Source organism: Bufo gargarizans, chromosome 2 (assembly GCF_014858855.1).
Source record: "Bufo gargarizans isolate SCDJY-AF-19 chromosome 2, ASM1485885v1, whole genome shotgun sequence".
Classification (NCBI taxonomy): Eukaryota; Metazoa; Chordata; class Amphibia; order Anura; family Bufonidae; genus Bufo; species Bufo gargarizans.
Window position 1 is genome coordinate 41,621,741 of NC_058081.1, and position 72,089 is coordinate 41,693,829.

The following is a 72,089-nucleotide window of genomic DNA, read 5'->3' on the forward strand; positions in this document are numbered from 1 at the left end:
GCACTGGACATGCTGCTGTGACCATCGTTTTTCATCACTGTTCCTGGACTGCTGCGGATCTGCGGTCCCATCACGGCTGTTGCATTCCAGTTCTTTGGTCTAAAGGTCTGGTTGTGCTTCTCTACTACCTACTATTTTTTTGCCCCTAAGCAGTGTCATCCACAGATCCCCCCCCAAAAAAAGTGCCATCCACAGATCCCCCTCCCCTAAACAGTGCCATCCACAGATCCCCCCTTAACAGTGCCATCCACAGATCCCCCTAAACAGTGCCATCCACAGACCCCCCTCCCCTAAACAGTGCCATCCACAGATCCCCCATAAACAGTGCCATCCACAGATCCCCCTCCCCTAAACATTGCCATCCACAGATCCCCCCTAAACAGTGCCATCCACAGATCCCCCTCCCCTCAACAGTGCTATCCACAGATCCCCCTAAACAGTGCCATCCACAGATCCCCCTCCCCTAAACATTGCCATCCAAAGATCCCCCCCAAACAGTGCCATCCACAGATCCCCCTCCCCTAAACAGTGCCATCCACAGATCCCCCTCGCCTAAACAGTGCCATCCACAGATCCCCCTCCCCTAAACAGTGCCATCCACAGATCCCCCTCCCCTAAACAGTGCCATCCACAGATCCCCCCCAAACAGTGCCATCCACAGATCCCCCTCCCCTAAACAGTGCAATCCACAGATCCCCCTCCCCTAAAAAGTGCCATCCACAGATCGCCCCTAAACAGTGCCATCCACAGATGCCCCTCCCCTAAACATTGCCATCCACAGATCCCCCAATAACAGTGCTATCCACAGATCACCCCCGTAAACAGTGCCATCCACAGATCCCCCTCCCCTAAACATTGCCATCCACAGATCCCCCCAAACAGTGCCATTAACAGATCCCACTCCCCTAAACAGTGCCATCCACAGATCCCCCTCCCCTAAACAGGGCCATCCACAGATCCCCCTCGCCTAAACAGTGCCATCCACAGATCCCCCTCCCCTAAACAGTGCCATCCACAGATCCCCCTCCCCTAAACAGTGCCATCCACAGATCCCCCAAACAGTGCCATTCACAGATCCCACTCCCCTAAACAGTGCCATCCACAGATCCCCCTCCCCTAAACAGTGCCATCCACAGATCCCTCTCCCCTAAACAGTGCAATCCACAGATCCCCCTCCCCTAAACAGTGCCATCCACAGATCGCCCCTAAACAGTGCCATCCACAGATGCTCCTCCCCTAAACATTGCCATCCACAGATCCCCCAATAACAGTGCCATCCACAGATCACCCCCGTAAACAGTGCCATCCACAGATCACCCTCCCCTAAACAGTGCCATCCACAGATTTCCCCTCCACTAAACAGTGCCATCCACACATCCCCCCATAACAGTGCCATCCACAGATCCCCCATAACAGTGCCATCCACAGATCACCCCCCTTAACAGTGCCATCCACAGATCACTCTCCCCTAAACAGTGCCATCCACAGATCACCCTCCCCTAAACAGTGCCATCCACAGATCCCCCTCCCCTAAACAGTGCAATCCACAGATCCCCCTCCCCTAAACAGTGCCATCCACAGATCGCCCCTAAACAGTGCCATCCACAGATGCCCCTCCCCTAAACATTGCCATCCACAGATCCCCCTCCCCTAAACAGTGCCATCCACAGATCACCCCCTAAACAGTGCCATCCACAGATGCCCCTCCCCTAAACATTGCCATCCACAGAGCCCCCTCCCCTAAACATTTCCATACACAGATCCTCCTCCCCTAAATAGTGCCATCCACAGATCGCCCCCTAAACATTGCCATCCACAGATCCCCCTCCCCTAAACAGTGCCATCCACAGATCCCCCCTAAACAGTGCCATCCACACATCCCCCTCCCCTAAACAGTGATGAAAAAACGATGGTCACAGCAGCATGTCCAGTGCATCATTTATTGGAAGCCTTGAGTGCACACACAAACAAAGTACGACGTTTCGGCTATGCAGTAGCTTTTGACCATCGTTTTTCATCACTGTTCCTGGACTGCTGCGGATCTGCGGTCCCATCACGGCTGTTGCATTCCAGTTCTTTGGTCTAAAGGTCTGGTTGTGCTTCTCTACTACCTACTATTTTTTTGCCCCTAAGCAGTGTCAACCACAGATCCCCCCCAAAAAAAGTGCCATCCACAGATCCCCCTCCCCTAAACAGTGCCATCCACAGATCCCCCCTTAACAGTGCCATGCACAGATCCCCCTAAACAGTGCCATCCACAGACCCCCCTCCCCTAAACAGTGCCATCCACAGATCCCCCATAAACAGTGCCATCCACAGATCCCCCCTCCCCTAAACATTGCCATCCACAGATCCCCCCTAAACAGTGCCATCCACAGATCCCCCTCCCCTCAACAGTGCCATCCACAGATCCCCCTAAACAGTGCCATCCACAGATCCCCCTCCCCTAAACATTGCCATCCAAAGATCCCCCCCAAACAGTGCCATCCACAGATCCCCCTCCCTAAACAGTGCCATCCACAGATCCCCCTCGCCTAAACAGTGCCATCCACAGATCCCCCTCCCCTAAACAGTGCCATCCACAGATCCCCCTCCCCTAAATAGTGCCATCCACAGATCCCCCCCAAACAGTGCCATCCACAGATCCCCCTCCCCTAAACAGTGCAATCCACAGATCCCCCTCCCCTAAAAAGTGCCATCCACAGATCGCCCCTAAACAGTGCCATCCACAGATGCCCCTCCCCTAAACATTGCCATCCACAGATCCCCCAATAACAGTGCTATCCACAGATCACCCCCGTAAACAGTGCCATCCACAGATCCCCCTCCCCTAAACATTGCCATCCACAGATCCCCCCAAACAGTGCCATTAACAGATCCCACTCCCCTAAACAGTGCCATCCACAGATCCCCCTCCCCTAAACAGGGCCATCCACAGATCCCCCCAAACAGTGCCATTCACAGATCCCACTCCCCTAAACAGTGCCATCCACAGATCCCCCTCCCCTAAACAGTGCCATCCACAGATCCCCCTCCCCTAAACAGTGCAATCCACAGATCCCCTCCCCTAAACAGTGCCATCCACAGATCGCCCCTAAACAGTGCCATCCACAGATGCTCCTCCCCTAAACATTGCCATCCACAGATCCCCCAATAACAGTGCCATCCACAGATCACCCCCGTAAACAGTGCCATCCACAGATCACCCTCCCCTAAACAGTGCCATCCACAGATTTCCCCTCCCCTAAACAGTGCCATCCACAGATCCCCCCATAACAGTGCCATCCACAGATCCCCCATAACAGTGCCATCCACAGATCACCCCCCTTAACAGTGCCATCCACAGATCACCCTCCCCTAAACAGTGCCATCCACAGATCACCCTCCCCTAAACAGTGCCATCCACAGATCCCCCTCCCCTAAACAGTGCAATCCACAGATCCCCCTCCCCTAAACAGTGCAATCCACAGATCCCCCTCCCCTAAACAGTGCCATCCACAGATCGCCCCTAAACAGTGCCATCCACAGATGCCCCTCCCCTAAACATTGCCATCCACAGATCCCCCTCCCCTAAACAGTGCCATCCACAGATCACCCCCTAAACAGTGCCATCCACAGATGCCCCTCCCCTAAACATTGCCATCCACAGAGCCCCCTCCCCTAAACATTTCCATACACAGATCCTCCTCCCCTAAATAGTGCCATCCACAGATCGCCCCCTAAACATTGCCATCCACAGATCCCCCTCCCCTAAACAGTGCCATCCACAGATCCCCCCTAAACAGTGCCATCCACACATCCCCCTCCCCTAAACAGTGATGAAAAAACGATGGTCACAGCAGCATGTCCAGTGCATCATTTATTGGAAGCCTTGAGTGCACACACAAACAAAGTACGACGTTTCGGCTATGCAGTAGCCTTTGTCAAGTATCTTGACAAAGGCTACTGCGTAGACGAAATGTCGTACTTTGTTTGTGTGTGCACTCAAGGCTTCCAATAAATGATGCACTGGACATGCTGCTGTGACCATCGTTTTTCATCACTGTTCCTGGACTGCTGCGGATCTGCGGTCCCATCACGGCTGTTGCATTCCAGTTCTTTGGTCTAAAGGTCTGGTTGTGCTTCTCTACTACCTACTATTTTTTTGCCCCTAAGCAGTGTCATCCACAGATCCCCCCCCCAAAAAAGTGCCATCCACAGATCCCCCTCCCCTAAACAGTGCCATCCACAGATCCCCCCTTAACAGTGCCATCCATAGATCCCCCTAAACAGTGCCATCCACAGACCCCCCTCCCCTAAACAGTGCCATCCACAGATCCCCCATAAACAGTGCCATCCACAGATCCCCCTCCCTAAACATTGCCATCCACAGATCCCCCTAAACAGTGCCATCCACAGATCCCCCTCCCCTAAACAGTGCCATCCACAGATCCCCCTCCCCTAAACATTGCCATCCAAAGATCCCCCCCCAAACAGTGCCATCCACAGATCCCCCTCCCCTAAACAGTGCCATCCACAGATCCCCCTCGCCTAAACAGTGCCATCCACAGATCCCCCTCCCCTAAACATTGCCATCCAAAGATCCCCCCCAAACAGTGCCATCCACAGATCCCCCTCCCCTAAACAGTGCCATCCACAGATCCCCCTCGCCTAAACAGTGCCATCCACAGATCCCCCTCCCCTAAACAGTGCCATCCACAGATCCCCCTCCCCTAAACAGTGCCATCCACAGATCCCCCCCAAACAGTTGCCATCCACAGATCCCCCTCCCCTAAGCAGTGCAATCCACAGATCCCCCTCCCCTAAAAAGTGCCATCCACAGATCGCCCCTAAACAGTGCCATCCACAGATGCCCCTCCCCTAAACATTGCCATCCACAGATCCCCCAATAACAGTGCCATCCACAGATCACCCCCGTAAACAGTGCCATCCACAGATCCCCCCAAACAGTGCCATTAACAGATCCCACTCCCCTAAACAGTGCCATCCACAGATCCCCCCTCCCCTAAACAGTGCCATCCACAGATTCCCCTCGCCTAAACAGTTCCATCCACAGATCCCCCTCCCCTAAACAGTGCCATCCACAGATCCCCCCAAACAGTGCCATTCACAGATCCTACTCCCCTAAACAGTGCCATCCACAGATCCCCCTCCCCTAAACAGTGCCATCCACAGATCCCCCTCCCCTAAACAGTGCAATCCACAGATCCCCCTCCCCTAAACAGTGCCATCCACAGATCGCCCCTAAACAGTGCCATCCACAGATGCTCCTCCCCTAAACATTGCCATCCACAGATCCCCCAATAACAGTGCCATCCACAGATCACCCTCCCCTAAACAGTGCCATCCACAGATTTCCCCTCCCCTAAACAGTGCTATCCACAGATCCCCCCATAACAGTGCCATCCACAGATCACCCCCCTTAACAGTGCCATCCACAGATCACCCTCCCCTAAACAGTGCCATCCACAGATCCCCCCTAAACAGTGCCATCCACAGATCCCCCTCCCCTAAACAGTGCCATCCACAGATCCCCCTCCCCTAAACAGTGCCATCCACAGATCCCCCTCCCCTAAACATTGCCATCCAAAGATCCCCCCCAAACAGTGCCATCCACAGATCCCCCTCCCCTAAACAGTGCCATCCACAGATCCCCCTCGCCTAAACAGTGCCATCCACAGATCCCCCTCCCCTAAACAGTGCCATCCACAGATCCCCCTCCCCTAAACAGTGCCATCCACAGATCCCCCCCAAACAGTGCCATCCACAGATCCCCCTCCCCTAAACAGTGCAATCCACAGATCCCCCTCCCCTAAAAAGTGCCATCCACAGATCGCCCCTAAACAGTGCCATCCACAGATGCCCCTCCCCTAAACATTGCCATCCACAGATCCCCCAATAACAGTGCCATCCACAGATCACCCCTGTAAACAGTGCCATCCACAGATCCCCCTCCCCTAAACATTGCCATCCACAGATCCCCCCAAACAGTGCCATTAACAGATCCCACTCCCCTAAACAGTGCCATCCACAGATCCCCCTCCCCTAAACAGTGCCATCCACAGATTCCCCTCGCCTAAACAGTGCCATCCACAGATCCCCCTCCCCTAAACAGTGCCATCCACAGATCCCCCTCCCCTAAACAGTGCCATCCACAGATCCCCCCAAACAGTGCCATTCACAGATCCCACTCCCCTAAACAGTGCCATCCACAGATCCCCCTCCCCTAAACAGTGCCATCCACAGATCCCCCTCCCCTAAACAGTGCAATCCACAGATCCCCCTCCCCTAAACAGTGCCATCCACAGATCGCCCCTAAACAGTGCCATCCACAGATGCTCCTCCCCTAAACATTGCCATCCACAGATCCCCCAATAACAGTGCCATCCACAGATCACCCTCCCCTAAACAGTGCCATCCACAGATTTCCCCTCCCCTAAACAGTGCTATCCACAGATCCCCCCATAACAGTGCCATCCACAGATCACCCCCCTTAACAGTGCCATCCACAGATCACCCTCCCCTAAACAGTGCCATCCACAGATCCCCCCTAAACAGTGCCATCCACAGATCCCCCTCCCCTAAACAGTGCCATCCACAGATCCCCCTCCCCTAAACAGTGCCATCCACAGATCCCCCTAAACAGTGCCATCCACAGACCCCCCTCCCCTAAACAGTGCCATCCACAGATCCCCCATAAACAGTGCCATCCACAGATCCCCCTCCCCTAAACATTGCCATCCACAGATCCCCCCTAAACAGTGCCATCCACAGATCCCCCTCCCCTCAACAGTGCAATCCACAGATCCCCCTCCCCTAAAAAGTGCCATCCACAGATCGCCCCTAAACAGTGCCATCCACAGATGCCCCTCCCCTAAACATTGCCATCCACAGATCCCCCAATAACAGTGCCATCCACAGATCACCCCCGTAAACAGTGCCATCCACAGATCCCCCTCCCCTAAACATTGCCATCCACAGATCCCCCCAAACAGTGCCATTAACAGATCCCACTCCCCTAAACAGTGCCATCCACAGATCCCCCTCCCCTAAACATTGCCATCCACAGATCCCCCCTAAACAGTGCCATCCACAGATCCCCCTCCCCTAAACAGTGCCATCCACAGATCCCCCCTCCCCTAAACAGTGCCATCCACAGATCCCCCCAAACAGTGCCATTCACAGATCCCACTCCACTAAACAGTGCCATCCACAGATCCCCCTCCCCTAAACAGTGCCATCCACAGATCCCCCTCCCCTAAACAGTGCAATCCACAGATCCCCCTCCCCTAAACAGTGCCATCCACAGATCGCCCCTAAACAGTGCCATCCACAGATGCTCCTCCCCTAAACATTGCCATCCACAGATCCCCCAATAACAGTGCCATCCACAGATCACCCTCCCCTAAACAGTGCCATCCACAGATTTCCCCTCCCCTAAACAGTGCCATCCACAGATCCCCCCATAACAGTGCCATCCACAGATCACCCCCCTTAACAGTGCCATCCACAGATCCCCCTCCCCTAAACATTGCCATCCACAGATCCCCCCTAAACAGTGCCATCCACAGATCCCCCTCCCCTCAACAGTGCCATCCACAGATCCCCCTAAACAGTGCCATCCACAGATCCCCCTCCCCTAAACATTGCCATCCAAAGATCCCCCCCAAACAGTGCCATCCACAGATCCCCCTCCCCTAAACAGTGCCATCCACAGATCCCCCTCGCCTAAACAGTGCCATCCACAGATCCCCCTCCCCTAAACAGTGCCATCCACAGATCCCCCTCCCCTAAACAGTGCCATCCACAGATCCCCCCCAAACAGTGCCATCCACAGATCCCACTCCCCTAAACAGTGCCATCCACAGATCCCACTCCCCTAAACAGTGCCATCCACAGATCCCCCTCCCCTAAACAGTGCAATCCACAGATCCCCCTCCCCTAAAAAGTGCCATCCACAGATCGCCCCTAAACAGTGCCATCCACAGATGTCCCTCCCCTAAACATTGCCATCCACAGATCCCCCAATAACAGTGCCATCCACAGATCACCCCCGTAAACAGTGCCATCCACAGATCCCCCTCCCCTAAACATTGCCATCCACAGATCCCCCCAAACAGTGCCATTAACAGATCCCACTCCCCTAAACAGTGCCATCCACAGATCCCCCTCCCCTAAACAGTGCCATCCACAGATCCCCCTCGCCTAAACAGTGCCATCCACAGATCCCCCTCCCCTAAACAGTGCCATCCACAGATCCCCCTCCCCTAAACAGTGCCATCCACAGATCCCCCCAAACAGTGCCATTCACAGATCCCACTCCCCTAAACAGTGCCATCCACAGATCCCCCTCCCCTAAACAGTGCCATCCACAGATCCCCCTCCCCTAAACAGTGCAATCCACAGATCCCCCTCCCCTAAACAGTGCCATCCACAGATCGCCCCTAAACAGTGCCATCCACAGATGCTCCTCCCCTAAACATTGCCATCCACAGATCCCCCAATAACAGTGCCATCCACAGATCACCCTCCCCTAAACAGTGCCATCCACAGATTTCCCCTCCCCTAAACAGTGCCATCCACAGATCCCCCCATAACAGTGCCATCCACAGATCACCCCCCTTAACAGTGCCATCCACAGATCACCCTCCCCTAAACAGTGCCATCCACAGATCACCCTCCCCTAAACAGTGCCATCCACAGATCCCCCTCCCCTAAACAGTGCCATCCACAGATCCCCCTCCCCTAAACAGTGCCATCCACAGATCGCCCCTAAACAGTGCCATCCACAGATGCCCCTCCCCTAAACATTGCCATCCACAGATCCCCCTCCCCTAAACAGTGCCATCCACAGATCACCCCCTAAACAGTGCCATCCACAGATGCCCCTCCCCTAAACATTGCCATCCACAGAGCCCCCTCCCCTAAACATTTCCATACACAGATCCTCCTCCCCTAAATAGTGCCATCCACAGATCGCCCCCTAAAAATTGCCATCCACAGATCCCCCTCCCCTAAACAGTGCCATCCACAGATCCCCCTCCCCTAAACAGTGCCATCCACAGATCCCCCTCCCCTAAACAGTGATGAAAAAACGATGGTCACAGCAGCATGTCCAGTGCATCATTTATTGGAAGCCTTGAGGGCACACACAAACAAAGTACGACGTTTCGGCTATGCAGTAGCCTTTGACCATCGTTTTTCATCACTGTTCCTGGACTGCTGCGGATCTGCGGTCCCATCACGGCTGTTGCATTCCGGTTCTTTGGTCTAAAGGTCTGGTTGTGCTGCTCTACTACCTACTATTTTTTTGCCCCTAAACAGTGTCATCCACAGATTACCCCCCCTCCCCCTAAAAAGTGCCATCCACAGATCACCCTCCCCTAAACAGTGCCATCCACAGATCCCCCTCCCCTAAACAGTGCCATCCACAGATCCCCCTCCCCTAAACAGTGCCATCCACAGATCCCCCTCCCCTAAACAGTGCAATCCACAGATCCCCCTCCCCTAAACAGTGCCATCCACAGATCGCCCCTAAACAGTGCCATCCACAGATGCTCCTCCCCTAAACATTGCCATCCACAGATCCCCCAATAACAGTGCCATCCACAGATCACCCTCCCCTAAACAGTGCCATCCACAGATTTCCCCTCCCCTAAACAGTGCCATCCACAGATCCCCCCATAACAGTGCCATCCACAGATCACCGCCCTTAACAGTGCCATCCACAGATCACCCTCCCCTAAACAGTGCCATCCACAGATCATCCTCCCCTAAACAGTGCCATCCACAGATCCCCCTCCCCTAAACAGTGCCATCCACAGATCCCCCTCCCCTAAACAGTGCCATCCACAGATCGCCCCTAAACAGTGCCATCCACAGATGCCCCTCCCCTAAACATTGCCATCCACAGATCCCCCTCCCCTAAACAGTGCCATCCACAGATCACCCCCTAAACAGTGCCATCCACAGATGCCCCTCCCCTAAACATTGCCATCCACAGAGCCCCCTCCCCTAAACATTTCCATACACAGATCCTCCTCCCCTAAATAGTGCCATCCACAGATCGCCCCCTAAACATTGCCATCCACAGATCCCCCTCCCCTAAACAGTGCCATCCACAGATCCCCCTCCCCTAAACAGTGCCATCCACAGATCCCCCCTAAACAGTGCCATCCACAGATCCCCCCTAAACAGTGCCATCCACAGATCCCCCTCCCCTAAACAGTGATGAAAAAACGATGGTCACAGCAGCATGTCCAGTGCATCATTTATTGGAAGCCTTGAGGGCACACACAAACAAAGTACGAAGTTTCGGCTATGCAGTAGCCTTTGACCATCGTTTTTCATCACTGTTCCTGGACTGCTGCGTATCTGCGGTCCCATCACGGCTGTTGCATTCCAGTTCTTTGGTCTAAAGGTCTGGTTGTGCTGCTCTACTACCTACTATTTTTTTGCCCCTAAACAGTGTCATCCACAGATTACCCCCCCTCCCCCTAAAAAGTGCCATCCACAGATCCCCCTCCCCTAAACAGTGCCATCCACAGATCCCCCTCCCCTAAACAGTGCCATCCACAGATCCCCCTCCCCTAAACAGTGCCATCCACAGATCCCCCTCCCCTAAACAGTGCCATCCACAGATCCCCCTCCCCTAAACAGTGCCATCCACAGATCCCCCTCCCCTAAACAGTGCAATCCACAGATCCCCCTCCCCTAAACAGTGCCATCCACAGATCGCCCCTAAACAGTGCCATCCACAGATGCTCCTCCCCTAAACATTGCCATCCACAGATCCCCCAATAACAGTGCCATCCACAGATCACCCTCCCCTAAACAGTGCCATCCACAGATTTCCCCTCCCCTAAACAGTGCCATCCACAGATTTCCCCTCCCCTAAACAGTGCCATCCACAGATCCCCCCATAACAGTGCCATCCACAGATCCCCCTCCCCTAAACAGTGCCATCCACACATCCCCCCTAAACAGTGCCATCCACAGATCCCCCTCCCCTAAACAGTGATGAAAAAACGATGGTCACAGCAGCATGTCCAGTGCATCATTTATTGGAAGCCTTGAGGGCACACACAAACAAAGTACGACGTTTCGGCTATGCAGTAGCTTTTGACAATCGTTTTTCATCACTGTTCCTGGACTGCTGCGGATCTGCGGTCCCATCACGGCTGTTGCATTCCGGTTCTTTGGTCTAAAGGTCTGGTTGTGCTGCTCTACTACCTACTATTTTTTTGCCCCTAAACAGTGTCATCCACAGATTACCCCCCCTCCCCCTAAAAAGTGCCATCCACAGATCCCCCTCCCCGACGCTCACAGGAGTACATTCGTCCGTCGTCTTCCATCTGAGCACAATTGGAAGACGGATGAGTCATAGCAACCTGATTTTAATCTTAGGTAAGACTAGCATATACTGGGGACACATATGTGGTTTTTAGGAGTTATTTACTAAAGAGCCAAAAGTTAAAACATGGCAAACAAGGTGATATTAATCACCAAAATCCAATATTGAAAAATATAAATAAATGTGACAGTTATCCTTTAACATCCAAAAACGGAATGTCACTGACTGCTAATGTATAAGTGAATTGGAGATCCATGACATTTTTGTTCATGTATATCACGAAATTCATAAAATCTAGTCACATCATATATCTCACTAGTGACACCAATAATTGTATACTAAATTAACTATATAACTGACAGACACTGTGCCTTTACTGTCTAATACTTTTTGGGGATTTTACTCCTGGGTTTTAGGCTACTTTCACACTAGCGTTCGTCGGTCCGCTCGTGAGCTCCGTTTGAAGGGGCTCACGAGCGGACCCGAACGCAGCCGTCCAGCCCTGATGCAGTCTGAATGGAGCGGATCCGCTCAAACTGCATCAGTCTGGCGGCGTTCAGCCTCCGCTCTGCTCGCCTCCGCACGGACAGGCGGACAGCTGAACGCTGCTTGCAGCGTTCGGGTGTCCGCCTGGCCGTGCGGAGGCGTGCGGATCCGTCCAGACTTACAATGTAAGTCAATGGGGACGGATCCGTTTGAAGATGCCACAATATGGCTCAATCTTCAAGCGGATCCATCCCCCATTGACTTTACATTGAAAGTCTGGACGGATCCGTACGAGGCTATTTTCACACTTAGCTTTTATATGCTAAAATAATGCAGACGGATCCGTTCTGAACGGAGCCTCCGTCTGCATTATTATGAGCGGATCCGTTCAGAACGGATCCGATCGAACGCTAGTGTGAAAGTAGCCTTACTTATATTATTTTATCATGTTTTAATGAATATTATTGTTATATATTTATGAAACTACTGTTCTTGAAGTAGTTCCAAGTGAAGAGTGCATGTCTACAATATTGTATATTTTTTTATTGAAGCGATAGGGTGAATCATACAGACAGAGCACCTTTTTCTCAGGTCAGGGTACTTTCACACTAGCGTTTTTCTTTTCCGGCGCTGAGTTCCGTCCTAGGGGCTGAAATCCGGAAAAGAACTGATCAGTTTTATCCTAATGCATTCTGAATGGAGAGTCAGTCCTTCAGGATGCATCAGGATGTCTTCTGTTCAGTCTTTTTGACTGATCAGGCTTTTCAGAAAAACGTAGCATGCAGTATTTTTACCTCCGGCCAAAAAGCCTGAACACTTTGACTGAACGCCTGATCAGGCTTTTTTCCCATTGACTTGCATTAACGCCGGATCCGGCCCCGTGTGTTCAGTCAAAACGGATCCGGCTTTTGCATGTTAAACCCGAAAAATGTGAAAAAAAAGTTAAAGTCCATAAATGGCGGATCCGTTTTTTCCAATGCATTTTTCCATTGTGATCGAAAGCCTGATCAGGATTCAAATGTAATCAGTTTTCACACGTTTTTCCGGATCCGGCGGGCAGTTCCAGTGTCGGAATTGAACGCCGGATTAAAACAACGCTAGTGTGAAAGTAGCCTTAAACAGGGTGATGAGACAACTAATATACAGGTGAAACTCGAAAAATTAGAAGATCATGCAAAAGTCCATTTATTTCAGTAATGCAAATTAAAAGAAATTGCATTCATGCAGCTTAAAATTAGAATTTTGTGAAAAGGTTCAATATTCTAGGCTCAAAGTGTCACAATCTAGTCAGCTAATTAATCCATACCCCCTGAGCAAAGGGGACCTCAAAATTGAGACTTTGGGGTTTCATAAACTATAAGCCATGATCATCCAAATTATACCAAATAAAGGCTTGAAATATCTCGCTTTACATGTAATGAGTCTATCTCATATGTTAGAGATCGCATTAAAGGGGTTCTGCACTTTCATTTAACTGATGATGCATCCTCTGGATAGATCATCAGCATCTGATCGGCGGGGGTCCGACACCCGGGACTCCCGCCGATCAGCTTTTTGAGAAGGCAGCAGCGCTCCAGCAGTGCCGCGGCCTTCTCACTGTTTACCGCTGGGCCGCCGGCCCACTGACATCACGACTATTATCAACTAGCATGGGCACGGCTAAGGTCCATTCAAGTGAACAGAGCTTAGCCCCGCCCTCGCTAGTTGATACTAGTCGTGACGTCAGTGGGCCAGTGGCCCGGCGGTAAACAGTGAGAAGGCCGCGGCACTGCTGGAGCGCTGCTGCCTTCTCAAAAAGCTGTTTGGCGGGAGTCCCGGGTGTCAGACCCCGTCGATCAGAAGCTGATGATCTATCCAGAGGATAGATCATCAGTTAAATGAAAGTGCAGAACCCCTTTAAAGCACACAGCAGCTCTCACTTCCCCTTCACCAGCCGAGCACGGATGACGCACCTGGATGCGCAGCAGTAGATCAGGAAAAATAGAAAAATCCAGCTCAGAAAAATTCTAGCTTTATTGCGGCATAAAATCTTTGACAAACAGGACAAGTTCGGTTACGCGTTTCAGGCCATAAACAAATAGCGGTCCTTCCTCATGACATATCAAATTTCTAATGAAATTGCACCTTATGAGCTGCTCACACAGCCGGCCATGCAATCGATCGGTCACATGATCGTGAGGAAAAGCACACATGGCGCAATCACATATGTCTAATCAACTTAAAAATAGTTTACAAAAAATAAAATCACAAATGCTGACGGACAAACCTATACAGGTGTACAGTCAATACAGATAGAAAAACATTGGCAAAGCTGTATGTGCGTTATATAAAAGTATATATTAAAAACACCTAGGCACAAAAATAAGTCTCCTAATAATGCAGAATTAAATCATGCCTTTTGTTAAGACCTTGGGGTTGTCTGGAAGATCCAGTATGCCTCCCGATTAAGTAGTTTCCTCCTATGATCCCCCCCTCTAGTAGGAAGGAAAACTCTCTCGATTCCTTGAGCCACTAGATTGGAAGTGTCGCCACCATGTAAAATCGCAAAGTGTTTTTGTAGAGTGGAACATCTGAGATATGCTTGCGAATTCGAGTCTTAATTTCATTTGTGGTGCACCCCACATATCGCAATTGACAGAGTTTGCATGTTATCAAATAAACCGCAAACTTTGTGTTGCAATTTAAATAGGACTGTATCGTGAACTCCTTGTTGTTAGCAGCAGATTTAAAGTTCCCGGTGGGTCTGGTATGATCGCAACAAATACATTTGGCATGGCCACATTTGTAACTGCCCTTGTTGTTGAGCCAGGTTGATCTCTGCACAAGAGAACAAACTGGGGCTCAGAAAATTGCCCAAGGTTGGAGCCCTTCTCGCTACACATTTCACTCCCTCTGCGACAATATCCATCCACTGGTTATCGCATAATAGCAGGGGAAGATATTTCTTGATGATTCCAAGCTATATTGTGTCACAAAGGAGGTGAAACTGCATCTCATTTAGATGTGGCATCCCCCTGGGGCTGAGATTTGGCTTCCGGAAAAAAACAGAGAAACCCTATCCACGGCTGAAACTTCAGTAACAAAAGAGGCAATACATTTGTGAGAATAATCCCTGCCAGTCAACCTCTCCGTAATATTTTTCGCCTCTTGTGCTAACAAATGAGTATTTGAACAGTTGCGGCAGGCTGGAATTAATTCACCCTTGGGGATGTTACGTATTGTATGAGGTGGGTGACAAGAGGAGGCATGCAGGATCGTGTTACCTGCTAATTCCTTTCTACATGTAGTGGTGATGACCTGGGAAGTGGTGCAGTCCTCCTCCAAACACAAATCTAAGAAACATATACGTGAGTTATGATGTTGGAGGCTAAAGGAGATAGACTCCACACATGAATTAATGTAGTCAAGTAACAGTAGTATGGCCGCCACATCCCCAGACCATATCTCATATGTTAGTATGACCTTTTAAGTTGCATTACTGAAATAAATGAACTTTGCACAATATTCAAATTTTTTGAGTTTCATTTGCATAGACAGCCTTGTGTCAGCAGCACTCACGTTCGTCTCGTCTAATCTGGTTTCCTCGTTCCTCATCAGCAGGCGGATCAGGTGCACCCAGCGATTAGAGAGAAGCTCCTTCCCCTACTTCAGAAAACCTTCATTATATACAGTCCTGATCAAAAGTTTAAGACCACTTGAAAAAAAGGCAAAAAATCCTATTTAGCATGGCTGAATCTGAACAAGGTTCCAAGTAGAGCTTCAACATGCAACAAGAAGGAATAGGAGTGAGACAAAACATTTTTTGAGCATTCAATTTAATGAAAACAACGAATAAACTGAAACAGGGTGTTTTTCAGCTGATCAAAAGTTTAGGACCACACCTCCAAAAAAAAACTAAACCCCCCCAAAACAGAAATCCAACTTCCAAACATGAACTCAGTAATGAGTAGCTCCGCCGTTATTGTTTATTGTTAAAAATTTGTTTCGGCATGCTTGATGCAAGCGTTTCCATGAGGTGAGAGGGAACATTTCTCCAAGTGGTGAAGACGGCCGCACAAAGGACATCTACTGTCTGGAACTGTTGTCCATTTTTGTAAACTTCCCTTGCCATCCATCCCCAAAGGTTCTCAATTGGATTTAGATCAGGGGAACACGCAGGATGGGCCAAAAGAGTGATGCTATTCTCCTGGAAGAAGCCCCTTGTCCTGCGGGCATTGTGTACTGTAGCGTTGTCCTGTTGAAAAACCCAGTTGTTACCACACAGACGAGGGCCCTCAGTCATGAGGAATGCTCTCTGCAACATCTGGACATAGCCAGCGGCCGTTTGACGCCCCTGCACTTTCTGAAGCTGCATTGTTCCACTGAAGGAAAAAGCACCCCAGACCATTATGGCGTCCCCTCCACTGTGGCGCGTAGAAAACATCTCAGGTGGGATCTGCTTGTCATACCAGTAATGTTGGAAACCATCAGGATCATCAAGGTTACATTTTTTTCTCATCAGAGAATAAAACTTTCTTCCACCTTTGAATGTCCCAAGTCCAAAAGAGCAGTTATGTGGCGTTCAAGGAGACGAGGTCTTTGAAGACGTTTTTTGTTTTTGAAGCCCTTCAGTCTCAGATGCCGTCTGATGGTTATGGGGCTGCAGTCAGCACCAGTAAGGGCCTTAATTTGGGTCGAGGATCGTCCAGTGTCTTGACGGACAGCCAATTGGATCCTCCGGCTCAGTGCTGATGAAATTTTTTGGGGTCTTCCACTTGACTTTTTTGTTCCATAACCCTCAGGATCATTTAAGAATTTAAGAAATTCCAAATGACTGTCTTACTGCGTCCAACCTCAGCAGCGATGGCGCGCTCTGAGAGACCCTGCTTATGCAGTTGAACAACCCGACCACGTTAAAAAAGAGAGAGTGTTTTTGCCTTTGTCATCACAACGTGTGACTACCTGACAGAAAATGACAATGAATCCACATCTTTGCACAGATTTGGCCTTTTAAAGGCATGTGGTCCTAAACTTTTGATCAGCTGAAAAACAGCCTGTTTCAGTTTAATCGTTATTTTCATTAAATTGAATGCTCAAAAAATGTTCTGTCTCACTTCCATTTCTTCTTGTTGCATGTTGAAGCTCTACTCGGAACCTTGTTAAGATCCAGCCATGCTAAATATGACTTTTTGCCATTTTTCATCAGGACTGTACATTAGAGGGCAATTTATGTTTCTTTTAGCACATGATTTGACGGTGGTTCAATCCCACCATATGCTCAGCTTTTCCATGAATTTCATGAAAAGGGTTTTCCGAGACATTGTCACTGATGTCCGGGACCCCTGCCAATCAGCTGCTTTCAGAAGGCACCTCTAGATAGGTCGTCAGTATCTGATCGGTGGGGGTCCGACACCCAGAACTCCTGCCGCCGTTCAGATCAGATACTGATGACCTATCTAGAGGTGCCTTCTGAAAGCAGCTGATCGACAGGGGTCCCGGATGTCGGACCATCACCGATCAGATACTGATGACCTGTCCTGACAGATCAGAAGAACAGAAAACAAAATGGTGATGTGAACACGGCCTAACTCCTCATTATGTGCCTTGGAAAACGTGTCATTAGGGTTGCCTCTATTATTGCCCCCCAGAATTGATCATGCCCACATTAGTGCCCCCAGTAAAAGTAATGCCCCTACTAGTACCCCCAGTAATAGTAACGCCTCCATTAGTGTCCCCAAAATTGATAATGTTACCCATTAGTGTCCCCAGTAAAAGCAATGCCCCCATTAGCACCCTGAGAATTGATAATGTCTCCCATTAGTGCCCCAAATAATATTAATGCCCCCATTAGCGCCCACAGAAATAATAATGCCCCCATTAGTGCCCTTCAGTAATAGTAATGCCTCCATTAGTGCCCCCCAGAATTGATCATGCCCCACATTAGTGCCCCCAGTAAAAGTAATGCCCCTACTAGTACCCCCAGTAATAGTAACGCCTCCATTAGTGTCCCCAAAATTGATAATGTTACCCATTAGTGCCCCCAGTAAAAGTAATGCCCCCATTAGCACCCTCAGAATTGATAATGTCTCCCATTAGTGCCCCCAATTTAATGCCTCCATTAGCGCCCACAGAAATAATAATGCCCCCATTAGTGCCCCTCAGTAATAGTAATGACTCCATTAGTGTCCCCCAGAATTAATAATGCCCCCATTAGCACCCCTCAGTAATTTTAATGAGCCAATTAGTGCTACCAGAATTAAAAATACCCCGATTAGCACCCCAGAGAATTAATAGTGCCTACATTAGTGGCCCCCAGAATTAATAGTGCCCCTATTAGTGCACCTAGTAATAGTAATGCACCCCAGAAATAATAATGCCCACATTAGTGCCCCCCCAGTAAAATTAATTTCCCAACTAGTGCTCCTCAGAATTAGTAATGCCCCCATTAGAGTCCCCCAGTATTAATAATGCTCCCTTTTCTGCTTGTGCAGAAAAAAAAATAAAAAAAAAATTACCTTATCCGTTTGATCATGGGGAATGCTCTCTGCTGACTGGAAGCTCAGGGCAGGACCTGCGCTCCAGCTTGATGATGTCTAGCAGGTCCTGCTTCTGCTTCGAGTCAATGCTGTGAAAGAACATCACGCTGGAGCGCAGGTCCTGACCCCAGCGCCAACAAATGGATGAGGTGAGGTTTTTCTTTCTTAACACAAGTGGGAGGAGAGGCGAGCACCAGTGGCGTACTAAAGGGGAGGCATGGGGGCGGTCTGCCCCGGGTGCCGACTCTCAGGGGGGGTGCCAGAAGCAATGACTGCTTCCATCAATCCAGATGGAAGCGCTCATTGCTAGAGTGCAGGTAGCTGTGGTCCTGTCACTCACCGCTCAGCTATCCGCGCTCCTCCCCTCCTTCAGGCCGGTGGCGCTCTGAATGGTGAAGCTGGAAGACTTCTCCGCGCTGCACCATTCAGCCTGCAGACACAGATCACACTGCCAGCCTGTGTGGGCGGAGCCTGCAGCCCGGAAATCTGTATAAACTCTGCCCACACAGTGCTGCGATCTGTGCCTGCAGGGAAGAGAGGACTGTGAGCTTCAGGAGCGGGACAAGGGGAGTAGGTACTGTGTTTTTTTGTTTTGTTTTGTTTTAATACAGAGGGGGCACAGAGGATTTTATTACTATGGAGGGGGCACAGAGGGCTTTATTACTATGGAGGGGGCACAGAGGTCTTTATTACTATGGAGGGGGCACAGAGGGCTTTATTACTATGGAGGGGGCACAGAGGGCTTTATTACTATGGAGGAGGAACAGAGGGCTTTATTACTATGGAGGGGGCACAGAGAGCTTTATTACTATGGAGGGGGCACAGAGGGATTTATTACTATGGAGGGGGCACAGAGGACTTTATTGCTATGGAGGGGGCACAGAGGGCATTACTACTATGGAGGGGGCACAGAGGGCTTTATTACTATGGAGGGGGCACAGAGGATTTTATTACTATGGAGGGGGCACAGAGGGCTTTATTACTATGAAGGGGGCACAGAGGACTTTATTACTATGGAGAAGGCACAGAGGACTTTATTACTATGAAGGGGGCACAGGGGACTTTATTACTATGGAGGGGGCACAGAGGGGCTTTATTACTATGGAGGGGGCACAGAGGACTTTATTACTATGGAGGGGGCACAGAGGGCTTTATTACTATGGAGGGGGCACAGAGGGCTTTATTACTATGGAGGGGGCACAGAGGGCTTTATTACTATGGAGGGGGCACAGAGGGCTTTATTACTATGGAGGGGGCACAGAGAGCTTTATTACTATGGAGGGGGCACAGAGGGATTTATTACTATGGAGGGGGCACAGAGGACTTTATTGCTATGGAGGGGGCACAGAGGGCATTACTACTATGGAGGGGGCACAGAGGGCATTACTAATGTGAAGGGGGCACAATGGGCATTTCTACTATGGAGGGGACACAGAGCCAGAGGGCATTACTACAATGAAGGAGGCACAGAGGGCACTTTTACTGTGAAGGGGGCACAGTGTGCATTTTTACTGTGAAGAGGGCACAGTGGGTATTATTACTGTGAACGGGACACAATGGGGATTTCTACTATCGAGGGGGCACAGAGGGCATTACTAGAACAGCGGGCATTACTACTATTAAGGGGGCACAATAGGCATTATTACCGTGAAGGGGGCACAGTGGGCATTATTACTATAAAGGGGGCACAATGGGGATTATTACTGTGAAGGGGGCACAATGGGGATTATTACTGTGAAGGGGGCACAATGGGGATTATTACTGTGAAGGGGGCACAATGGGGATTATTACTGTGAAGGGGGCACAATGGGGATAATTACTATAAAGGGGGCACAATGGGGATTATTGCTGTGAAGGGGGCACAAAGAGGGCATAACTACTGTGAGGGGACACAATGTGGGCATAACTACTGTGAGAGGGCACAATGTGGGCATAACTACTTTGAGGGGGCACACATATGTACAAAACTACTGGGAAGGTTGTACAATAAGGAAAATACTACTGTGAGGGGGTGCCAGAGAAAGTATTGGAGGGGGTGCCAGAGAAAGGACCCGCTCCGTGTGCCAAACACCCTAGGCACGCCACTGGTGAGTGCTCCACAGTGGAAGCACTAATTATTGCCTGTAGAAAAAAACTTACCGTCAGGGGCACTAAATTTCCGGCTTGGCAGGTCATTTACCGGCCGGGTGTCATGTGCAAGAGGCCTTATTTCTACTCCACTCCTGACCAGGCTTAAAGGGGTAGTCTCACTTCAGCAAGTGGCATTCATTATGTAGAGGAAGTTAATACAAGCCACTTACTAATGTATTGTGATTGTCCATATTGCTTCATTTACTGGCTGGATTAATTTTTCTATCACATTATAAAATAATAACAATATATTATTATGTGTCTTGTATTTTCGTATTTTTTGCCCTATAAGATGCACTTTATTTCCGCCCAGAGTTGGGTAAAAATGTTAGTGGGGCTAAAACTAATGAGGCTTCCATTATGGAAGCGCTCATTAGTACCAGAGGACCAGGAAGCCGTGAATGCAGTGCTCCCTGGGCTCTGTACTCACTGCTTCCAGGTCCCCTGCCGTCAGCTGTGCTATTACTGCACACAGCAGTGAGGAAGTCGGCTCTCTGTGCGCGTCGGGTCACAGAGCGCGGCAGGAATAAGAAGCAGGAGAGGTAAGTGGATTTTTTTTAATTTTGCTCTGAGGTCTGATCTGAGGCATGGGAGTCTGATCTGAGGGATGGGAGTCTGATCTGAGGCATGGGAGTCTGATCTGAGGCATGGGAGTCTGATCTGAGGCATGGAAGTCTGATCTGAGGCATGGGAGTCTGATCTGAGGCATGGAAGTCTGATCTGAGGCATGGAAGTCTGATCTGAGGCATGGGAGTCTGGTCTGTGGCATGGGAGTCTGGTCTGAGGCATGGGAGTCTGATCTGAGGCATGGGAGTCTGATCTGAGGCATGGGAGTCTGATCTGAGGCATGGGAGTCTGATCTGAGGCATGGGAGTCTGATCTGAGGCATGGAAGTCCGATCTGAGGCATGGGGGCTGATCTAAGTTATAAGGGGTCTCATCTGAGGTCTGAATAGGGGGTCTTATTTATATAGGGCTCTTATCAGAGGTCTGATTGGGGGTCATTCACATTGGGATGTGATCTGAGGTCTGATTGTGGGTCTGATCTGAGGTCTTATTGGGGTCTTATTAATATTGAGGGGGGTCTGATCTGAGGTCTGATTGGAGGTCTTATTAACATTAGGGGTCTGATTGGTGGTCTGATCTGAGGTCTAATGAAAAATATTTTTTTATTATTCTCCTCCTCTAAAACCTAGGTGCATCTTATAGGGTGAAAAATACGGTAACTTTCTCTACATAATAAATGCTATTTTCTAAAGTGACACAACCCCTTTCATTTTCCCGTCTGTTATTAGGGAGAACTTGTGCAATTTTTTTTTCACTGAGATAGGCCTCATTCACACGACCGTTGTTTGTTTCCGTTCCGCAAATTGTGGATCCGTTGTTCCGTTATCCGTTGCCGTTTTTGTTTCTGTTGTGTTTCCGTGTGACTTCCAGTTTTTTTGTGGGGACCACTAACCGCGAAAAGGAAGTACATTTATTTTTTTTTTTTATATCCCCACCCAGGATACAGGTATATAATGCTATTCACCTGAGTGTTTGGTGGCCATTTTCTGTAGTCTTTGCAGGGTACAGAGTGTTGTTGGCTTCCTTGGCTTTGCTGATCTTTGATTCTCAGTTTGCGTCTTGGGTTCACCATGGAGGATGACTCTGAGGCAGAGGTCGTACTGCACTGGCTTATTTCTCGTCGATAAGGACAGCGCTCCCTTTTATTGGACGAGGAACCGAGTAGAAGGCGGCGATTTTGGGTGCATCCCATTGTTTCCCAACGCTACCGGAAAGGACATTTTCATACCCTCTACCAAGATCTTCGGCAGCATCCAGAGAAGTTATTTTCGTTCTGTCGGATGTCAGTGTCTACATTTGATCGCTTGCTGTCGTCTCTACTTACTGTCCTTACCTTCCTGGACACCATCAGCATTTCTCCTGAGGAAAGGCTCATCGTCACGTTGAGGTAAGCAATATCTTCCTTTTATAGTTAAGGCTACTTTCACACTTGCGTTCGTCGGTCCGCTCGTGAGCTCCGTTTGAAGAAGCTCACGAGCGGACCCGAACGCCTCCGTCCAGCCCTGATGCAGTCTGAATGGAGCGGATCCGCTCAGACTGCATCAGTCTGGCGGCGTTCAGCCTCCGCTCCGCTCGCCTCCGCACGGACAGGCGGACAGCTGAATGCTGCTTGCAGCGTTCGGGTGTCCGCCTGGCCGTGCGGAGGCGAGCGGATCCGTTCAGACTTACAAAGTAAGTCAATGGGAACGGATCCGCTTGAAGATGACACCATATGGCTCAATCTTCAAGCGGATCCGTCCCCCATTGGCTTTACATTGAAAGTCTGAACGGATCCGCTCAGGCTACTTTCAGACTTAGAAATTTTTCTAAGTTATTAATGCAGACGGATCCGTACTGAACGGAGCCTCCGTCTGCATTAATATGATCGGATCCGTTCAGAACGGATCCGATCGAACGCAAGTGTGAAAGTAGCCTAAGACAGTAATGTGCACTGCTTCTGTCATGAGGAACATGTATGAGAAAATGGCTGGTGTTAGACATCTGCTAATGTTTGCTGAAGTTACTGTTTAATTTTTTTGTTGTAAATACCTGAGACCGAAGATGGCAAGATCAAAGGTAGTCGTGTATTTTAAACAGGTTTTCCTTTGGTGTTTGCCTAACGTAATCATCATGCAGAGTGTTCAAATCATCCTTAATTTGGCCATACATTCTGCATGGAAATGGCGTAAACACAGTTGGGGTAACATAGCTTGTGAGAGTAGTGCCCAGACCCCAATTGCTGCTAGTGTTTAGTTCATACACAAAATTATATTGGAAATGTTATTGATTGTCTAAACACATGTCATATAAACCATTAGAGGAATCATGTATTGTATGTTCCCTTTTTTTAGCTGCTTACTGATTTTATATATATTTTTTTCTCTCTACAGATTCCTTGCAAATGGGAACTCATTTGCATCCCTGCATTTTGAGTTTCTATTGGGAACCTCAACAATTTCTCGGATTGGGCGTCACACTTGCCAGGTCATCTGGCATCAACGGTGATGCCACAGCCCAAGGCGGATGATTGGGTTTGGATTGCTGAGGGCTTCAATAGTTCTACGCAGTTTCCCAACTGCATCGGGGCACTGGATGGCAAGCACATCCGTGTGAAGAAGCCGCCACGCTCAGGCACCCGTTTCTTCAATTATAAACAATATTTTTCGGTAGTTCTTATGGCTGTTGCTGACAGTAACTACCTGTTTATAATGGTTGATATCGGGGCCTATGGAAGCACTGCTGATGCTCACATCTTTAGTGCTTCTAGAATGGGTGAGCGACTTCGTGCCATCCAGCTTGCCCTGCCCGAGTCCAGAAGAGAAGACTGCCCGGATATGCAGGTCCGCCGGCTCCATTTGTCATTGTGGCGGATGAAGGGTTTGCATTGACTCCCCATGTTATGCGGCCCTTCCCAAAGCGTGGTTTGGATGACAGGAGGCGTATTTTCAACTACCGGTTGACTTGTGCCCTTCGGTATGTTGAGTGCCCTTTCGGAATACTCTCTAGCAAGTGGAGGGCATTTTTGTCATCCATACAGATGGATCCGGAGAATGCTACCCTGGGGATTCAAGCTTGTGTTGTTCTACACAACTTCATCAGGATTCAAGAGGCTTCCTCTTCTGTTGACATGGAAGATTTTCCTACCTCAGCAGTTTTGGGATTGGATAGGACCCTGCATAGACGACCTGGGACTGCAGGCATTGCAGTTCGGGAACTCTATGCAGACTACTTTTTCAGCTCAGAGGGGTCCTTGCCATGGCAGAGGGACGCTTTTCGTGGCAATGTTTAATTTCTTCTGTGCTCGATAGTTGATTTTTTATTTTCCAGATAGCGAATTGAATTTTTGTTGTAGTTGAGTGTAGGGACTCACAAGAGAATAAGGACCCTTGACGTGGGCTTGCGGGCTTAGGTTTTTGGGACCCAAAATTTATTGAAGGACAATATAATGAAAAAATATGTTTGTGAAAGTAATCTTTTATAAACATCCTCATTCTTTTTGCTATATGGTTCCAAAAACCTTCTAATGCCTCAAATGCCTAGAACATCATATTGTTTGGTGCAAACATTATTCCATACAAAGTTGATGGTGGATAATGTAAATACCAGTCGGTTATTCATATTCTACTCCAACCACTTATTATTTTGAAAAATGTCTGCCTTTTGTTGTGAACAATATGACGTTCTATTGATCCAGGTACAAACACATCTTTGGAGTGGCCCCCATTACTTTTTACTATATAATCTTTATTCATTCTTCACAACCAAAAAGGGTGGGTTGTGTGGTGAGATCTGTTCCTTTAAAATTTTTAGGGAGACCCACTATCCTTGAAGTTTATAAAGAATCACAGACAAAAGCCTTTTTTTGGACTCAAATTTTAGTGAAACCCAAGCCCACCCAAACCAATAATACACACAAATCTTGTATACAATAAATGAACATAAAAGAAAATAAATAATTATTGCAATATATTAATAATTTTTTATAAATCAAACAATTCCCGCTGGGGTTATAAGATGTGACGGGTTGACGTGCCTCCGGTCGTTGGGCCACAGTTTGAAAAGGGGCCACAGAACTAGAATGGGCTGGGGGTTGGTTTGGGTCTGGGGATCGGCGAAAAGGTTGTCCAGAACAAGGTGGGCCATGGGGTGGTTGTTGGGGGTAGCTGGTGACATGGTGTGAGGGTTGCACCATGTTTTGGAGACACATATGATTCAATTGGGAGAGTATATCTCCTGGGTTTGGAGCTGAAAACATTTCAAATAGGATCCCCACTGAGGTTATACATAAATAATGTCTCGAATTTGGAACACGCCTCAATAACGCCGCCAGCCCCCTAAACAACGCTTGCTCTTGGCCCTCACTCCTCCTCTGGGCTAGGAACTCAATAACCCGGGCATCAATCATTTCCCGAGTTACTAGCCCAGCGGAAGACTGGCGGCAACTCCTTCTTGTCCTGGCCTGACGCTGCGGTGAGGTAGGAGGACTCCCTTCTGTAAGCACGCCACTTGCCATGGCCGGTTGTAAGGCGTGGGTGCCGGACTTATTTGTAGAGAAAATACAAGTGGAGTTTCTTCTCCTCCCCAATCGGAGTCCTCCTGTTCTTCCAGGCTGTCCACAGTACTGTATTGCATAATTTTAAAAAATATATATAATAATGTATGCCCAAAAATTTCATAACAAACACACAAAATTATTATTGCAAACATACTGCAGTACGTCTATTATATAAGGTGAGATAGCATAGATTTCAAAAGGGAACCTAATCGTAAAGTTTCACCTTTAACATTAAGTACACCTAGCATGGAGAAACCATTTTGGGACTGTTGATTTGGACAGTGTGCAAATATCCAACGCAAAAATCAAAAGCCTGCTGGGCCTTGACACATAGTGGAGCTAACCAAGTGCTGGTTTTCTGTCCATGTATATCTAGCCAGCTCAGCCTGCCGCCATCAAGCTGTTGCTAAAGTCCAACTCACATCATTCCCGGACAAGCGACATCTATCAGCCTACACAAGTGCATGGTGGGAGATGCATGTTTGCAACAGCTGGAAGGACGCACGTTGAGCATCCCTGGTGTATCTAAAAAAAAAGGGAGATGTAGATTGTCATTGTTTGAAATAGTTTGGAACCAGTCATTTAAAGATCGTCAGGATTCACACTGGCGTTGCGGATTGTGGCCGGATGGTTCCCGGGTGCATTGGTGGTAAGTCGTGTGAGTGAGCACGCAATTTAGGTCTGTTTTGACTGCGATTGTGTTGCGTTGTTAAGAAACTATATGTTGGACCCAGACCCAAATACAGACTTCTTCACTGAAGAAGTTGGGGTTTGTTTTCCATGTAGGCTCTAAATCAGGGGTAGGCAACCTCCAGCACTCCAGCTGTTGTGAAACTACAACTCCCAGCATGCATACTTGCTCTTCTCTTCTCAGAACTCTCATATAAATGAATGGAGCATGCTGGGAATTGTAGTTTCACAACAGCTGGAGTGCCGAAGGTTGCTGATCTCTGCTCTACATGGTTATAAGGTTCAATAATTGCAACAGACTGCTTAATACAATGTGTATTCAGGGGATTCCAAAAATAAACATCCACCCGATGACACATCCTACATTGTCATCATACTTCTTCCTTGAAGAGCTGTGAAAGGACCTTTGTTGACATGATACCACTCACCAGGTGATGAGCGCAAGTACGTCACCAAAAGTCCTTTAATTTTCAACTCTAACCATGTCATGAGGGAAATTTTTACAAAAAAAAGGGATTAAGCCCCTTGCAATCGAGCGTTCCTCACACAGCAAATCCGCGACGGAGCTTCCGCCATGACCTCCCAGCACTGCCGGGGTCACATAGCATTCTATTGATTTATGATGCTAGGAAACCCTTAACAGTTCAGGAATGTATTGGATTAGACTGGCAGCATTATTATGCCAGTATTCTTCTATACATTACAGAAGTGTAAAGGGTTAACATAGCATCATAAATGTATAAAATGCTATGTTAGGCTACTTTCATACTTGCGCTTGATCGGATCCGTTCTGAACGGATCCGATCATATTAATGCAGACGGAGGCTCCGTTCAGTACGGATCCGTCTGCATTAATAACTTAGAAAAATTTCTAAGTGCGAAAGTAGCCTGAGCGGATCCGTTCAGACTTTCAATGTAAAGTCAATGGGGGACGGATCCGCTTGAAGATTGAGCCATATGGTGTCATCTTCAAGCGGATCCGTTCCCATTGACTTACATTGTAAGTCTGAACGGATCCGCTCGCCTCCGCACGGCCAGGCGGACAGCTGAACGCTGCAAGCAGCGTTCAGCTGTCCGCCTGTCCGTGCGGAGGCGAGCGGAGCGGAGGCTGAACGCCGCCAGACTGATGCAGTCTGAGCGGATCCGCATCCATTCAGACTGCATCAGGGCTGGACGGAGGCGTTCGGGTCCGCTCGTGAGCTCCTTCAAACGGAGCTCACGAGCGGACCGACGAACGCTAGTGTGAAACTAGCCTTAACCCGGCAGTGCTGGAAGGTCAATAGTAGCCTCGCTGCGGGATGAACGCTCATCTGCAATGGGCCTTAGCCTTTTTTAATGGGGCCCGACGTTGCTCATCACTATCATCTCCTAGCAACCATACATGAAATTTACACCATATATATATATATATATATATATATATATACACGCACTTTTCTTGGGATGCTGGCGGATTTAACGCAGAACTATTCATTTCTATGGGGCCTGCGTTGCAAGAAAATGGCACGATATTACAGCATGCTGCCATTTTCACACAACACACAAGTGGTGCATGAAAATCTCTGCACAGCCCCATTGAAGTGAATGGGTCCAGATTCTATGCGGGTGCAATGCTTTCACTGCGCTCATTGCACCTGCGTTGAATTTGCGCCCCCGTGAAAAGGCCATAGTGGTTTTAATGTTTAATTTGTGTTAGGCCCCATGCACACTGCCGTGTTTCACAGCCGTGTGCGGGCCGTGGAACCGCGGCCTGGATCCCTCCTGAGAGCAGGAGCGCACGGCGTCACTGGTGTATTACTGTATTGCGGCGGCAGCAGGGAGCGCACGGCGTCATAGCAACCAGTGACGCCGTGCGCTCCTGCTCTCAGGAGGGATCCAGGCCGCGGTTCCACGGCCCGCACACGGCTGTGAAACACGGCAGTGTGCATGAGGCCTTAAGCAAACATTCTACCTAGGTAAAAAAAAACAAAAAAAACATCATATATAGCACACCAAACCTGCAAGAAAGGTCTGCTATATATATTCTAATAGTGGGCAATGACCTATATAACAGTTCAATAAAGTTTATCTAAAAAAAAACTAAAAAAAAAACTTAAGGCCTCAAGTCCTGAGAAATTGAAGCTGGGACGAGTACAAATATGGTCTTTTTTTTTGGGTTGACCCGTCGCCACTGCGGCCCCTTTCGTTACACTCCCGCCTAAATTGGTCCCGGCAGCTATTCCAGCGGGTCTTGTTTTTTTTTTCACTGTGAAAGCATCAAACAATAAAAACACTTATTGTACAAATTACAATAAAACCTGTCAAAAAAACAAAAAACACACAAAATGAACTGCAACACAAATCGCTAATAAACAATACAAGAAGGGGAGAATACACAGCACATGGTACACCAGGGCAGGTGTGGCTATCCTCTTTTCCTAAAAAATCCAGGAAGGACGAGATTATTTGTGCTAGGCCTTTGTAACAAAATACTTTATGATATGTGAATTACATCAATTCAAACAGGGGCACATGCGTCACCAAAACTAAAAATAAAATAAAACACATGCTGGGTATACAGTACTACTGTGGGCATGAGGTAAGGTTGGGACAGCCATCAAAACATGTTGTTGTGAGGTAAAAAGTGCCTTAACAAACCAACAAACATGTCCGTAGCACTACAGAATTAGGCCTGCCCACAAAAGGGACATGAATCTGAACTGATGGAGGTACTAGAACAACACAGGGCCAAGACACAACTACATATTGTTCACTTACCTAATTCAGCACGACCCCCGGCATCTGCTTATTCCCATTCACGTGGCCTCATACGCCGGGCCACCTACCTTCCTCACCCGATCTTGGTAGACATTTGTCCTCGTGTCCCACAGCTCGGGCCTTTCCTCCACCAATGAGATTAGTTTATCAACATCCCACCTTGGCATTTTCGGGTGCTGAAAGAAATCACTGACTGGCAAAATGCGCACAGATGACACTCTCTGCCAGGTGTCCAGCAATCACCAGACTTTGCAATCTGGCAGTTGGAACTTCCTGTACAATTTTTTTTTGAATTGCCAAAAGGTCAGAGCCACAGGTTGCCAGGCAACTGATCCGCAAAAAATACGGATGTGGATGACAGACGGATGGCTTCCGTGGTGCATCCGCGGTTTTTAGCGGTCCCATTGACTTGAATGGGTCCACTAACCGTTTTTTACGGACAAGAATAGGACAGGTTATATTTTTTTGACGGACCACGGACGCGGATAATAAACGGTGCACTATCCGCATTTTCAACGGCTCCATAAAAAAGAATGGGTCCGCATCAGAAACACTAAAATCGGCGGAACGGACGCAGAATACAACAACGGTCGTGTGCATGAGGCCATAGACTTGCGACTTTTTTTCTGATCGTTTGCCCATTTTTTTTCATGCGCAAACCAATGAGACAAGTCTTAGTGATTAAGAACCTGTCTTACAAGAAAACAACCACTGACGTAAATCACATACGATTCAGCAGATTTTTTAAGGGATCCTAAATTTGAGGCAATTTAAAGACAGGTGTTTCAAATATGCCAGTCTTTTCTTAAGCCTCTTTCAGACGGGCGAGATTTCCGCGCGGGTGTGATGCGTGAGGTGAACGCATTGCACCCGCACAGAATCCAGACCCATTCATATATATGTGACTGTGCACATGAGCAGTGATTTTCACGTATCACTTGTGCATTGCGTGAAAATCACAGCATGCTCCTCTTTGTGCGTTTTCCACGCAACGCAGGCCCCATAGAAGTGAATGGGGCTGCGTGAAAATCGCAAGCATCTGCAAGCAAGTGCGGATGCGGTGCGATTTTCACACACAGTTGCTAGGAGACAATCGGGATGGGGACCCGATCATTGTTATTTTCCCTTATCCATGGTGCACGCCAACATTACCCACTGAGTGCAGCCGTTTCCACTACATATCTCCATCTTCTACATAGCGGCAGCAGTTTGATAAAGGCCATACCCGGCCGAAACGTTACTGTATGCTAAAGCCGCACTTCAAATAAACGATTCATCTATTTTGCAACACAACTGCTGGAGTTCTTTTCTTTTTTTATCCATGGTGATGGATCATGTGATGGACCATGTGATGAGCACAGTGATGTCATCAAAGGTCCTATTCCTCCTGCACAGCAAAAAAGAAGACAGATGTCACGGCTGAGGATGGGGGAAACCCTCAGCCGTGTGATGCCAGAAGATGTTTGGTCGCTGCTCGGCCAGGAGGACAGAATTAGGGAGCAGGTCACCTCCTATCGCATCCCTAATGCTGACCCTGACTCCTAACCGTATGAGCCAACCCTGATGGTAGGAGGGCTCATACACCGGAACCTATAGTCCCTACTAGCCCTCAGGGTGGCCCTGGACTAGGAGCAGGGTAAGACGACCTGTTCCTCGTAGGCACGGAGGAACAGGAGTCTCACTGGCCAAGCTGCAAGGAGAAGGGGAACATAAACAGACATATGGATATGGCAGGTGAACTACTCTAGTTCCACACTAACCTGCCACAGCCTTGCTGACTGGAACCCATGGTCAAATACTCTGTCCACACCAACACTAAGGAGACAGCACACACATCAAAACACACAGGTAACCGGGACATCCATAGCTGCAATAAATAACAAGGACATAAAACATCAACTTAACATCAGACATTCTGTTTTATGACCGCAAGGGGTGGCCCTTACTGGAAGGATGGTATATGAACCAGGAGGATGACTCCAGCAAAACCCCATGGCTGAAGTACCCCTCAGCTTCTGCCATCCAGCAGGAAGCTAAATAGCCCAAGCGGCCACACACACACACACACACACACACAGGGAAAGGAGTTAACCCTTCCATCACTAAACCAGGTAAGTACCACTTAAAGGGGAAGTGTACAGACATCAAACTCCCTCACACCAAACATAAAAAGTGAACACTAAAACCACACATTGCCAGAGGCAACCGCATGCCATGACAGCGAGCGCCTAGCACCCGCTCAGGCCGCTCCACTGCCAACAACCTTATGTTGCCAGCGGCAACCACACGTGAGGCAGGATACAGAGCCGACACTTGTGGAAGACAACATAAGACAAACCCTGACAACAGCATGCGAACCAAGGAGTCGCGACCACAACCATGGTCATGACAACAGAAGAGAAGCCGGGCTGCGCGAACAAGTGGATTAAGGTGAGTTACAATTTATTTTTTATTTTTTTAACCCCTCCAGCCCTATTGTACTAAGCATTCTGTATTAAGAATGCTATTATTTTCCCTTATAACCATGTTATAAGGGAAAATAATACAATCTACAGAACACCGATCCCAAGCCTGAACTTCTGTGAAGAAGTCCGGGTTCGGGTTTGGATACCAAACATGCCGATTTTTCTCACGCGCGTGCACTCGCGACGCACCCGCATCAGGCCCAAAAACATGAGGCGCGTGTGAAAGAGGCCTTACTCCTAAAAAAGGCGGGCTTAATAAATGTGCCCCAATGAGACCAAAACAGGCTCAAACCACAATAATCAATGACCCCACTATTTTTTTTGCACAATACATTTTTATTGAGTTTTGCAATAATCTAGATACTAAATTTGGATCTGAAGTTCCTTGCAGGGATGAATAAACGAACAGATGTATGTATATTGAGTGAATGCCCGGACTAATCTGAAGATTTATTTGAGATGCCTTAGGCTACCTGCACCTGTACACTGCGGGTCATCTACGCCAGTCTTTTACTCCCCTTTTGAGTTGGCTTTGTTGGGCTTTATAATGAGTAGTCTTTCTCCAACATTTAAGCCTCTTTCCAGGCGTTAATGTTGGTAAATTTGTCGGGTTGAAGCTCTGGCCAGGCCCATTCCTATGGTCAAACGCAGTGGAAAAACGCCGTGCAACAAAATATTGTTGTACGGGCGTTCCAAAAGTCACAAAAAGGGGGTCATGCGACAAAAACTGGCATTTCTAGAAATGTTACTAAATTATATACATATATATATATTTAGTGTGAGTCAAAAGTAATAAATATATATATTTAGTGTGACACCCTTTTATTTCAGAAACATGGGCGGCATCTTCAAAGCCTCCATATTGGATCAAGGGCAAATTTTTCCAATGAGAAGGGGTTGTAGCATATAAAAGAAGACTAGAATCTTCTCAGAAATCGATTGCCGCAGGCAGGTTTGCAATATGCATAATTATCAACACAGAAAGTTCAAAATATTTGAGCCTTTAGCACCCGGGACAAGACATTGAACATGTCAAATAACTGTGCATCACATGGAACGTTTCTGGTAGTTGTAACTTTCAGTGTTGATAACTTTTGAGCCACAAGAGATATCACAAGTCTGATTGTGGCTGTCAGGACCTGAACCCGGAAACTCCTGTGTCCCAGGACACAGCTCTTCCAACTGATCTATTCAGACAGCTCCTTTGCTTAACTGAAGCCTAGTTCCCTGTGCCTCTAGTTTCACTTCCTGCCTCCCTGTTCCTGATTAAACATCCTATTTAAGTCCAGCTTTGCACTTCCTCCCTTGCAAGATTATTCTGCTCTCAGCCTGTAATCAAGCTAGTCTCTCCTGCTAATACGGACGCTCCATCTTGTGCATCGACCCCTGGCTTCCTCCTGACTACAGTATTTGCCTACTTCTCTAATACGGACGCTCCATCTTGTGCATCGACCACTGGCTTCCTCCTGACTACGGTATTTGCCTTGACGAGGGTATTGGTTATCCATCGTTCACCACCTCTATTCACCATAGCCTCCTTTTAAACCCCCCTTTTTCCACCATTACACCTCCCCGCCACATAGCCCCATTCCCAATAAAACTCAGACCACCAGCTGGAAATGTAATGGCCACAGCAGCCGTTTATTAAATAACAATCACAAAATAACATAACATAAATGCTGTAAACCCCAATGGGGGGAGGTCCTTGAAGCCCCAAAAACATCGAGCTGCCGAACCAGGGTGAGCCACTCTTGCCTCCAGCCGTAACGCCCAGCTCAAAGGCACCACCGAATGACCCCCCCTCGATTCACCACAACCTCTCGGTCCACCTGGGAGTCCAGCCCCAACCGTAGCGCGCCCCCAATTGTCCTCAGATTCCACCGTGACCAACTCCAAGGACCCCCCCCACCAACGCCCGGACTTGACCACCTCAACTCCGGGCGTTCCTCCACAACCTCAGGGCCACCTCAATGCCACCCTGCAACGCCAAACTCCACATATCCAACCCCACCGCATTCAAATGCACTCCGTCTGACCTCCAAAAAGCCCCCACTCCAGCCTCCAACTCCCTATGCCTAACTACGACCGCCCCGTTCCTAGCCATAAAACGCCCTATCGCCCTATTCACCTTTACCCTCGCCTTATTCACCGCATCCCCCAACCGAGCCTCCCTCCACACCTGCCGGGGAACAATATCAGACCATACGGTCACCATACCCGGAAACAATGACCACAACCGCAAGAAATCCCACTTGAACTCCTTAATCAGCTCCCGGATAGGCTTCGCTGCCAAATCGTTGCCCCCCGCATGGACCACCAACATATCCCGCGCCCTATCCATTCTTACAAACCTATGAATCTCAGGCAATACCCCCTTCCCAACCATACCCCGCCTCCCAATCCACCTTACCACCGCAGACTCCCTGGCAAAGCCTAGCTGTTAACCGTACCGCTGAACCGCTGCCCGAACAGCCCCCCAGAGGATGTAAGAATGCCCCAGAATCCACACCAGAGTGGGTGCCGCATCTGCAATGAAAGAAACAAAAGAACAATACCACAGCTTTGCACCAACACGACAAACCCCTGAACACAACCCCCCCCTTTCACTATAAGCGATCCAAACGAACATAAGACTTAAACCTCGCTGACTCCCAACGTCCAATCCGCTTAATAACATCCTCACCCAGGCCCCATCTAGAAGCCTCTGTCGCTGCCCCAATCCTAAAGGAGTGGCTAGAATACCCCACCCTATCCTTTCCCACACGGCTCAAACATCTAGAAAAAACAGCCGAGAACTGAAAGCGAGACAAAAAGGAGCCATCCGCATGGACCAACAAGGGGGAGGCCTCCCCCCCAAGCCCCATCCCATAATCCCGCAAACATTGAACCGGGCACATATCACAACCCTCAATCCGGAAAAGCACCACCCTCCGACCTCTACCCAACGTATCCGTTTTCGACCGCCGGATAACAAACTCCACCCTATCCACAAACAACTCCACATCCCCCCTCAAAAGTCCTCCCACCCGACTCACCGATGGCCAAACCAACTCCCCCACACGCATCACCCAAAAAAACGCCAGCGAGAAAGCCAACCGAAACAACCGCGCTTCCCCCTCCGACCGACAGACCCCCCGCAACTGACCCCCCAACTTAAGCAACAACCCAAACGAAACTGGCCTCCTCCCATCCACCCCAGCACCCATCCTCCGCAACCCTTTTAATGCCTGCACCACCAGAAAAGCTTTCGTAACATCCACCATCCTCCGAGCCTTAAAACCAAAAGCCAACCCAGCCATGTAACTGCTAACCGACCAACCCTGCTCCCTACCATGACCCAAAAACATTAACAAAGCCAACTCCGGCTCCTCCATCCCCCCACCCAACACAGAACACCAATCCTCCCAGGCCCTCCAAGCCCTCATATACATATCCCACGTACCCGGAGCCAAGGACCCTCGAATAAGCCCCATTAACGTTCCTCCAACAGCTCCCACAGGCAAGCCGGACACTCCAGACCAACCGCGTCCGCCTCCAGAGCCAACTGCTGAAAACGAGTCCACTGCGAACGAGAAAGGGCGTCAGCAATACAATTGTCCACCCCTGGCACATGTACCGCTACAACCCAGGCATTAAGCGACAAGCACTCTAACACCAACCGCTGCAGCAGCCGCACCACCAACGGCGCCGACACCGACAGACCATTGATCGCCTGAACCACCCCCATATTGTCACAGTGAAAACGAACCTTCCTGTCCCGGAAACGCTCCCTCCACAACAAAACCGCCAACACAATAGGGAACAATTCTAACAGAGCCAAATTCCGTACCCAGCCCCGTTCAACCCACACAGCTGACCAAACTCAGCACACCATTGCCCTGCACAAAAAGCCCCAAAACCCGAACCCCCCGCCGCATCAGTGAATAACTCAAAATCAAAAGCCTCAACAACTCCACCCATAAACAGCGAGCGACCGTTGTACTGGTCCAGAAAAGAGCTCCAAACCTGTAAGTCCGCCCGCAGCTCCCTCCCTAACCGGATATAATAATGCGGAACCACCACCCCCCTGGTCGCCTGCGCCAACCGCCTGCAGAACACTCGACCCATGGGCATTATCCGGCAAGCGAAATTAAGCTTCCCCAAGAGCGACTGAAGCTCCCTCAGCTGCAACTTTTTCACCAGAAGCGCCCTTGCCGCTAGACCTTTTAGATATTCCAGCTTATCACCCGGCAACCAACACTTTATTCTCACCGAATCAATCACTATGCCAAGGAAACTCAATTCCGTCACAGGCCCCACCGTCTTGCCCTCCGCCAGCGGGACCCCAAACTTCCCAAAAATAGAGCCCAACGTCTCCACCAACAAAGCGCAAACCGGTGACCCTGGGGGGACAATACACAAAAAATCGTCCAGGTAATGAATCAGCGAGTCACAACCTGACGAGTCCACAACCGCCCAGTGGCGTTGCCGGGGGGGGGGGCCAGAGGGGGCCACTGTCCCCCCTACATCATGCTGTGCCCCCCCATGTGCCCCCCCAACTAAAATGACCCTCCCTCAAGTGAGCCGCCGCCGCCGGGCACAGGGAGATGAGCACTTCCATTGCGCTCATCTCCTTAGCAATCTGCCTGTGCCAGCGGCGGTGCAGGGGAGGGAGAGGCGTGTCCCTTCCCCTTGCTCTGATAGGCTGCAGGCACTAGGCCGGCAGCCTATCAGAGGCCGGCGCAGGCCGCGTGATGACGACATCACGCCGCCTGAGCCATACAGCGTGGGACACAGGCCAGAAGAGGCCTGCATCACATTGCTGACACTGAGGTAAGTATTAGTGGTTTTTTTTTTTTTTACAATAGTGATACTGGCACATGATGGGGGGCCTTAATACTGGGACATGATGGGGGGCCTTAATACTGGCACATGATGGGGGGCCTTAATACTGGCACATGATGGGGGGCCTTAATACTGGCACATGATGGTGGGGCCTTAATACTGGCACGTGATGGGGGGGCCTTAATACTGGCACATGATGGGGTGGCCTTAATACTGGCACATGATGGGGGGGCCTTAATACTGGCACATGATGGGGGGCCCTAATACTGGCACATAATGGGGGGGCCTTAATACTGGCACATGATGGGGTGGCCTTAATACTGGCACATGATGGGGGGGGCTTAATACTGGCACATAATGGTGGGGCCTTAATACTGCCACATGATCGGGGGGCCTTAATGCTGCCACATGATGGGGGGCCTTAATACTGGCACATGATGGGGGGCCTTAATACTGGCACATGATGGGGGGCCTTAATACTGGCACATGATGGGGGAACCTAATACTGGCACATAATGGGGGGGCTCAATACTGGCACATGATGGGGGCCTTAATACTGGCACATGATGGGGGAGCCTTAATACTGGCACATGATGGGGGGGACCTAATACTGGCACATGATGGGGGGCTTAATACTGGCACATGATGGGGGGCTTAATACTGGCACATGATGGGGGGGCTTATTAATGGCATGTAATGGGGGGGTTATTACTGGCACCTGATGGGGGGGGCCTTAATACTGGCACATGATGGGGGGCCTTAATACTGGCAAATGATGGGGGGCTTATTACTGGCACGTAATGGTGGGGCCTTAATACTGCCACATGATGGGGGGACTTAATACTGCCACATGATGGGGGGGCCTTAATACTGGCACATGATGGGGGGGCCTCAATACTGGCACATGATGGGGGGCCTTAATACTGGCACATGATGGGGGGCCTTAATACTGGCACATGATGGGGGGACCTAATACTGGCACATAATGGGGGGACCTAATACTGGCACATAATGGGGGGCTTAATACTGGCATATGATGGGGGGCCTTAATACTGGCACATGATGGGGGGGCCTTAATACTGGCACATGATGGGGGGCTTAATACTGGCACATGATGGGGGGCTTAATACTGGCACATGATGGGGGGCTTAATACTGGCACATGATGGGGGGCTTATTAATGGCATGTAATGGGGGGGCTTATTACTGGCACGTAATGGGGGGGCTTATTACTGGCACGTAATGGGGGGCTTATTACTGGCATGTAATGGGGGGCTTATTACTGACATGTAATGGGGGGCTTATTACTGGCACATAATGGGGGGCTTATTACTGGCACGTAATGGGGGGCTTATTACTGGCACGTAATGGGGGGGCTTATTACTGGCACGTAATGGGGGGCTTATTACTGGCACGTAATGGGGGGGCTTATTACTGGCACGTAATGGGAAGCTTATTACTGGCACGTAATGGGGGTCTTATTACTGGCACGTAATGGGGGTCTTATTACTGGCACGTAATGGGGGTCTTATTACTGGCACGTAATGGGGGTCTTATTACTGGCACGTAATGGGGTCTCATTACTGGCACGTAATGGGGGGCTTATTACTAGCACGTAATGGGGGGCTTATTAATGGCACTTAATGGGGGTCTTATTACTGGCACGGAATCTGGTTCTTATTACTGGCACGTAATGGGGGGGGTTGTTACTGGGACATAATGGGGGTCTTATTATTATTATTGGCACGTAATGGGGGGCTTATTACTGGCACATTATTAGTGGGCACTATAGGGGCATCTACTGAGGCCACAAATAAGGGGTGTTTTATATGGGGGGCTCTGTACAGTAGCATTTTATACTGTGACACATTATGGTGGGTACTATGGGGAAGGGGGGAGAGGAGTACTATGGAGTCATCTACGGGGGCACTAAGAAGGGGTAATTTATACTTGCAAATTATGGGGGACACTGAGGGCATCTACTGGGGCATTTTATATTGGTACATTATGGGGGGCACTAGGAGGAAGGGGGAGAGGAGCACTATGGGGCATTTACTGGGGGCACTATATAGGGGTATTTTATACTGGCACATTATGGGGGACATTAGCTCAACTGGGGGCATAAGGGGGTATTTTTTGCATTGTCACATTATAAGGAGAATTATTTCTACTGGTATTCTACTGGGGGGCATTATGGTGGGCTTTATTACTCCCCCATGGTATGACCCCCTAGTAGCAGCACCAGCCTCTCCCTGCTCTGCTATCCCTCTGCCCCTTCTCCAAATCCTTATTATGAAATCTTTCTCATTAGGATAAAACACAACATCAGCTCCGCCGAGCCCCCGGCCAAAGTGTGGAAGTGGCGTCCGAGATCCCCAAGGGCCAAGTAATTGTAAGTTTTCATGTGGAATATGTTTATGTTATAGACATATAGCCTACACTGTGCCACACAATATACAGTATACCTCTACACTGTGCCCCACAATATACAGTATACCTCTACACTGTGCCCCACAATATACAGTATACCTCTACACTGTGCCACACAATATACAGTATACCTCTACACTGTGCCCCACAATATACAGTATACCTCTACACTGTGCCCCACAATATACAGTATACCTCTACACTGTGCACCACAATATACAGTATACCGCTACACTGTGCACCACAATATACAGTATACCTCTACACTGTGCCACACAATATACAGTATACCTCTACACTGTGCCACACAATATACAGTATACCGCTACACTGTGCACCACAATATACAGTATACCTCTACACTGTGCCACACAATATACAGTATACCGCTACACTGTGCACCACAATATACAGTATACCTCTACACTGTGCCACACAATATACAGTATACCGCTACACTGTGCCACACAATATACAGTATACCTCTACACTGTGCACCACAATATACAGTATACCGCTACACTGTGCCACACAATATACAGTATACCTCTACACTGTGCCCCACAGTATACCTCTACACTGTGCCACACGGTATACCTCTACACTGTGCCACACGGTATACCTCTACACTGTGCCACACGGTATACCTCTACATTGTGCCACACAGTATACCTCTACACTGTGCCACACAGTATACCTCTACACTGTGCCACACAGTATACCTCTACACTGTGCCACACAGTATACAGTATACCTCTACACTGTGCCACACAATATACAGTATACTTCTACACTGTGCCACACAATATACAGTATACCGCTACACTGTGCCACACAATATACAGTATACCGCTACACTGTGCCACACAATATACAGTATACCTCTACACTGTGCCCCACAGTATACCTCTACACTGTGCCACACGGTATACCTCTACACTGTGCCACACGGTATACCTCTACACTGTGCCACACGGTATACCTCTACACTGTGCCACACAATATACAGTATACCTCTACACTGTGCCACACAATATACAGTATACCTCTACACTGTGTAGTCTGTTCTATAAGCACCCTTGTTCTGTGGCGGCGGACAGAAAATAATCTGGAAGTGCCCCTCCCGAGTCCAGGCTCTGGATCCGCCACTGGTCTGGACCACTCCCAGGAGTGTACATTTCTTCTAAACTGTAATCCGTATCCTCTGACCTGCAGAAATCAGCACTCGCTCGATAACAACTAACAGGCAGTACCTGTAGGCTGTAGCCTGTCCCTGTTACCGAAGCTAGCCGAGTGGTGTAAGGTTAAGGTACTAGTAGAGATGAGCGGCCGCTGAATCCTGATTTAAAGTTAAAGTTACTGCAGGATATGGATTACAGTTTAGAAATGTCAAATGTACACTCCTGTGAGCGGCGGGGAGGGGGATCTGTGGATGACACTAGTATAGGGAGTGGGATCTGTGGATGACACTGTTATAGGGAGGGAGATCTGTGGATGACACTGTTATAGGGAAGGGAATCTGTGGATGACACTGTTATGAAGGGGGAAATAGGGATGACACTGTCATGGGGTGGATCTGTGAATGACACATTAGCATAAGATGCTATAAACGGTATGTGGCATCCACAGATCCCCCCGTAGCAGTGTCATCCACAGATCCCCCTCTCTATAAAAGTGTCATCCACAGACAGCTGGACTTTTCTTCCCTGTTGCGGTTTTAGGTATTGGGTAAAGTATCGCAGCATTTCTAAGCGTACTTGTGTAAATGTATCGTTGTTATAGCTGCCCCCCTACTTTTGTCCTGGCCCCCAGTGTTCCCCCCCAAAATTTGAAAGCTAGAGACGCCACTGCAATCGCCCACTCCAGAAACGAGCTGAACGTTTCGAAATAAGCGCACAACAACGAACACCCCATGGGTAAACAACGATCCACAAAGAACCCCCCATCCCAAAAACACCCCAACAAATGCTGACACTCCGGATGAACCAGCAACAACCGAAACGCCGCCTCAATGTCCGTCTTCGCCAGCAATGCCACAGCCCCAAAGCGCCTCACCCAACCCACTGCCGTGTTGATCGATGTATATAGTACAGAACAAACTGCCGGGTCAATCCCATCATTGACCGAGGAGCCCCTCGGTAATGACAGATGATGTATAAGGTGAAACTTATTCGCCTTCTTCTTAGGGACAACACCCAACGGCGACACCCTCAAATTGCCAACAGGTGGCTCCAAAAACGGACCCGCCATCCGCCCAAGCATCACCTCCTTCCCCAACTTCTCCCCCACCACCTCCAGATGCTCCCTAGCTGAGCTTCTTCCTGAGCAACACCGCCTCCCCCGGCACGAACGGAATTCTAAAACCTTCCGCAAAACCCAAACCCAACAATCCCGCGACTCTCTATTGGGGTACCTATCTAAGTATGGTTGCATCCTTACCAGCTGAACCGGCGTCACCCCCTTTTCCAGAACTATCCCCTCCTCTCTGCCTGCCCCCCCTTAAAACACCTTGCTGCCCCATGAGTCCCTCCGCAACCTGAACATTCGTGCTTAAACTTACATTTAACCCCGAACCTACAGTTGCCCTCGTTATAGGCAAAACACAGTCCCCTCGCTGAGATGACTGCCGTACTGCCCGTCCCCCCACTGCCGCCATCCCCCCGAAAGGGCTGCCCCGAACGCACCGGGGCCGTAACCTTCAACCTCAAGGCGATATCCTTATGGTCCCACCGCATCTCAGGGCGCACCGCTTTCCACTGCCGGAATTGCTCGTCATAGCGCAACCACGCAACCCCCCCCCCATACACCCGATACGCCTCACCAATTGCGTCCAGATAACAAAACAACCCCAACAAGCCTCCGGCACCTTCTCCCCAATCACACTCGCTAATATCGCAAACGCCTGCAACCAGTCTGCGAACATCCGCGGTATCAACCTATAACGGGGCTTCTCCTCCCTCTTACCATCCTCCCTCCGCACCCTATCTAAATTGAAGCGCTCCAAAGGAAGCAGGGAAAATATCTCCAAATATTCCCCCTCCAAATCCTCTCCCTCACCTCAGACTTCAAATGTGCCCCGGGCACGGGCCCTCAAAACAACCATAAACATCCCCTTTCGCTTTATCATCCACCCGAACAACCTCCTCCTCCCCCACTGCTCCCGCCTGCGTCTGCACTGACACCCTCACACCCAGCAACCCCCGCTGCTGCTGCTCCCCCGACGACCCCGCACTCACAGCCAAACCGTGCACACCCCAGGCCTGTAATGGAGTCCCCCCACTCAACCCCCAACTCACAACCAATCCCGCCAAACCCCCCAACAATTGACCCAGACCCTTACTCAACTCTAACTGGGAGACACCCCCTACCCCAGCCCCCACACCCTGCACTACCTGCGCAAGTGGTCCCCAAGAAATCTCACCTGGCTGCCTGGGCGCTGTGTTCCCATCAGCTGCAAGCCCTGACTCCGGAAGATCTCTCCTCTGCGTCGCGCCGTCCGAGTACGAAAGGCCGTCGCCGTCCCGCTGTCCCCTGGGCCCACTGGGACCAGGGACGTCCTCCCCAGGATAGACCACGAAGTCGGACCTCTCCTCTTCACCTTGCCTCTTGGCAAGGCAGGAACGCGAAGCGCAGCAGGACCCCCCCAGCAGCCTGGACCTCCTGACAGCTCCTGGAACTGGCCGCCACCTGTCCCCTGGCCCCACACAGACCAGGGACGCCGGGGTTAACAGTCAATTCTGAAATGCTCCTGGGGGCGGAGCCTCCTGCACTGCCGGCATCCTGAGGCCTGCTACCACCATCGGACCTCGCTGCAGCAGTCTCGCGCTGAACGCTTGACCTCCCACGTCGAGGGGCCGCCTCTGTGCCTGGAGTTACAGAGGCGCCGCAGTACCTGGTCCTGCTCCCACGCCGTAACCACTCGCAGGTGTAGATGGCCGGGCCCGGCCAGCCACAAGGCTCCGCCTACAGTAAGGTTTCCTCCCACGTCGGGGCCTGGAGGAAGCTGGTGTCGTCGGCGGCCGACGTGGAGGGTCCCGCGAGGGGCTCCGAATGCGGCGCTGAGCCCGAGGGGGGAAGCCGATGGCGACAGGCGCGCCGGCGGCCTGGCCCGCCGCGGCCGTAAAGCCGGTGGGTGAGGCAAAACGGGCACCTCACCTGGCCCCCTCAGCAGCGTCTGGATCTGCTCCTGCGCCCACGCTGGGCCTCTCACCTCCGCCACCGCCCGCAACTCTCCTATCATGGCCTCCAGCTGCTCCATCCCTACGGTAAGCTGCAGCCTGTAATTAAGCTAGTCTCTCCTGCTTTGCTGCTAAAACGGATGCTCCATCTTGTGCATGGACCACTGGCTTTCTCCTGACTACGATATCGGCCTTGCTATTACCCCAAGTAGTTGCTATAATAGACTCCGAACCAGCCCTAGACCATTACAGTGGCAATCAATTTCTAAGAAAATTCTGGTCTTTGATATGCTACGTGACCCTCTTACCGATTTCAATATAGTGGCCATGTTCCGTACATAGCCTAAAGGATAGGCCCCCTCATCCAGTACTTGCTGGCGTATTCAGATATTAAATTTTCCCTTTTGTTTCTGAAATAAAACAGTGTCCTGAGACTTTATATAAAGTTCTTTTCCTATAATGCTATCTCTGTAATTCTTCCTGTGGAACCCGGGAGCAATGAGTAACAAGCAGACATCTAGACGCTCAGTGCTCTCTATTAAGAAGGCAGGGAGACAGAGAACAGCTGCTATAGAGGGACAGCTGTATATTATAAATGTCCCTATATAATGTTGAACAGCTGTTATCCGTCTCCCTGCCTTCTCTATAGCGAGCGCTCAACGCTTACGGCACGCAGTAATTCATCTAGCTCTCCGCTTTTTACACATTGCTCTCGGCTTACACAGGAACAATTATAGAGATAGCAGCCAGGCAGAGAACTATATACAGTTGCAAGAAAAAGTATGTGAACCCTTTGGAATGATATGGATTTCTGCACAAATTGGTCATAAAATGTGATCGGATCTTCATCTAAGTCACAACAACAGACAATCACAGTCTGCTTAAAGGGCTTCTGTCATGTGGATATTTGATTATAATCTAACTCAGTGGTCAGCAACCTGCGGCTCTAGAGCCACATGCGGCTCTTTAGCCCCCTGATATTGGCTCTTCCAGGTGCGGGCTCACATGTACAGTGCGATAGCATTTTCGTTGCCCGTAGCAAAAATAGGTAGGAGGGTGAAGACCAGGAAGCGGTGAAGGCTCTGTACTTACCGCTTCCTGGTCCTCGGTTGTAGGCTGTGCAGGGCTGCGCACAGTGTGAGGCGCTCTGTGACGTCACTCTGTGCACGCCAGTTCACAGCACAGCCGACAGCAGGAGGAACACAGAGCGCGGGTGGTGAGGAGCAGCGGCATCCAGGAGCCGGAGAGGTAAGTGCTTTTTTATTTTATGAAACTTGGGGCTGATCTGAGGCAATGAGGTGATGAGAATCATAATGGGGGATATGAGAGGCATCATGGATGATGAGAGGCATCATGGATGATAATGGTGATGATGAGAGGCATCATGGTTGATAATGGGGATGATGAGAGGCATGGGGCTCTTATCTGAGGTCTGATTGAGGGGGTCATTTACTTTGGGGTCTGAGCTGACATCTGATCTCAGGGAGGTCTTATTAACATTGAGGTTCTGCTTAAGTGCTTGAGGCATAAGGTCACTGACTTTTTGAATGTTCGTATTGCGCTTCAAACAATACCTTCATGGGAATAGGGGTTCTAAGTTAGTCTCCAACCTTATTAAGAACCAAAGAAATAAATCCTTTATTCAAGCCATCAAATCAGCCTCAGGCCCCCGACTTATTAATACTCCAGCGATAGCTCAGGAGTTTTGCTCCTTTTATTCAAATCTGTATAACCTCCCAATACCCCTCACCAGCCAGCAAATCGAGACACGCACGTCGGAGTTCCTTAGCTCTATTAACATCCCAAGAATTTCTGAGGTCGATATACATCATTTGCTTCAACCGTTTACAACGGAAGAGGTAGAAAAGGTTCTAATGTCTATCCCTTCAGGCAGGAGTCCCGGACCTGACGGTTTTCCAAGCTCATATTACAAAAAGTATAAAGATATTTTAGTCCCACATTTTGTCACGGCATGCAATCTCCTCCTTACAGGTGGCTCTCTGACCCCACAAGCCTAGGAAGCGCACATAACGATTATCCATAAAGAAGGGAAGGATAAGGAAGCATGTGGAAGTTACAGGCCGATTTCACTGCTGAACACCGATTTGAAGTGGTGGGCTAAACTGCTTAACAGCAGGATGTCAGGGTTGCTCCCTGGGCTTGTGGGTGAAGAACAGGTAGGTTTCGTTGCAGGTAGAGTGGGTAGGCATAATATCAGTAGAGTCATACATGCGATCACCCACGCCATCAAATCTAAGTCCCCTCTTGTACTCCTGGGCACAGATGTGAAGAAGGCGTTCGATAGGGTTAGCTGGGCCTATATGGAGAAAGTACTACAAGCCTTTGGCTTCCCTGAAGGCCTCATCAGAGCTATCTATACGCTATACTCTGCACCATCTGTGAGAGTACTAGTCAACGGCACCCTATCGAACGCCTTCCAAATTAGAAACGGTACTCGTCAAGGATGCCCATTATCCCCCACCTTGTTTGTACTCACCCTAGAGACGCTTCTTCTTAAGTTCCGCCAATCCCTCACGATCAAAGGAGTGAAACTAGGCAGATTTACTGCTCCTGATGATTTACTGCTCCTGTTTTTCAAATCCTGAAGAGGCTTTGCTGGAGGTTATGCAGATTTTCAAACTTTTGGGGTTATCTCAAATTTTAAGATACATTTTGATAGGTCGGAGGCCCTTGGCGTTTCCCTCCCAGCTGTCCTGCGTACTAAGGTCAAAGCCCTCACACCATTCAAGTGGCCTACACAAGCAATAAAATATTTGGGGGTGATGATCCCGATGGACCCCAAGTTGTTGTTTAGTCTTAATTTCCCCCCGCTACTCTCCAAAGTCACCTCTATTCTCTCTAAGAGCAGCTCTTCTTTCCTAACCTGGCTAGGCAGGAAAAATGTCCTCACCACCTACATCCTGCCGCTGATAATGTACACCTTGAGAGCCCTACCCATATCGGTACCTGTTAGTTTCATTAATAAACTACAATCCATCATGAGCAGTTATTTGTGGGATAAGAAGCGCACTAGAATGTCCTTTCGCCTTCTTTCCCGAAGAAAGAAACATGGGGGTATCTCCCTCCCTGACCTATCAACCTATATACAGGCTATTAGTTTGGAAAGGTGGCTTAAACTGGCCAGACAAGAGACATTCTGTATGCATGTAGATTTAGAATTGGCCCTGTTGGGTAAGGAATTGTTCCATAGGTTATGGACACCTGAGAGGACAGGAGAAGGGACCAAAGTAGATAGCGTACTCGCCAGAGGAATGCTGCATATTTGCCATAAGTCTTTGGTCTTAACATCTGCTCAGGACAAGATTTCTCCCTTAGCTCCTATCTCAGTTATCCCCACACTACTGTTCCCACAAATTAAATCTCCATCAGACATTTGGCTATCAATGTCACATCACAGATTAGGAGATTTGAAAGGGTTACAGATCACTTCCGACTTCTATACTGCCCTCTCGGGTGTACCTGCCCTTGGTAAAGATTTCATTCAAAGAAATGACTTTGAGAATGCTTGTAGGCAGTTTATGATTTCCAAATTTACCCCTTTCCCTGATCCATCATGGTTGGAGAATTATGTTCTGCTGCCAAATTTACCTCATAAATGCACCACCCTCATTTATAGGCAGATTCTAAGTGAGAGCTATTCTAGCGTACCGCCCTGGGTTGCTGAGTGGGGAAAAGAACTCCACCTTGAATTTAGTGACACTGACAGTAAATGGATTCAGAAATCTTTGCACGGCTTTTCTGCGTTGGTACAGAACCCCTGAGTTCCTTTTTAAAATCCGGTTGCTCTCTATGGATCTTTGTTGGAGGTGTGCTGCTGCCACCGGATCCTTATCACACATCTGGTGGTTATGTCCTGCCATCAGATCCTTCTGGACAGATGTAGAAAGCGCCATTAACAGGATCTGTGCAATGACCCTGAAACTTTCAGCCCAGCTAGTACTACTCTGGATCCCTACCCCAGATTTTCGCCCCGGAAAAAAATAACTTGGCCACGCATCTGCTTATGGCCGCAAAGCTCTTAATCCCAGTAAAATGGAGATCAGTTGACCCACCAACACTGAAGATGTGGCGGAGTAGGGTCCAACAGATATGCCAGATGGAGGAACTGATAGGCTGGACATACCATAGCAGAAATTGATTTTTACAGATCTGGCAACCGTGGTTAGATTATAGGACAAACCTTCTCAACGCTCAACAGTGGGACTCTGATTAAGGATATGGGAAGACGGTCACTTCTTTCAATCAATATGCAGAACCCCTTTTTTATTTTTATTTTTTTATTTCTTTTTAGTTCATTACATTCCTTCTTTTCGGCACGCCTCCTATCCTCCCCTGTAGTTGTCTCCATTGATATAGTCAAAACTTGTTTGTGCCAGGTTATAGATAAATATACATAACCTTAGATAAATATAACTAGTCTTAGTTATATAGACGTTCCTGAGCGGGACCCTAACTGCACCTTGGGTTGACACACTGTTAGGGCTGTTATCCCCATCCCACCTCCCCTCCCCTTACTGTTATGTATCTAATGTTACCCGCATTTGTTTTGTAAGATCAATCACTTTAAGGGCCCCTTGCCCTAGCTGAGTGGTTGTCACATCCTAACCTGTATTGTTAGGCTATGCCTTCGATGATCTATGACTAGATTTGATTGTGATGTGTCACCCGCTGTACTGCGCTACATGCGATTTGGTGATATTTCTTTGCTTGTCTAATAAAAAGAGATTTCAAACATTGAGGTTCTGATTAGTGGTCTGACCTGAGGTGTAATGAAAAATATTTTTTTCCATATTGTCCTCCTCTAAAACCTATGTGCGTCTTATAGGGTAAAACGTTGTGGAGTGAAAGAAGATGTAGTGTCGAGGATTGAGAAAGGTATGTTCAGATGGTTAGGAATACCCTTATGAAGTAAATACCAATGTACCTTCCTATATATTTGAAGTTGAAAAAATTTGGCTCTCTGTTTTGTCGATATTTGGCTCCTTTTACTAATAAGGTTGCCCACCACTGATCTAACTAATTATATACAATCATTACCTACTAAAAAGTACCTTAGATGTATTCACTTACTGGTGTGACAGATGGTTACCTCATAATGTACTCACAAAGATGCCACATGCCATATGCTAATGAGCTGATTCAAGTCCAGCGTGATGTCATTGAGTCCAGCGTATATTTAATTCAGAGCTATAGCCACTCCCCTGCCCACCTGCTGCTGATTTCTATGGAAAATTACTGTCATTCAGCAGCAGGTAGGCGGGGAGAGTCAGGAGCTCATGAATATTCAGGACTCATCATTATCAGCTGGAGCTTTTCAATACAAGATGTTGGCAGATTGACTGGGTCAATTAAAGAAAGTGTCCCAGCACTTTGCTAAGCAAATCAGTCACTTATTTATGTTGCCCTTAGTTAGGACACCATAAAACTGGTTACAGGTTCCCTTTAAACTAATAACACACAAAGAATTAAATGTTACCATGTGTTTATTGAACACACCATGTAAACATTCACAGTGCAGGTGGAAAAAGTATGTGAACCCTTGGATTTAATAACTGGTTGAACCTCCTTTGGCAGCAATAACTTCAGCCAAACGTTTCCTGTAGTTGCAGATCAGACGTGCACAACGGTCAGGAGTAATTCTTGACCATTCCTCCTTACAGAACTGTTTCAGTTCAGCAATATTCTTGGGATGTCTGGTGTGAATCGCTTTCTTGAGGTCATGCCACAGCATCTCAATCGGGTTGAGGTAAGGACTCTGACTGTATACAACAGCATAGATGATTATTAGAGACCACCTGAGTCAAACGGAAATGAAAGAATAAGTGATCAATCATTAAAACTTAACATTTAATATGATAAACAGAAAATTGGCCCCACGATAAATGGATACAATAAATACAGAAAAGGAAGCAATGCGGTAATAATGGTACTAGCAACCAAAACACATTAAAGAAATAAGAGGTGCTCGGCGGCACCTAAAAGATAACCAGGTGGTCCTACCGCTCTGATGAGATGCTCCTTGGTACAACGAATGCCCAGCCGGTGCTAATGGATGTACACACCGTTGCTGAAGGCAGTTGTGAAACACAGGGTTAAGGGTGCTAGACTAGCTGGCCCTAGTAATGCCCTAGGGCCCTACAATGACCTAAGTGACCTGACCACGGAGCCACAAGCAGGAACCTAACCCTGGAATTTGTGCGCCCTAGAAAGCCCTCGCCTGCCTGATCCCTACACGCATGTTTCGCTGAAAGGATGAGTAAAAAGCTCATCAGGGGAAACACGGGAGCTTGGGCTGAAACTGTGCAGGGTAGACTGACAATAGTATCTGATGTGTACTCTGCACAGAGGCAAAGTGTGACCACGATCCTGATGTGGATACGGGTGGCCAGACTAACTGTAGGATAAAAAGGGGGAAAAAACTGATGCTAAGCCCCTCTCCTACTAACAAACTCTTGGCGCATGGGCTGATGTAGCCTGAGGTAGCGCAGAAAACCGCCACCTTTTAAAGAAGAAGCCAGCCCCAAAGCGAGGCTTGGCTAGGACACTCCTACCTGACCTAGAAGATGCGGTGCGCCTGCGCATGCGCGAAAAAGACGGATCGCATAAAGAAAGGGGGAGGTCACTAGTCGGACGCTTGCGATTGAGATGACGTCACCGCATCCAATCTCGTTTGTTCACGCAGGACTCTGACTGGGCTACTCCAGAAGGCGTATTTTCTTCTGTTTAAGCTATTCTGTTGTTGATTTACTTCTATGCTTTGGGTCGTTGTCCTGTTGCAACACCCATCTTCTGTTGAGCTTCAGCTGGTGGACAGATGGCCTTAAGTTCTCCTGCAAAATGTCTTGATAAACTTCGGAATTCATTTTTCATTTGATGATAGCAATCCGTCCAGGCCCTGACGCAGCAAAGCAGCCCCAAACCATGATGCCCCCACCACCATACTTCACAGTTGGGATGAAGTTTTGATGTTGGTGTGCTGTGCCTCTTTTTCTCCACACATAGTGTTGTGTGTTTCTTCCGAACAACTCAACTTTGGTTTCATCTGTCTAGAGAATAATTTGCCAGTACTGCTGTGGAACATCCAGGTGCTCTTGTGCAAACTGTAAAGGGGCAGCAATGTTTTTTTTGAACAGCAGTGGCTTCCTCTGTGGGATCCTCCCATGAAATCCATTCTTGTTTAGTGTTTTACGTATCGTAGATTAACTAACGGGGATGTTACCATATGCCAGAGACTTTTGTAAGTCTTAAGCTGACACTCTAGGATTCTTCACCTTATTGAGCAGTCTGTGCTGTGCTCTTGCAGTCATCTTTACAGGACGGCCACTCCTAGGGAGAGTAGCAGCAGTGCTGAACTTTCTCCATTTATAAACATTTGTCTTACCGTGGACTGATGAACAGCAAGGCTTTTGAAGATACTTTTATAACCCTTTCCAGCTTTATGCAAGTCAACAATTCTTAATCATAGGTCTTCTGAGAGCTATTTTCTGCGAGGCATCATTCACATCAGGCAATGCTTCTTGTGAAAAGCAAACCCAGAACTGGTGTGTGTTTTTTATAGGGCAGGGCAGCTGTAACCAACACCTCCAATCTCATCTCATTTATTGGACTCCAGTTGGCTGATACCTCACTCCAATTAGCTCTTGGAGATGTCATTAGTCTAGGGGTTCACATACTTTTTCCACCTGCACTGTGAATGTTTACATGGTGTGTTCAATAAAAACATGGTAACATTTAATTCTTTGTGTGTTATTAGGTTAAGCAGACTGTGATTGTCTATTGTTGTGACTTAGATGAAGATCAGATCACATTTTATGACCAATTTGTACAGAAATCTATATCATTCCAAAGGGTTCACATACTTTTTCTTTCAACTGTATATAGAGGGCAGCAGCATTAAATAGAAGACAGGGTGCTATTAATCAGCCACTTGAGCTATTTTTCTAATAGCAATGTACAATTTCAGTAATTAAAGTATATTACAAAAATATTCATTATCCCTGCCCCTTCACATTACAAAAAAAATAAATATGACAGGTACGGTTTAACTGGCCTAGTGGTGATTTGGGCGATGGGTGTATTAGCTGTAGCCCCTCACCTTCCATCAGTGTTTTTGATGCAGGTGTTAGCTGGTCACTCTGCTGTCTGTCTTCTAAAGGATTTATTCGAAAATGTGATTTTAGTTGTTCTCTTTGGAGAATCCTTTGCAGGAGCAGGAGCTCTGCAGTGTGCTTCCTCTCCTCTCTGGACAGGAAATGCCCCTCCTTGTCAGGAAGCAGGAATAGCCCACTCCTACCAAGAGAGGAGGAACAGGGTGGTTAGCGCTTTTCCTTGCCAACCATAACCTTACTGGAAGTTATGGCCAAAACAATACAATACATAACTATTGTAGGAAGGCATAAGGGACCATCGTTGATGGTAGATACGTGTCACCAAGGAACCTGGCCTCGGTGAAGTAGGAGCCAGTATTTCAAGTTTCAGCAGCAATAGGTGGTGGACATTTTGTTTATTTAGTATAGCTGTGAATAGCTGATCCAGGACGGATCTAACTGGTATTTGTAATAGTGCTGGGTGGGTCTTGACTGGCCTACAAAACAGCCAAGCAGTGTTAGGTGGGGGTGATTACCTCTCTGACTGTGGAGCTCTGTGAGGTGCTGTGTGGGATCAGAGTCTGAGCTGGAGTTGCAGTGCCTGTAAGACTGAGGACAAAGCGAGGTCCACATACACCCCGTGGGGTTATGGTACTGTGCAATACCATGCCTGTGTTGTGCTGTAGATGCAGGATTTTATTGGTTCTTTAAGGCCAGCTGGACCAAGCCGGTCACTGCCTTTTACTGCCTTATGGTTTTGTCAAGAATAAAAGACAACCATTGCTTTGCTTTCACTGCTAAAAGGCTGCTGCTTTGTTCTTATCTGAAGGCTTCCATTGGGGCAGATCCCTACACTATTTACACTAATTGCAGGTACCTCCGGGTCTGGGGTACTGCACAGTATCCTGCTCTGGCATCGCAGTACGCTGCAAAGCGCAAAGTGAAGGGTTAACAATGTACTTTTGTTGCAATACGTAACATCTGCATATGTATGTACACTATTTGCACAAGATATTAATAGACCCATCCAGCCACACACTCGCACACATGCCCCTACAGGCTGGTCCTCCGTGGTAGCCAAAGCTGTCTTCACCCAAAAGGTGTCCCCTGGTAAGACGGTCATCTGTAGTTTTTTCTCCAGGTCTTTTTCCCCTTCAGAAGACAGCTATTCCACTGGGGACAGAAAATCGCTTGCCATCAAATTGGCTTTTGAAGAATGGAGACATCTACTAGAGGGAGACCATCCTGCTGTTGTCATCTACACAGACCACAAGAACTTCAGTCTGCTCAGCATCTCAACCATCACCATGCCCTGTGGGTGTTTTTCTTCACTCTGATTTTGTTCTACCTTTTAGACGAGAAGAATGCCAAGTCTAATACCTTTTTTTTGCACATGTGACCTGGCTGACCAGGTAGAGAAGCACCAACACATCATAAATCCTGAACATATGATTGTAAATCCAGTTTAGTTTAAGGTCCTTCCTCCTGGCAAGATGTACAGTATGTCCCACTGGCTAAAAAGAAGCAGGTCCTGGTCTTAGGGAATCTTTTCAAACTTGTTAGCCACCCAGGTCACAGCAAAACTGCTATTGGTGGCCTACGATTGCTGACAACATCAAGGACTATGTAGCTTCCTGTACCACCTGTGCCCATAATAAGACTCCTTAATACAGACCTGCAGGACTTCTGCTTCCTTTGACTGTATGTAGAGTGCCAAGACAGCACATAGGCATAGATTTTATCACCAATATTCGCCCTTCCTTGAGATGTACTGTAGTCTGGGCGGGCGCTGACTGATTTTCTAAAATCTCACTTTGTAACCCTGTCCAGTCTTCTTTCTGCTAGTCAACTGGCCAACTTGTTCCTAAAGCAAATTTGCCGGCTACCTGGTCAGTCCTTGCACATTGTGTCTGACAGAGGAGCACAATTTTCTTATAGATTCTGTAGAACCATCTGCAAATAGCTGGATGTCATATTGGACTTTTCCTCGTCTTACCATCCAAAATCCAATGGGCAAGTGGAATGCATTAACCAGATTTTAGTTAACTATTTGCAACACTATTTCTGCACATCATGATGACTGGGTTTCATTGCTTTCTTGGAAATTCTCTTACAATAACCATCCAAGTCAGTAGACTGGAAAATCTTCTTTTTTCATTGTATATGGTCGACATATGCAGGTTCATCTTCTGATATACATCTCTTCTGGAGATAAGAGCAGTAGAATCTGCAGCCAATAATTACTTCCTGGTATGGCAAGAGACTAAGGCTTGTCTCCTACAGGTTTCTGCTAGCATGGAGCTCCGCAATTTTCTCAATGGGACAAGGCCTGGCTCTGCTCCAAAAACAACAGGCTCACAGTATCCTAACATAGTAACATAGTATATAAGGAGGAAAAAAGACATTTGTCCATCCGGTTCGGCCTGTTATCCTGCAAGTTGACCCAGAGGAAGGCATAAAAATCTCTGTGAGGTAGAAGCCAATTTTCCCCACTTAAGGGGGAAAAAATTCCTTCCCGACTCCAATCAGGCCATCAGAATAACTCCCTGGATCAGCGACCCCTCTCTAGTAGCTATAGCCTGTAATATTATCACGCTCCAGAAATACGTCCAGGCCCCTCTTGAATTCCTTTATTGTACTCACCATCACCACCTCCTCAGGCAGAGAGCTCCATAGTCTCACTGCTCTTACCGTAAAGAATCCTCTTCTATGTTTGTGTACAAACCTTCTTTCCTCCAGACGCAGAGGATGTCCCCTCGTCACAGTCACAGTCCTGGGGATAAATAGCTGATGGGAGAGATCTCTGTACTGACCCCTGATATATTTATACATAGTGATTAGATCTCCCCTCAGTCATCTTTTTTATAAAGTGAATAACCCTAATTTTGATAATATTTCAGGGTATAGTAGTTGCCCCATTCCAGTTATTACTTTAGTTGCACTCCTCTGGACCCTCTCCAGCTCTGCTATGTCTGCCTTGTTCACTGGAGCCCAGAACTGTACACAGTACTCCATGTGTGGTCTGACTCGTGATTTGTAAAGTGGTAGGACTATGTTCTCATCACGGGCATCTATGCACCTTCTGATGCCACCCATTATCTTATTGGCCTTGGCAGCAGCTGCCTGACACTGGTTTTTGCAGCTTAGTTTGCTGTTTATTAAAATTCCTAGATCCTTTTCCATGTCAGTGTTACCGAGTGTTTTACCATTTAGTATGTAGGGGTGACTTGCATTATTCTTTCCCATGTGCATAACCTTAAATTTGTCAGTGTTAAACCTCATACTAAAGAAGGGACCGTTAGACCACTGAGAAAGGGACCATAGTCCCGAAACGCGTTTGGTACATCCCCCATGAAAGATTAAGAAGACTCACTCTTTAAACATTGCTGGTTTTATTCATTAAGAACTCTTTGCGATCGAAAAAATCATCAAAAAAAGCTTCCTTACTTCTTCAATATAGACCTACCTACGTGCAAGAAAGCTTTGGTTCTAAGTGAACCGGCACCGGAACACGAACAAAGGTCAGAGTGCGGTGCTAGCTAAGCGTGGGAAAAAAGTGGCGAGGACGCCAAAACGTGAGTTAAAACGAGTGCACTGAAGTGTGTTATATATCTCTCACGAAAGCAACATATATCGCATGCTACTTTATTCAAGAGTGCTTTAAAAATTATATGAGAATGAAACCAGCAAATGGAATCTGTTAAGTAAGAGTACCTGGAAATTAGGACGCCACTTGTATATCTAGAGAAGCGGGACGCCGCTAACTCGTGCAAACTTCTTTTAAGCATACAAATTTATTTCCTCTCATACATATTTTTGAATGTTGAAGATATTTTCGTAAGAACTTTCGAAAGGATCCGACTATTATGAATATTACTCTTATATACCCAGATATATGTTTCCGATGCAATTAGCCTTTTAGGTCCCTGTTTACCTTTTGATTGTCATTTGCCCTATGTTGTACAGATTTTCAAATTATGATTTTACTCAGTATTATTCGACTTATCGAGTTATTGATTTTTTTGGGAGTGTTGTATGCTGCTAACGATTTTGCATTATAGAGACCCTCGTCTGAAGTAGTATACAGGACTGCTGCTATATATTGTAACCCATTTACTTATATTTTATCTTATTTGTTCAGTGTTAAATAAATTGCTCTTAATTTTTCTCCATTGTCAGCGAGTGCCCAGTTTTTGCTTTGTAATTGTATCTGCCACTTATCTGCCCAAGCCTCCAATCTATCCAGATCGCTGTCCTGTGTTAATTACTTTACACAGTTTTGTGTTATCTGCAAAGCTTGAAATTTTACTGTGCAAGCCTTCTACAAGATCATTAATGAATATATTGAAGAGAATAGGGCCCAATACTGACCCCTGAGGTGCCCCACTAGTGACAGTGACCCAATCTGAGTGTGTACCGTTAATACCCACCCTCTGTTTTCTATCACTGAGCCAGTTACTTACCCACTTACAGACATTTTCTCCCAGTCCGAGCATTCTCATTTTATATACTAACATTTTATGCGGTACAGCGTCAAATACTTTGGAGAAGTCCAGATATACGACATCCATTGATTCACCGCTGTCAAGTCTAAACTTACCTCCTCCTAGAAACCGATTAAATTAGTTTGACATGACCGATCCCTCATGAAGCCATGCTGTTATGGCGTTATTTGCCTTTTTTCCTTGAGATCCTCCAAGATAGCATCTCTCAGAAAACCTTCAAACAGTTTACCCACAAGAGGTGTTAAACTTACCGGCCTGTAGTTTCCAGGTTCTGTTTTTGGACCCTTTTTGAATATTGGCACCACATTTGCTATGCGCCAATCCTGTGGGACATTCCCTGTCAGTATAGAGTCTGCAAATACCAGAAATAAGGGTCTGGCTATGACATTACTTAATTCCCTTAGGATACGGGGGTGTATGCCATCCGGACCAGTCGATTTGTCTATTTTAATCTTTTTAAGTCGCTGTTGTACTTTTTCCTGGGTCAGACAGGACACTTTTAAATGGGGAATTTACTTTTACATTCTGCATTTCATCAGTGAATACAGCGGAGAAAATTTTTTTTTTATGGCTTTGCTTTCTCCTCGTCGCTCTCTGCAACTCCCCCTCATTGCTCTGTAGAGGGCCGACACCTTCAGATTTATACTTTTTACCATTTATACAATTGAAGAACATGTTAGGGTTAGTTTTTCTCTCTTTGGCAATTAATCTTTCGGTCTCTAGGATGGCCGCTTTTATTTGTTATTTACATATTCAATTTTTTTCCGTTTTTTCAGTGCTACCCTCCTGTTTTAGTGATTGAAATGCTTTCTTTTTGTCATGTATTGCTTTCTTTACAGTACTGCTGGTTCCCAATGAATGAAGTCCAGATCCCTGTATAGGGGCTAAAGGGTAAATACCAGGGGACGCCATTAGGAGTAGCCCTATGTCAGATCTGTTGGGTTGACAGAGAGGTTTCACACATACTACATAATGGGAAAGTAGGTATGTGACACATAAAACTGGTAAAGAATTTCACCGAAAACCAATGGTGTGCTTCCTGGTAACATCATTTATACATTCTACTTTTATATGTTTTAGGTTCTCATGTTAAAACAGTCACTTTATGTGAAGCCAGAAGATTGACCATAAAGTCTGAGTGTTCAGGAAAATCACAGAAAAAACTAAGATAAAAACATCCAGCACGGTATGACATATAAATGTGCAGATGTCCCTGGCCATAATATTGAAGAAAATCACAGAAATAAGATAATAATGCACTTCCTTTTTTTAAAAAAATTTTTAATTTTTTATTTAAGTGTCTATAGCAATGTGATATTTTAATTTTCGTGACAGTTTTCTTGATAATTAGATCATGTAAGAATTCAGGAGTATCTATAAAAAGAAGGTGACTATTCAAAGTGCTAGAGAGTGCTGACCTCAATTGGAAATATGCATACCAAGCCACCTCGCCCAAATTTACCCTTTGCCCTAACTCCATCGGGGGCAGAATTTGTCCGCCACTAACCACCTGATGTAGGTACTGAACATTCTTGGTCCTCCAATACTGGCAGCAATTCAAATCCCTTAAATTCAAAAGCTTTGAATTATGCCATAATGGGGTACAAATAAGTGATGCCTTAACTCCACAGCAACTCCTAATAGCCAGCCAGGTCTTTATAGCCATTCTGCAAAAAGGTGTATACCCAGTCTGTATGTTTAGTAAATAATCGGACTCCAATACAGTAAAGAAGTCCGTAAAACCTGAGTCTTTCACCATTTTATTGCAGAAATTGCTTTTTTAATGACTGGAAAAATAGCCAAGTTGAGAGGCCATAAAGTAACCCCTAAAATAGGGGAGATTAAGACCTCCCTGGTTGTAGGGCATGGAGAAATAGAGTGCCTTCAATCTCACACGCTTCCTCCCCCATAATAGATCATTAAGCATCCGCTCTATCAATCTAAAATACTTGTCTACGATCCATACAGGCGAGTTGCGCAGGACATAGAGGACCTGGGGCAGTACTACCATTTTTATTAAAGAGATTCTGTCCGCTCTTGCATGTACAATTTTTTGCCATATCTTGATTTTAGCCCTCAGTTTTATCAGCAAGGGAATCAAATTGAGTTGTAAATATTCCTGAGGTTTGGCAGAAACTGAAATCCCCAGGTACTTTATTGAGTCAGAAACTGTTAGCTGGTTATCCCAGTCGCCTCGCAACTTGTCTATAGGAAGGAGAACAGTCTTCTCCCAATTGATTTCCAGACCAGACGGCACAGAGAAGGAACCAACCAGATCCATTATACGAGGGAGAGTGGTTTCTGTTTGATGAACAAAAACCAAGATATCATCTGCATAGAGAGATACACGGTCATGCTTCCCCATTATGCCGAAGCCGGCCACCTGCGGATCCTGCCTTATACTGGCTGCTAAGGGTTCAATATAAATATTGAACAAGAGAGGGGAGAGAGGGCAACCTTGACGGGTACCTCTTCCTAGGGTAAAGCTCTCTGTGATTGTATCATTAATCCTAATCCTAGCAACTGGGGAGCTATATAATAACTAAACCATCGCCATAAATCTAGGGCCAAAGCCCATTTTTTTCATTACCTCCCAGAGAAAGGTCCACTCCACCCTGTCGAAGGCTTTGGTGGCATCCAACGACAGGATGGAGCGGGTACCACATCCCGGGGACTGAATATTCATGAATAGCCTATGCAGGTTGTAATGGGTACCCCTTTTTGGCATAAAGCCGTTTTGGTCTGGGTGGATAATAGAGGATATCACCCGTGAAAGCCTCCTAGCCAAAACTTTTGATAGTAACTTAGCGTCTTTGTTTAATAACGAGATTGGTCTATAAGAACTCATTTCTATCGGGTCTTTGTCCTTTTTAGGAATTAGAACAATAAGAGCCTCCATCATAGAGCATGGTAGGCTCCCTCCCTGTATTGCCTGGGAGAAAACCTCTAACAGCTGAGGAAGAATCACATCACTATACTTACGATAAACCTCATATGGAAGGCCATCCATCCCTGGCGACGAATTCCCAGAGACAGATCCCAAAGCCTCCTGGAGCTCCGAAAGAGATAGCTCCTCTTCCAGATATTCTATTTGGGCTTCATTTAAAGTGGAAAGTGGAATCCTCTCCAGGAACCGCGTCGCCAGTTCGGGTGACAAGCCAGAAGAGGGGCTATATATCTGAGTAAAGTATTGTAAAAAGGTGTCCCTAATTCCTTCTGGGTCTGTTATAATTTCCCCCGCTATATTGCGAATCGAGACAATAGATTGATTTTTCTTGTCTTGTTGTGTGATTATCCTAGCTAGCAACCTACCAGGACATCCAGACTCCGAAAAATATTTTAAGCCCTTAAAGAATACTCTATGATTTGCTTTCTCTATTATATATTTCTCCAAGGAGCAACTGGCCTTCTGCATCTCTTCCCTGTTATACTCAGTAAGTTGACTGGTAAATCGCTCAGTTGTACATGCAGCAGCCTTGGCCAGTTCCTCCTCTTTTTTTTTTAAATGTTCTCTTTGCTGCAGCAATCTCGCTTATAAAGACCCCCCTCAGATATGCTTTCAGGGCATCCCATACTACATTGATGTTAGCAGAGGGAAGATTCACCTCCCAAAAGGAGGACATCAGAGATTTAATGGACTGAAGGTTATCCATAATAGTAAGCCAGTATGGATTCAGCCTAAATCCTAACCCCCGATTATCCTTATTCTTCCCAGTGCAGACCTCAACCAGTACGGGTGAGTGGTCCGAAACTGTTCTTACCCCATATCGTATCTTCCGGATATTACTCAGATTGCTCTCATTAGTAAATGCTAAATCAATCCTAGACATTGCTCTACCACCCCTACTAACGCAAGAGTATACTCTCTTTCCCCCACCAAGATATTCCCATATATCCACCAGTCCAACCTCCGAGCAGAACTGTGGCAGCGGGGAATTACATACATTCCTCACCCGTTCTGCATCTAGTGTGAATCTATCTTTATTGGGGTCCATGACCGCATTAAAGTCCCCCATCAGAACTAGCCGGCATTCTGATCTCCCTTCAGAGAAACGTGTTAGCTGGATCAGTGGGTACATTGAGAAAGGCGGAGATATATAAAAAAAAAGCGAGGATATAGCTGCAACCATCCAGCTTACCATGCAAAAAGATAAACCTGCCTTGGTCATCTATATAAGATTGTATGAGGGTGAAATCCACAGAATTATGAATCAGAACTGAGACGCCCCTAGAGGAACTACTAAAAGTGGAGTGATAAGATTGAGAATACCATCCCGTTGTCAGGCGGAACACGGTTTCTTTAGTTTCTACCATGCAAATAATTGCTGGAAGGTATCTCTTTAATGCATCCATAATAGCTTGTCTTTTAACCCTTTCCCCAAGCCCTCTGATATTCCAAGTTCCAATTCTAGTGGACATCCTTAACTGCAGCAGAGAAAAAAAAAAAACAACCCCATACCTGCAAGGTGGGTTGCCCCCTCCCCCCTCCCCTCTCCCCTCTCCATTGGTCCGCCCGATCTGGTCAGCAAACCTCTAACCTCCGGCCATTCTCCCTTACCCTAACCCCACCTCCCCTCCATGATAATATTACACAATTTCATATGCCCATTTGCTCCATCCAGTCTAACGCTTGTTGTGGTTTTTCAAAAAATTGGGAAGCCCCGTTATGAATCACTCTTAATTTTGCTGGATATTGTAAAGAATATTTAATGTCCTTAGACGCCAAGCGTTTCTTTATCTCTATAAAGTTTCTTCTTTTTTCCTGAGTCTGCCGGGCAAAGTCTGGAAAAAAAAGCAGTTTGGTGCCCTGATATTCAATAGGTGTGCATTCTCTTGCTCTTCTCAATATCATGTCTCTATCGGCAGATAGTAATAGTTTCATTAAAATTGCTCGCGGCGACCTCCCTGGGATAGGTTTCCCTCCTGGTATTCGGTGGGCTCTTTCTATTTGAAACGTAGAGGAAAAATAATCACTACCAAGATTGTTCAAAACCACATCTTTAAGTTGTTCCTCTAGCTGTCGGCCTTCAACTCCTTCTGGAAAACCAATTATACGGACATTGTTTCGCCTTGCCCTATTTTCTAGATCCTCCAGCTTATTTTGTAGTGATTGATTTTCTGAAGCTAGCAGCACGGTTTTAGATTTTAAAATATCTATATCAGTTTGCAGAGTCCACTGTTTTTTCCACATTATGGACTCGGTCCCGGATATTTACTAGATCTTCTCTTATTAAGGCAATATCGCTCTGCACCGAACCCAGCTGAGTAGACATCCCTTGTACTAATGTGCCGTTGTCTTCCACGGCACACAAGATTTTATTCAAAACTAAAGGGTCATATTCAGTTCGCATTTGTGCAGCTTGCATTTGTGCAGAGAGACTTTCCTCGCCAACCGCCTGACCTGTCTCTACTGATTCATCATCAGAAAATTCATCAGTTTGGGGGATTTTCGCGGGTTTCTTCAGATTAGCAGACAATTTTGTTTTAGCTGTATTCTTTTCATTTGGGAAGGGTGATTTCAAAAACTTAGCAATTTTATTCTCGGGAGTCTTAGACACCGTCTTCGCTGCAGAGGAATCCACCGACCGTCGTTTTGGGGCGAATTTTTCTTCCCTTTTTTCCTTCCCCCCCCCTTTTTTTTTTCCCCCTCTTCCTTTCTTCCCCTTCTTTTTTCCCCTTTCCCCCCCCCCCTTTCCTTGCTTCTTTCTTTCCTCCTCTTATCCTCTTTCTTCCCCTTCTCCTCCCTTCCCTTTCTTTATCAACCCTCTATCCCCTCCTCTCCAAACTACACGAGAGGAAAGGGGCAAGACCAAAAAAGTTCTGCACCAGTTTAGCAGGGGGCTTAACAAAGCAAAAAATAAAATCACAAATAACGGGTAACAATATTCTCACGTGTCCAATGCGCTCACAATCCCAGTATACGCCACAAACCAGGCAGAAAGTCCAGGGCCGGACTTTCGAACATGCGAAGGAGCAGCTGACTCGAGCAAACGCCGGCAGACACCGCACACCAGGGCAGAGAACCAGAGACCGCCGGAGAACAAGACCAGGAGACCCCCAGGGCCAGCCGGAACCACAGACCGGGAGAACACACGCCGACAGCAGCCCCAGCCAGCAGCGGACGGAGCGGCCGACAGACAAGCCAGCGGAGCAGAGAAGAAGGTAAGCCGCACCGAGTCACGGCGTCACCGCATTCAGGGCATCAGCTGTTTCGGCACAGGAGCATGGAGGGAGGAGGCTAGCGAAGAGGGAGAGCGAGACGCGTCGCTCACGTCATCACGCCGCCAATGCCCCATAATGCACTTAATAAAGTAGATGCAAGCATTATATATGGACAAAGTCCTCGCTCTGATATGATAAAATCTGAGACACTTAGCCAATATATTTTGATCAAAACACATCTGTGCCCGCCTACCAAGCGCCAAGGTGGTCTCAGGTCAGGCGGGTCCTACACTAAACCTACCTAAGCCATTGGGCTTCTATGTTCAGGAGCGCAGACCCCACACATATGGTGTGCTGCTCCTAGTCACCTCCATGTGCATCAAGATAGAAAACAAAACCACTTTTGGGGAAACTGTACATCAAGATAATCTTAGACAAAGTGTCTATAATGAGGCAGGGACCTATCTTGTTGGAAGGAAATATTCCATCCTCCAACAATGAAGGGAACAAGTCTTCATCTAACAACCATGGGCATTGGCCTCTTACTGTTTCGTCAATGAAGAAGGGTCCCATAATTCAGGTATTCCATCTACCACACCATACCATGACTTTAAGTAAGGCAACCGCAGTGGACCAGGAGGAATACGTGTAGGATGGGAGTGGTACTTATGGCCCTACAGGTGGTTGTTGTACTCGTAGAGTAGTGCCCTGGAGCAGGGGTACTTTGAAGTCTTACTTTATTTCACTTGAAAGGGTTATCGTGCACTGTGTAACTGCATGTTATATGTATGTTGTGATATATATCCTGTTCATTTTCAATGTATTTGCACAGCTCTGTGGAAAGGGTTAATGAATACTGAATATCAAATACCCATATCAAAATTTTTTAACAAAATATATGCAGTTGGTTAGATCAGCTTAGATCAATTGTTGTTTGTGTTAGATCTCACACAGAAGTAGAGATATTAACAGTTATTTGCAGGGGGGGCTAACCTGTCATCAGCCCCATTATCAAATAATTGTAAGCCCTCACGGGCAGGGCCCTCTCTCCTTCTGTACCAGTTTGTAACTCGTCTTGTTTATGCTTAGTGTATTATGTATGTATACCTCTTATCATATGTACAGCGCTATGGAATGAATGGCGCTTGTTCCGCCACTGGCTATACATCACTTCCTGTTCGTTCACAAGTTTCTGAATACAGACGAGCACTCAGAGGCTTCATGTCCATCAATAAGGGAGAGTACTATGGCTGCTCAGTTTGTGACTCCGTTCTGAGTGTTTCCTGTTCATTCACTGCTGTGGCTCCAGAAAAAGAGATTGAGGACTCTTTATTCTCAATTTATTTTTCTATTTTAAAAGGGAAATGTCAGGGGTCTGTTTAGACCCCTAATATTTCCCCGAAGCCCCTAAAAGTAATAAAAAATAAATAAAAAATAAAAGGCAACGCACACATATAATATACTCATGCAACAGCGTCCACCATATTGTAGTGTACATTATGCACATGTGCTACAGTGCAGACCAGCTGATACTGATTGTAGTGTTTTTTTTTTATCAATCTAGTTATGTATTTTTAATATTTTTAATATTGATTTGATAAGTATTAAGGCAATTTGCCTGGATTTGTGGGAGGGGCTGAGATCCGCCTCCAGCCTATTTAGGGCACTCCCCTTACCTGGCTCCTGCACCGTCTGAGGTCTGAGCTTTGAGAGAGAGAGTCGCCTGTGGAGTTACTGGAGAGTTACTTGCGAGTTGCTGAGTTTCTGGAAGTTTTTCGTTGCCATCAGTGTTCTGGATTTGGAGCATTCCGGTTCCATTCGTCCTGCTTCACCCGGTTCACTGTGGGTCGCGTTTGCCCATTAAACTGTGAGTCATCCACACGGTACAGCACGGGGCCTCAGGGTTTTGTCCCCTGTACCAACTCATTTCATTTCACCATCGTTTCACTCATGTCACGTTTTCTCGCTTACAAGTCACTTGCCATTTCATGTCTGTCATGCCTTTGGATTATGCATAGGGATACGACTGCACAGTAGCCCTACTCCAGTCACCAACCCCGCAGTAAGCCAGCCCAGGTTATTGTTCCTGTGCTTTTACCTCTCATTCCAGTTCTCTTTCTGTCACCACCCTGCAACTCACTTACACACGTGCCCCCCCCCCCCCCTTTTCATGTCAAGCAGCCATGGCCAGAAGTTCACACACTTGCTCACATGACCTTCCGTAGCACACAGGCCACACTGCACACACCCTCCCTTCATGGTCAGCACCGCTGGGCACGCGCCGCTGCTTCAAGGCCTCCCCCCCCCCACCGCTGCCTCCGGTCCCGTTCTGCCGCTCCTCCTGCCGCGCTGCCGGTTCCGGCGGCGCGTGCGCAGTGTCCCGGCGTCCGTCCGCCGGTGCGGCTGGTGCGGGGAGCCGCCGCCAGGTCTGTCCGGCCCCTGCCTGGCCAGCGGAGGTCCGGGCCAGGCGTTCAGCATCATGCCCCCACCCACACAGGCAGCGCAGTCCGGGGGGCATCCAGCCTGTTTGCCTTCAACAACCCCTCCATGTCACAACACCTCACCACCATCAGGTCAAACAGCTCCCCCACATAAACAGAAACCCGCCACATCACCCTCGTGCCCCATGGTCCACGAAAAAATAAATAAATAAATAAATAATTAAATATACATAAAACACCCGCCATATAGTCCCATGGCCACACATTCCGAAAAAAATAAAAAATAAAAACCTGCCATATAGTCCATGGCCACACGTTCCACCCAAAAAACAAAAAAACAAAAACAAACGCCAGACAGTTCCATGGCCGCACGTTCCACCACGAAAAAAAAAAAAAACACGCCATACAGTCCGCACAATCACACGTTCCGCAACATAATTCTGCCACGTCACAGGCCTTATTTCGCACGTCATCCGCACAGGCGTGGCGTTATTGCGTGCTCACGTTATGATACTCTTGCTAATGTTCGTACCACAGTCCACTCTCGTCATACTACTTTCTGTCTACCCCCCCTTTTTTAAGGTGGTCAAGCTTAAACATATTTGCGCTGCACGTGTGTCCAGTGAATTTTTTCTTGCTACCAGGTACGTACACCTGCTTATAAACAATTGTTCTCCTTACATTTCGGATGGTCCCGTTAGGGTCAGCGTGCTGGCTTTAGGGGCCCTATAATCCCACTAGGTTACCCCCTCTTGGCTTTGCCATCAGTTAGTGGTCCCGCGAGGCCAACACCCCGCCTCAAACATTCGGAGGCAGCCGCCCATCGAGCCACACATTAGTAAGCCGCCTGGCATGTTGCATAGAGAGGGCCTCACCTGTCAACTCCCTTCCCCTAGTCCTGTCTTACAGTCACCGAGAGGCCTCACACTCCTGCCACTATGACAAGTGGCCTCATTAACCCCTCGCGCCAACTCATAGATAGAGCCTCTCAAGCCGCTTGGCAATTAGCAGGGCCTCATCTGTCACCATGCAAGTATAATTTTTTCGCCGTCCGGCCTAGCTAGCTTGCCAGCACGATCCTGTGTTTCCCAACACTAATCAACTGTTTTGTTTTAGTATGTCTCTGGAAGGGACAGAGAACTTCTCCCTACCTGGCACCCCTGCTAGATCCATCACTTCAACCCAGGGAAACGGTCTAGCCAGTCCAGCATCCATCAGATCCTGGACAATTCCGCGCATAACGACGGAGTTAAGGAGACGGCATATTCCCTTCCCCGCCACGGCAAGGAAAGCGGAGCTTTTCCGGCTACTGCGCACATCAACCAATAACGTGGAAGCAGGGGAAGGGCCTAGCCAGTCCAGCACAGGGGATATACATGCCATGCTGTCCTCTCTAATGACAGCCATGTCCAAGGTCAACGCCGGGTTGGAGAGGCTGGAGTCGGTCACCACGACCCTCTCCTTGGCAGGGCCACCACCGGCAGCGTCACCGGCACCATCCGGATTGCCAGTGATCACGCCAACCGTTAACCTGGATGACCAAGAAGTCAGCCCAGTGCACATGATACCGGAGCACTTAAAAAGGGATATCCTGGAAGGTAAGGATGTAAACCTGGCCTCCCTTCTGATTGCCTCCCAGGATGTGGTAGAGAACAAAACCTATGCCTACGACGATGTTTTGGTTGTGGTCAAGTCCAGGGATGCCCGCCTTAATAGGAAACTCACTATTCCCGAATTTGTTTTGGCCTTTGGCATCTATAGGGATGTCATCTGTGCGGTCTACCCCAACAGAAGGGAGGAATTCGACCTCTACATGCACAAACTGGTGGACATGGGCAACAAATATGGAGGGTCAGCTTTCTATGATTATCATAGATCTTTCTCGTGTTAGGACCTTTCAAAACCCCCCCATTCGCCACATGGCGCACCAACCCCATTGGCATCGTCACTGGGAAATCTTCCTAGAAACAGAGGCTCATAATCAACTTGTCGGCACCACACGGTTCAGCCAACCCCAGTCTCAACTCCCTCATTCCCTCGGAGGAATTCTCACTGCAATACACCACCATAGATCACGCCATCACCGCCATCATGCAAGCAGGGGTCGGAGCATGGCTCAGCAAAACCGACATCACCAATGCCTTCAAATTGCTACCGATTCACCCTACACTGTGGCACCTTCACGGCATCAAGTGCTCCGGAGACTATTATTTTTTCTCCCGGTTGACTTTCGGATCCAAGAGTAGCCCGGCCATTTTTGACACATTTGCAGAAGCATTATGCTGGTTGCTTTTAAACGTAGCAAGGTGCCCGATGGTATTAAATTACCTGGATGATTTTCTACTGGTGGAGGAAAACACTTCCCCCCTTCCAGCCTCAGAGCCACCATCAAGCTGTTCAAGGAACTTGGGGTACCCATCTCCACCAAGAAAACAGAGGGGCCAGACACGGTCATCACCTTCTTGGGTATTCAGTTGGATTCAGCCTCAATGCAAGCCAGTTTGCCATCCGGAAAGATTCAGGACATTCTCGCCCACATAGACAACTACCTTCAACTCGGCACCTGCAACCGCAAAGAACTACAGTCCCTGCTGGGCTCCCTGAACTTTTCCATGCGTATTATACCTCAGGGTCGCTCATTTATATCACAGCTTCTGCACCTCTTCCCTCTTTTCCTACACGACTCGCACAGGTTGTCCCTGGATGCCCACGCTATGGCAGATCTGGGCATGTGGAAGAGATTTCTGTCCACCTGGAATGGCAGGAGCATGTTCCTCCCTCAGCTATCGGACTCTTCCCCCTCTATCTGGTCAGATGCGGCATCTACCACAGGCTTCGCGGCCATTTTTGGGAACGATTGGCTGTGGGGCAGCTGGCCTTCTGCAGTCCGGGATTTGGAAGGATTTTCCACTACCTCAGCTCTTTACAAGATCTATCCCATCGTGGCGGCTGCCGTGGCGTGGGGTCATTTATGGGCAAACATGTCGGTCCGGTGCTATTCAGACAACCAGGCGACCTGCCAGATCATCAACAAAGGTCGTTCCAAATCCCTCACAATCATGAGGTTCCTGCGGAAACTTACTTGGTTGGCAGCTTGCAATAATTTCTTCTTACATTGCTTCCATGTCCCGGGGGTGTGCAATACGGCAGCTGACAATCTGTCTCGCTTCAAATTTCAGCCATTTCATCAGGCTCTCCCGTCAGCGACGCCCACGGCCTCCATCGCTCCATCATTTCAACAGCTCATTCTGGATTAGAAGTCATCATGAGGCATAGCCAGTCTTTGTCCCGATTAGCACTATCAGACAATACACATAGAACATACAACAGAGAGTTCACACTATTCAACAGGTTCCTGATGGAACACAACATCACGCACCCATTTGTCATGACTTCTCTTCTGGGGTTTGCTTCTTTCTGCCACCTTAAACTCAAAATGTCATACAACACCATCAAACTATATCTCACCGGCATTCAACATCATATGTTAATCATACACCCCAATAACATCAGTTTCATGGCCTCGCACCAGATCAAAACCATACTCAGAGGTATTCAGAAGACGGAACCCGCACGTCCAGCCCAGAGGCTACCCATAAACAATCATATTTTCAAGGCATTATCCGACTTACTAGACGCCAAGCCTTTTGAAGCAGACACCAACTCCATCATCAAAACAGCAATTTACTTGGCCTTCTACGGATTCCTGAGGCCCGGGGAATTCACTACAACCTCCACGACCCAAGCCACACCTTGTCTTCTTGTCTCCCACTTGGCGAAACACATGGATCATTACATCCTGACCTTACCTCACTCCAAGAATAGTGAGCACTTACCCGTCAACATTTCATATTACCCCACGCACAACAGATGGTGTCCAGTCAGGGTTCTGGATGCTTACAGACAACGTCACAAATTTCTACCCTCTCAACCGCTACTTCAACTACATGGTTCGGTACTCACCACCACCACCTTCATGACCCATGTCAGGTCATCCCTCACACAACTGGGCCTCAACGCAGCCAACTACTCAGGGCACTCCTTTCGCATTGGAGCCGCGTCCACGGCCTCCAGTGCCAACATCCCTACTCATGTCATCAAGAAATTGGGGCGCTGGAAGTCATCCGCTTACTCGCGATACATTCCCAATCCAACACAAGAGTTAAGAGATGCTTTCCAAAACATGTCAGGGTTGAGCTATTCATGTATTAATTGACTACTATAAACTGGTTGTTACGACACTCACCGCCAGGTAGATGACGCCGCTGGTTACTGAATAAGCCCCTTTCTCCAGGAATGCAGTTTTTAATCCAGCCGATCATCAAACCCCCGAATGGAGCATACGAATGTGGCAACTCCCGATCAGCAATTCAGTCAAACTCCTTCCACAGCTAGCAATATATGAAAGCGCTGTCCCAATAATAAATCCCTCCATAAACGAGACCAAGCTCCGTCTTGAAAGTCAAACAGGGAATGTTTTATTGAGGGCTACCCGCCCATTTTTATGCAGGTCCCCATCTGGTGGACACGCCCTTAGGGGACCAGAATGGAGACTGGGACACAGGACAGACATGCAGCACTACAGAGACAATACATCCCCACAATGCATTATGGTTTTCTCCTCTCTGCCCTGGCGACACCCGAGGAATAATCCAATTATCTCTCAAGACAGAGGGAAATCACCAATACACAAGTGGGGACAACAGAACAGACATCACCATTTAAACACACAATGTCACAACCCTTTTCAATACACAGACATTTAGCGCCCCACAATGGCACGAATTAGACCAGGAGTTCAAGTTGGTTCAAGTCCTTTGTGGACAATGAGACCATTTAGGTTAACTAGTAGCACCCTCCTCTCCTGTGTGGCCGTCCGTTCAGTAGTTCCAATCGGTATGTGGGGAAACACACGAACAGGGGCATACGGACAGGAAATCCAGAGAAATGAAGGCAAACAGACGAACCAGCAATATAGGTCTATACAGGTGGATCTGTCACACGGCTCCCCCCTTGTGGGACACTCCGGCAGACCCGGCTTGACCCTTTAGCGGGTCAACTTGGGGATGACCAGACTAGGAGTTAGCAAGAACGTCGGTTTGCCGGGACAATCCATCTGCATTCCCATTCTGCTTACCGGGTCGGTAGCTGATGGTGAAGTTATACGGTTGTAAAGCTAAATTCCACCGCAGCAGTCTCCCATTGTCTCCTGAGACCCGGTTAAGCCAGACAAGGGGATTGTGGTCCGTCACAAGGGAAAATTCCTGTCCATACAAATAAGGGCTTAACTTTTTCAATGCCCAGACCAGGGCCAAGCATTCCTTCTCCACTGCCGCATAACTCACTTCTCGGGGTAACAGCTTTCTACTGAGATATGCGACAGGGTGCTCTCCTCCATCTTCCCCGACCTGGCTCAGCACAGCCCCCAGTCCATACATGGAAGCATCTGTATGGATGAGAAAACGTTTGTTAGGGACTGGGGCAGCCAGGACAGGGGCATTTACAAGAGCCTGTTTGAGTGCTTGAAACGCAGCTTCACAAGCCGGAGACCACAGGACCTGCTTAGGGAGATTTTTCTTGGTCAGGTCAGTCAGGGGTTTAGCAATAGTGCTGTAGTCTGGGACAAAGCGTCTGTAATACCCTGCTGTCCCTAGGAAGGCTAACACCTGGGTCTTAGTGATAGGTGTGGGCCAGTTAGCTACTGCCTCTATCTTAGCCGGCTCCGGTCTCTGGCTCCCACACCCCACTCTGTGACCCAGGTATTGCACTTCAGCCATGCCTAGATGGCACTTCTCTGGGTTCAATGTCAGGCCAGCAGCCCGGATTTTGTCGAAAACTACCCCTACATGTACTAGGTGTTCCTCCCAGGACCCACTGTAGATCGCAATGTCATCCAGGTATGCACAAGCAAATTCCTGGAATCCATAGAGAAGTCTATCCACCATACGCTGAAAGGTAGCCGGGGCATTCTTCATCCCAAATGGCAGGACCTTAAATTGGTACAAGCCAAATGGGGTGACGAAGGCCGACTTGGGGATAGCATCCTCGGCCAGGGGGATCTGCCAATAACCTTTACACAGGTCTATGGTGGTCAGATAGCGTCCCCTGGCAATACGATCTAATAATTCGTCTACCCGGGGCATCGGGTAGGCGTCAGTGGTGGTCCGCTCGTTGAGCCGCCTGTAGTCTACACAGAACCGGGTGGTCCCATCTTTCTTAGGAAAAAATGCGTATAGCAGCACAACGAAAAATTTAAGTCTTATCTTGTGGTGGTGCCAGCCATGTTGGGAGCCAGTCAGAAGTTCCCCCTTGGATGCGTCATATAGAAGAAACCGCAGCACTCTCCTGTCTTCAATTCAGTGGAATTTATTTCACCAGCAAAATAAATGCGACGTTTCGACCGTAAAGGTCTTTCTCTTTCCTCTCTTTCTTAGGCACCAGGACTACAGGCGAAGCCCAAGGGCTATCGGAGTGTTCGATGACCCCAAGCTGGGTCATCTCCTGTATCTCCTTCTGCATTCCTTCTCAGACTGCTTCAGGGATACGGTACGGGGGCTGTCGTAGAGGGTTCTGTCCAGGGGTCTCTACCTTATGTACAGCTAGGGTAGTGTAGCCAGGCTCTTGGGAGAACGTCGCCTGCTTCTCCCACAGAAGCTGTCTTGCCTGTCCCTTCTCTGTGGGGCTTAATCTATCCCCTAGCTGTACAAGACTAGTAAGTTCAGTCTGGGAGTCCCTCTCTAACAAATCGGGTAAGGGTAAACTCTCTTATTATTACAACAATATAGATAATCTAATAGAGACCACCTGAATCGATTGAAAATATACGGTAAGTGATCAGTTTAAAACTTAACATTTAATACACATAATATAGAAAATTTGGTCCCATGATGATTGGATACAATTGTAGAAAATAAAAGGAGCAGCGCGGTGGTACACCTACGGAGAACAGGTGCAATCAACCAGAACCCAAAAACAGACAATGGTGCTCGGCGGCACTCAAATTAAACCCGGTGGTCCTACCGCTTAGATGAGAAGCTCCTTGGATTCACGACCGCCCGTCCAGTGCTGATAGATATACACACCGTTTGGTGACGGCAGACGTGTGCATCAGGGTGTAGGAATGCTAGGATTGCTGGCCCTAATATCACCCTCGGGCCCTACAATGGCCTAAATGGCGTGACCACGGTATTCCGCGATCAGCCAATGCAGGAACCTACCCCTGGAATTGGTGCGCCCTAATAAGCCCTCAGCTGCCTAGTCCCTACACGCATGTTTCGCAAACATAGAAGAGTGAATGACTCATCAGGGGAAACACGGAGCCTGGGCTGAGACTGTGCAGGGAGCGCTGACAGATGTCATCAGCGGACACTGCACAGAGGCAAAGTTCAGACCACAGTCCAGATAAAAGGAAAATGTGGCCAAACCTAATAACCAGTGAGAAGGACAAACTGATACTCGTCCTAGCCACTGCTAAACACTAATGGTGCATGGGCTGATGTAGCCTGACATCTACATCAGCCCATGCGCCATTAGTGTTTAGCAGTGGCTAGGACGAGTATCAGTTTGTCCTTCTCACTGGTTATTAGGTTTGGCCACATTTTCCTTTTATCTGGACTGTGGTCTGAACTTTGCCTCTGTGCAGTGTCCGCTGATGACATCTGTCAGCGCTCCCTGCACAGTCTCAGCCCAGGCTCCGTGTTTCCCCTGATGAGTCATTCACTCTTCTATGTTTGCGAAACATGCGTGTAGGGACTAGGCAGCTGAGGGCTTATTAGGGCGCACCAATTCCAGGGGTAGGTTCCTGCATTGGCTGATCGCGGAATACCGTGGTCGCGCCATTTAGGCCATTGTAGGGCCCGAGGGTGATATTAGGGCCAGCAATCCTAGCATTCCTACACCCTGATGCACACGTCTGCCGTCACCAAACGGTGTGTATATCTATCAGC